Genomic DNA, 60,948 nt, shown 5'->3' on the forward strand with positions numbered 1-60,948 from the left:
CCTAACGTAAAGCTAAGCGGCTTCATTACTTAGCCTTCGGAAGCTATGGTTATGCAAGATCTTAGTGGGCTACTAAGTCTAGTTGGGTCCATTACTACCCCTAATATAAAAGAAGGCATGTGCATGTGGTATATATCTAGTAGTTGCTATAAATGTAAGATAAAATTTTTATATAATTTTAGTATGCAATTGTGCTATATGCCTGTGGTTGCTATATATGGTCGCTATAGTAGTGCCTTTGCATGTTATTATATGTGTTCACAAAAAAAAAGCTTTAAGAAAGAGATCTCATCAAAGATATGCCAATTGGAAGCTTATAAACTTCTTTTCTTTAAAGTTATTATCCCTGCATCGTCTCTGTAGATAGGGTGCTCTTTTATTCTTTCAACACATGTCCATCCCTTAATTATGGCTTAGTACTACAATATATAAATATAGATATATATAATGTAGATAATATACAGTAGGGTTTTGTTATGGTACTCTTACACATAGAGTATTCCTTATTGTACTTAGCATTCATTGAACACTTATTACCTTTGTTTTTTAATATATATATTTTTTTATCGATGACATTTTCCATCATTGGCAAGAATATTTCTATAAAAAAACTAGTGGTATTCTACTGGTTGTTAAAAAAAAATTAATACTCCATGTAAGTAATGTCACGCCTCATGTGGATGATGTCATTATTTTGATATAGACAATAAATAATTTTTAATATCAAAAAATTCTACTTTACCCTTGATTAATTATCTAATATACACCTAGATAAAAAAGTTACTAGATTGTGGGATAAAGTTACCAAGTGTCTAAATATGTTTAGTACATTAAGAAAATACTCAATGTGTATGAGTACCTTAATAAAATTTATAATAGTAACTATGAGATTTATATTTATATAGCGCTTAATTTTTTTAGTGAAATATGGGATTAGTACTTAGCTTAAGCTACTCAAATTGCTCAGCCATTGCACTGCCTTGCTCATGCTTATCCTTACTTAGCCACTCCCTCCATCCTTCCCTCTCTATTGCTCTTCTCATGCCCATGTTTTCTTCCCCTCCCTCTCTAGATCTACTGGACGTTTCACTCTTTGGAGCGTCCCTCTCTAAGGCGAGTAGAGAGAGGGAAAGTTGATCTAGAGAGCGGGAGGGAGAGAGAGGGAGAAAGAAAGAGCGAAGATGAGAGCAGGGTAGTAGAGAGGGAAGGATAGAGAGACAGAGACAGAGAAAGGCATGAGCAAGGCAACGGCATGACCATGGCAACTAAGCAGGGAGCGGCAAGAGCAAGAATTATAGGACAAGTAAGAAGGGCATAAGCTGCGTTGTGACGAGAGAGAGGGGGGGAGGGAGGGAACATATCAAAAGAGAAGAAAGGGAGAGAGAATAAATCTAAAAAGAGAGGTGAGCAGATCTAAAGAGATTAAGAAATATGGCAGATCTAGAGAGAAGAGAGATCAAGCCCAACCACCAAATCTAACTTACAAAGTGCACTATTACTATTTGTTCAGCTACCACTTGCCCAGCTACCACCCCCCAACCACCACTCACCTAGCCACCGTCTCATCTTCTTCACTTTTTGTCATTGATCTTACCATCAAGTTTGGCCTGTTGCCCTTGTCCTCAACTTTCTTTTCCTTTTAGTAAGTTAACACTTAAGATAGAATATCCCCTTGTTTGGAGGTTATCATGGTGTATTTGGGCCTTAGTGAGCCCTATCATGATTTTCATGTCCCTATTTGAGGGTTTAAGCTCCAATAGGTGGCCAAATACCAGAGGGGGAAGGGAGGGAGCATACCAAAAGAGATGAAAGGGAGAGAGAGAGAGAGAGAGCAAATCTAAAAAGAGAGGTGAGAAGATCTAAAGAAAGGAAGAAAGACCACAGATTTAGAGAAAGAAAGAGAGATCAAGCCCAACCACTAAATCTAACATCTACAAGGTGCACTACTACTATTTTCTTAGCTACCACTTGCCCAGCTACCAACCCCCAGCCACCACTCGCCTAGCCACTGTCTTATCCTCTTTTACCTTTTGTCATTGATCTTACCATCACGTTTGGCCTGTTTTTCTTTTCTTCAACTTTCTTCTCCTCTGCGTACGTTAACACCTAAGATGGAATATTCCTTTGTTTGGAGGTTATCGTAGTGTATTTGGGCCTTGGTGAGCCCTATCACGGTCTTCATGTCCCTATTTGACGATTTAAGCTCTAACAGGTGGCCAAATACCAGAGGAGGAGAGGGAGGGAGCATATCAAAAGAGAGGAAAGGGAAAGAGAGAGAGCGAGAGAGAGAGAGAGATATATCAGATCTAAAAAGAGAGGTAAGATCTAAAGAGACGAAGAAAGACCTCAGATTTGGAGAGAGGAAGACAGATCAAGCCCAGTCACCAAATCTAACATCTACAAAGTGCACTACTACTATTTGCTCCACTACCACTTGCCCAGCTACCATTCCCCAGCCACCACTCACCTAGCCACCGTCTCATCCTCTTCACTTTTTGTCATTGATCTTACCATCACGTTTGGCATATTTCCCTTTTCCTCAACTTTCTTCTCCTCTTAGTAAGATAACACCTAAGATGGAATATCCCTTTGTTTAGAGGTTATCATGGTGTCTTTAGGCATTGGTGAACCCTATCACAGTCTTCATGTCCCTATTTGAGGGTTTAAGCTCCAATAGGTGGCCAAATACCATATCTTTGGGGAGTTGTGAGAGTTGGTTCTTTCCTCCTCTTCTTATGTTCTATTTCTTTCTATTATAGCTTTTCCAACTAAACTCCTGCCCAGTTTCCTTTTTTCCCTTCCTCTTCTCCTTTGCCTTATCATTTAAACCCAATTTTCTAGTCTTTAGTAGTGTACCGCCACCTACCAGTGCACTACTATGGTTTTATGGTATTTTTCATAGGCGCCACTACTGTGCTGGTTGTGCACCCGAACGCCTGCCGATGAGGAGATTTCAAAAGAGATGGTATATTGTAGTGGTGTCTTAGTGAGTTGCTCGAATTAGGTTTTAGAGCTATTTGCAATGATATTTGTCGAAGCTAACTTTCATAGCTTAGTTGGGATTTTTCGGAGCATGGTACTAGATCCTTTGAGGCTAGGGTTATGTTGTGTATAGTAGTTATGGTTGGTCATCCCTGGATGTAAGGAATACTCTTTGTATTTCTTTATTTCTTACACTTTCACCTATCTTTATACTTGTGGAGCTATGCTCCTTTATCAACTAACTTTTAACATTTTAAAAAATTTAATAAATATGAGATCCAGCTGTTTTGTTACAAGATTGTAGGCAGTGTATCAAAAATTGACTAGGTGAACATACTCGGTCCTTGGCCGAGGCTATTTACTTGGGTGAGTCCAAGTAAATTACTGAATCTAGGCCAATTTTATATTGTATAACCTTCCTTTTTGTTATAGAAAATGTTAGATGACATACTGGTTAAGTGGTTTGCTTAAGTACTCCTTATTGCGGCAGGTCTTGGGTTCAAATCCTAAAACCCTTAACTTCCTTTTTTTTTTTTCCTTTTTTTATTAAGGGTGGCAATGGGTCAGTCCCACGCCGCGGCCCTCACAGGGTTGGACCGAGCTTGGCAAAGACAAATGAAGAAAAAAAAGAGGTCCTACTTTTTTGGGGGCCTGGGCGGGCTGCTTAGCCCACTGCCAACCCAAGCCCTTAACTTCCCTTATTGATTTTTAGGGTGAAAATGGGCATAGCCTGGCTCTGACAAGTCAAAAACAAATTAATAAAATTTAAAAGAAAAAAGAAAAAAAGATGCCTACTTTTTGTGGGGCCAAGCTGGGCCACCTGGCCCATTGCCAGCCCTAATTTTTTTTCACTAGTTAGTGTTCCTTGCTGGCTTCAAACCCCAACCAAGATAGGACACAAGCATTCATGCTTATCAACACGTTGTTTTATTCATTGTTGGATGCATCCATTTTAGTTAGACATAAAACAGTAATCGATATGCAGTTTTCATCGAAAAAACGCCTTCATTTTACACCTTCCAAACCATCTCATCATCAGAACTATATGATAAATAAACACCTTCGATATCTTTCAACAAGCAAGATAGTTGCGAATAATACCATCCAAAACTCCATTATGAGGTAAGCATTTACTCTAAGAACGTCTCAAACCCCTAATATCATACAATTCATTAACCCTAGCCTGAGGTTGAGAAATCTTCTCAAATAACTCCAGATATATAACTTTTAAAGTATTATCAGCTAACTATGCACTAGGAATATCTATTCATACCATATTTTGCCACTAAAACCTACACCCATAACCATTTTTTTAACAATGCCTGATTAACCATCTTTAGTTTTCTTATCCCCAATCTGCCTTCCTTTTGTGAAGTACACACTTTATACCAGCTCACTAAATGATACATCTTTCCATTCTTATATAACCCAATGCTTCTACTAACCATGCTATGTATTATGAATTGTGACACATTTGATATACTGGAAGATTTACCCAAAGAAGACAATTAAAGTTATATGCCTCCTTAGAGTTAGGAATTTGGCTTTCCACAAGCTTAACGTCACCTGAAATCTCTTTAATATAGTATCCCAAGCTGACCTAAAGAGCCTAGAATCTAAAATGGAATTCCCAAATATTTTATAGGAAAGCTCCACACTACAACCCATATGGGATGCCAAAAGAAGAGCAATATCAGTCTGACAAGCCACCCCAATAATCAATGTTATCTGAAAATTAACTTCCCATAGCCATCTCACTGCATCACAAAAACCTCTGAATATTTAAAATTTAGTCAACATTAGCATCACACAAAAAATTAAGATGCTTTTGGCAAATTATAAATGAGAAATACACGGGCCATTTATGGAAGGGTGGAGTTTGTATAGAGCCTAGGCTCTAAAGAATCAAATTAGAGCCTACCTTCAAATGGTATTGAGAAATGTGGTTTCAATACTGGAAATCTTTGTGATAGCCTTAAAATATATTTTTACCAGTATTTATAAAGTTTAAAGCTTCAAAAATAGTGTAGATCAATAAATCTATTAAAACTTGAAAATTGACTGTCCAAAAATGTGTTACAAAATATACTATTTCCAAAACTTTAAATTATTTTTTTTCTCATTTCCTTGCATCTTAATGTCTAGATGATCAATTTGAGGATATTTAGACATCAAAACAACCTCTTTTAGTGAAATTTTTGTGATAGGCTCCAATTTGATTATTTAGAGCCTCGGTTTTATGTAAACTTTTTCCTTTATGGAAACATTAAAACTATTGAAATGCAATTCCAACCACATTATGCAGTCTCATACTAAATCATTCTACCACTATAGTAAATTTCACAGGCTATGAGTAAATCCTTCTCTCATGACGCTATTCATAGCCTACTCCCTTTAATCACTATCCAACCCATTAATATATGGGAAATTTATGTGAAAATCATTTCCTATTTTTAGAATTTAAAAATAGTCTCTTGTATTTCATATTTTATGTTCAAGTCCCCACTTTTTCATAATATACGCTCAAGTCCACTTTTTTATATCAACAATGACCTAAAAACTTATTTCTCATCCAACTATAAAAATTTAAAACTCGAAAAATGGTGTAGATCGAGTAGATCTACAAACACCTAAGAATATTGAAAATGGACAGTCTAGATAATATATTGCCAGATGCCCACTTTTTAGGAATTGAAATTCTTTTTTTCTCATAGCCATTAATCTCAAGGTTGATATAATCAATAGAAGTGACAAGGGCTGAACTTAAGCAAGCTATATTTTTTCACCATGGTGATAAGGCACCAGGCCTTGATGGATTTCCACTTTTCTTCATTCAAATATTTTGGTCTTTGGTGTGTGATGAGCTTTTGGATATGGTTAAAGAGTTTATACATAGAGGAAAAAATTTTAAGGGGATTAATGCTACTTATATTTCACTTATCCCAAGAAGTCAGTGATTGCTTCGATTAATAATATTCATCCCATAAGCTTACTCAGTAGTCCTTGTAAAATTGTTGGCAGAAAAGTTGAAGGTGGTGCTCCATTTTGTGGTCTCGAGAATGCAAGCAACTTTTATAAAAGATAGGTTGATTACTGATAGTGTGTTGATTGCCCAAGAATGTATTCATTCTAGAGTTATCAATGGTGATCTAGGGGTAGTTGTTAAATTGGATATAGGGAAGGCCTATAATAAAGTGGAATGGAAGGTCTTGATGGAGGCCATGGAAAAAATGGGTTTTGGAGAAAGTTGGAGAAATTGTGGTTGTTTATCTTCTCCCTATTTATCTATCTTGATAAATGGTTTCTTTTTAGCATCTAGAGGTTTGAGACAAGGAGATCCCCTCTCGCCTTTCGTATTCACTCTTTATACAGAGAGCTTTAGCTTTATGTTGACGAAAGTGGCAGATAGGGGATATTTTCAAGTTTTTCAAGTATCATATGATGGCCTAGTAGTTTTCCATTTACAATATGCAGATGATATCTCGTTTTGTAAGGCGGATCAATCTCAGTTGCCGAATATTTATTGATTCTTTATGTGTTGTGAGGTTGTTATTGGATTGAAAGTTTAAGACCTCCCTAATTAGAGTGGGTTGTGATGAAAGCTTAGTGCTAGCTAATTGTGTGGGATGTTGGGTCAAAACTTTCCCATTTATCTATTTGGATTCCTTTTCAATCTTTAAACTACCAATTTCGGTGTGGGATAGAGTGCTTGAAAGGGTGCAATGCAAATTAGATCTTTGAAAATCCAAATATTTATCATTAGGAGGAAGGATCACTCTTGTTAAATCATGCTTGGCTAATCTCCCCATTTATCAAATGCCAATGTTTCTTATGCCTTGTGTGGTAGCTAAAAGAATTGAGACTATGATGCAGAATTTTTTGTGGGAATCTTTTGGAGAGAAGAGCAAATTTCATCTTTTAAGGTGGGATCGAGCGTGTATGCTAAAAGATGAGGGTGGCTTACTGATTAAGAGAGTGACTTTGGTTAATATTGTTTTACTTTCAAAATGGTGGTGGCAAAGCCTAACTCTCATAAATCAGTTTAGTACAGTATTCTTGCGACAAAGTAAGGATTGGATAGAAATGGATGTTGGATTGGAAAGAGGCGTAATTCTTCCACATCTTTCTTTTGTTGGATGGCTACCTCTTCTACTAAGCAAATTGTTGAGAGAAGTATTAATTGGGAGATTGCTATAGGGGATAGTATTTCTTTTTGGCACTCTAAATGGCTTGGAGATCGACCTCTGAAAGTTTCATTTTCTGAGCTATTTGATCGAGTACCAAATTCCAGTCCTATAGTGGGGGATTTATTTTTGAGAGTTGATGGCAATTTGGTATCTGATAACCATGTTGAAAGATGTATATATTTCCAATTATATGCAAGATGAGATTATATGGGAATTGGAAAGTGATAGTATGTTTTATGTTAAATCAGTTTATAATATACTATTTCATGATCAATGGAGATGGTCTGATTATATTCTTTTTAGAGTTTGGAAATGGCCTACCTCACAAAGTACAAGTTTTTGTTTGGTTAGTGGTGCAGAAGAAGATCTTGACGGTTGATAATCTTATTAAGAGGGGAAAGGTTCTGCGAAATGTATGCTTAATGTGCAAAAATGATAGGGAATTAAGACCTCATCTCTTTCTCCATTGTGCTTTTGCTTCAAGATTATTGGGCTAGTGTTTCCAACAATTGGGTAAGGCATGGGTCATGCATTTCTCTTTGATAGGTATCGTTTCTCAATTTTACGTGGTTCGCCTTTCTGAGGGAGGCAAGAAGTTTTGGATGATTCTTAGAGGGGCCGATATGTTGGAGATATGGAAAGAGATAAATCGTATGACCTGTGATGGTGTCACACGTCCATTTGAGAGATTATTGTTCATTATCAAGCATACAATGTCGAGTTGGGTATCAATTTTGACAGAATGTTGGGGAGTTTTTTAAATTGATGTATTGGCTAACCTCCCGAATTTGTTTACGATGGGCACAATTAAATGTCGACTAAAATTGAAGTGGAATCTTCCGATGTACGGCTGTTATAAGTTGAATTTCGATGGTAGGTCCTTGGATAATTCGGGACGGCGGCTGTTGGAGGAGTGGTGAGAGATTGGAATGAGAATGTGATTTTCTGTTGTGTGGGACCTTGTGGGATAATATTTGCTACCTGGGCTGAAATGGCTTCATTGTTGCAAGGCTTAAGGATTTTGAAGGACAGACAATTGGGTGCATTATGTACGGTCGAATGGGATTCTTAGAACACCATTTTGTGGTGTAAGAAAGCGCATAGAGTACCTTGGCAATTGAGGCAATGCTAGCTGCAAATTTTTTATTTAGCGGTTCTTTTGAGGGTTTTGTTTTACCATGATTATCAGAAAGCAAATGGTTTGGGGGTTGAGTTAGCACAAAAAAGGGCTTCTCTTCTATAACTAGTTATTAGTGATGACGTGCTGGGAGTGTTGTAATTCTATTGTTGTAATCTAATGATTTATTAATAAAAAATCTTAAAACATTGGCAAAAAAAAAAAAACCAAAACTCTAGACATCATAGCACCCGCCACTCTAACCACCTCTTCTACCGCCACCCTAAACTCTCTGAGGTCCCATTCTCAATCCCATATGAATCACATTATATTTATAAACATTTATATTTTGCCCATAAAAGATATAACTACTCGCATACAAAACAAGCACATATGGGTGTGTAGATATATAGACATACAAGAATTGTCCTTTTCATTTTAATGGACATATACATATGTGCAAGTGACGGGTGGCATCACCGCACATTCATGTATGCATCTAGACATGGGCATGCATGCAGACAAACACAAACTACAAATGATATTCTTCTCTGATATTGTTTGTTTGCTTGCACTGTAATCAGTTCCATATTCATATCGATTATAATTTAGTGTTAGCTAATATAAATATCACTTATGCATGTGCAATCTAAGTCATTACGCTAAGTATCTAGCAAGATCTGTAGTTTCTCATACACTATTAAGAAAAATCAATTGTAGTGATGGATATAATCGAATCATTAACTAGGAATGGGATTGTGAGTCATTGTTGCAACTAATATGCATGAAAGATTTTTAGAGAAAATAATAAAAAAAGGAAAAAGAAGAAGAATTTGTAAAAGCAGAGGTTGGAAATTAAGAAAGCACATTACTTATGGAAATATGAAGCCATCCATGTCTTACAATTAGGGCTGGCAATGGGTGGTTGGGTCCAGCCCTAAAACAATATGGTTTGGGCCACAAACTATGGCTTGAGGACTAGTGCCGGCCGGGCCTCTGTTTTTCTGTTTTTTCTTTTATTCCTTTTTCATTTGTTTTGGGCTGGCCCATTGCTACACTTACTGTAAAAGAAAAGTATATATTGTATCTACCTTTCCCAAATACTACAATATAACCTTCCATATTAACCTGATAGACCCCTTACACTTTCCTTTCACACTTACAATGCCCATTATGAAAAAGATTAGAAACGAAATAAACTAAATAGTGACCTTGTGTTACGAAAATGTAGGTTTGGTCAGGGAAAGATTTTGAGCTCAAAATTCCCCAAAATTGATGTCCATCAAATTGCAAAGTTTAGATTCAACCTTGGAGTGGATTTTGATTTGGGAGACTTTAAGACCTCGAACCTTTTCTTTGATTGGTCTTAGGATGTTATAAACATGATTAGTTTGTTTTCGGTCCACCGAATTCTCGAAACGAGGTGTTAGACCCTCTGGACACCCACTGAGACATGTAATCTTTTTTCATATTTAATTAAGGGATTAGATACAATGAGACTATTTACCTTTCATATAATAACGTCACAATTACTTACAACCATCCAATATGAAATCTGATAGCTTGGGTGTGTCATAAGGTTTAAAAAAAATTCTTTTGAAATTTGAGGTCAATGAAATAAATAAAGAATTGTGTACAATGAGACCATTTACCTTTGATATAGAGAGGTCACAATTACTTACAACTATCTGATGTGAAATCTGATAGCTTGAGTATATCATAAAGTTTAAAAAAAAAAAAATTGAACTTTGAGCTTGGTCAATGAAATAAATGTAGCCACCCAATTTCACATCCAATGGTCAAGATTGATTGTGACAACATTGTACCATCCTCAATATTAAATGTGACTACTTTGTATCAACGATAAATGGTCTCAGTATATACTTTTTCTTAAATTAAAGGAAAATTGTTTCATGGGGGCTAGACCGCATGACTACATATGCGGACCAAATAGTGTAAAGCATCCATCTTAAAGATGGACCAAAGTAGGCTTTCCATCTAGAAACGATAGGAACTAATGGTCCAAATGTTTTCTTACTAAAATTATTATTTTTAGTTTATAGAATTTACTTATTTTTTCATATTCATGATCTCCATGTTAGAGAATATATGCCCTTCAAAATTAAGTCCAAAAAATCCATCTCAAAAATAGATTTATTAATAGGCCCACATTTCCATATATGTGGGCTTGGCCGCATAGAAACCGGGTCCTACATTAAATAGTCATGAGTTCAGATAAATACTTAATGAATAGACAAAGGAGATCCATTTTCATATGAAAATTATGTCTTGGCTTACCTCCACCATTCATTGAATCCATTATCATCCCTAGAGCCTTATCCCAACTATTTGAAATTAAATTAAAAAAAAAAAAAAATTTATAAAATGCTGAGGACCTCCAACATCAATCCAAAAAAGGTTAAAGAAAGTCAATTTTTTAAGTTTTAGTCAAGGAAAAAGACGATCATTTTTACAACTTCATAGCATTAAATTGTGCCATCCACCACTCCAAAAATCCATGTGGCCTATTACATCTGTAATGAGTGACAAACATGGTACGGAAAATGCCTAATTTGCATACATCCTTTTATAAAACTCCCATCTATGTTAAGTTTAAAAAAATAATAATGATTTTTTGCCTTTATTTATAAAGGAAAAAGTTTATATAAGGTTGTAAATTTAAAATGTAGAATTAAGATGCATCGCAAAATTCCATCGGAAAAATCTATTTTAATGTTGAAAAATCATCTAATTGATCATCTTGACATCAAAATGTATAAATATGGAAAGAAAGAAAAAAAGTTTTTTAAGTCCCAAAAATGGTGCATTTTGCAACACCTTATCTAGACCGTCCATTTTCAAGATTTTTATATGCTTATAGGTCTACTTGATTTTAACTATTTTTGAAGTTTAAAATTTTATAATTAGATATGAAAATAGATTTTCAGATAATTCTAAAAATATTTTACCCCAAAATTACATATTATGATAAAATTTAAATGTGCGCCTTAATTGGATTGTTTAAAGTTGCAACCTTACAAAAACCCAACCCAAAAGTACATGCCTTTACATGGATAGGAAATTAATATTTTAGGGCCATTATCTTGTTAAATAATAGTTGGGCAAATTAATAAGCAGTCACTTTCCAAACCATTGTATGCCATGTGTCAGGATGGACCACCATTTTGGGGTTTTACGCTGTGGATGCAACAATTTAATACAGAAATGTGCAAAACTCCCCAAAATGGTTGATGGGAGGGACAAGGTTTTGGTGAGTCAGCTGACTCACCTAGTACCATGCGGTCCCTTATCTATCTTACGTCCATCTTTAAATATAAAAATAAAAAAAATGTTATATCCAATGCAAGTTACATTGGACGGTGAAGAAATGAATTCAAAAAATAGCATTCATACTTTTTTGAAAAATAAAAATTTCAAATTTAGATCATTGTCATGGTTGCGATTATTGAACTTTAAAATTTTGGATAGAAAATACATTTTTGAGCTATATTTTGTAAGGAGACCGCACAAGAATAGTGTGAGTCAGCTGACTCACCAAACACTTTTATTGAGAACAACTTTGTTCAATTCAATGAAATTCAAAGCCCTAAACCGCCATAATCATTTATGGACATAATAACAAAATTTGTAGCAATAGCACTTCATATGCTTTGTAGTGTGACTCCTTGTAGCCGTGTACTTCAAAAATACTTAATATTCAAAAAAGGAAAAAGTGAAAAAATACCTAACATTAAAATAAAATAAAATAAAAAAACTTCAAAACATACTTACAGAACTTCGAATTTTGGAAAACCTTAACTGTTGATGGCTAGCATGCTCTCACTATTCCTCTCTTACTATTAAAGTTTATTTATTTTTCTTTTTTTGCTATTAAAGTTTGCATTGTTTTTATTGGTGTGCCAACGTTCCACCATTCCTTCTTTTGAGCCTCTTTTTTTTTTTTTTTGACGAGATTACTTAAAAATAGAACTTGAGACGTTGTGCTATGACAACCTAGCCTCTACCGCCTTGACCACGCCGTTGTCGGGGATCGAACATGTCGCCCGTGTGACACGCGGGAATACTCATCACTATACTACAACGACTTTGAACCTCTTCTTTAATGAAAATAACCCACATTGATCATGGTTGTTATCAAGATATGTAGATCACATTATGTTTCTCCCTTCTTTTATTTAAAAAACTTCCAAAATTATGGAGAGCCTTTCTTCCTAATGGTTCCACTAAGTCAGCTCACCTGGGGTGATTAGACAGATGGATTACTAAATTGAACCCAATTTCAAAGTCCAACTAAAGGAATATGTGAAGAAATCAAAGACCCAAAAACTTGTTAGTTTCTCAAGTGTAGAAAATATCATGGCTTGAATAAAAGAGGATAGGAAGATTTTGGTGAGTCAAATCTAGCCAGGAAGACAAGAAGCATAGTTCCTTTTCCAAGAGGAGCATATGCCCATGGGGTTGCATGTCTGTTTGTGAACTCCTCACAAACATGTAGGGTCCCTAAATTCTATCCATGAAAGTGAGCGTTCATGGACCATGATGGACAAGTGCTTGACCAGATCAGGTCAGGTGGGCTCACACCCAACCAAAACAAGAATAAATATAAACCCAAACTCTATCCCCTCATGACATGATTTCATCAAAATCCTCACAAAACTGATTGGCCCCACTACTACTCTCTCTCTCTCTCTCTCTCTCTCTCTCTCTCTCTCTCTCTCTCAACATCCTGACCACGAGAAGATTCTCGACCACTCGGTGTCTATCATAGACATAGGACTTAAGCTAGTTATTTTTTTTATTTTTTTTAAAAAATAAATAATTTTTGCATTACTAACTTTCTTGACCATTGAGAGAATTCTGAGATTTGGTTATGTGAACATGGTGGTTCAATGCATAGTATTTTGAAAGACCAAGAAAAACAAGGAGTCTCAGTAATGGGGGTCAAAGCACAAAAACATATGTAGGTTCATGTTAGGAGAGGGCAGGGGGGACAAGAAGTGCTAATAGAATAACTTAGCACACCAACATATACTTAGATATAGGTGGCTCAATTCATGAGAGAGAGAGAGAGAGAGAGAAACTAAAAGAATGAGGAGAGAGAGAGAGAGAGCATGTGAAAACATGGAATAAAAGAATGTAAATGTAGATGTGGCCACAAGGTATCCACTGGAGGAGAGGTAAGGTTCATGATTGGGGTGAAGAGGCAAACATATAGAAAAGGGGGATGGGTGGTGGCTGGAATGAGATTAGGGCAAAAACAATGAATAAAATGTAAATAAAATAAAAGTAGATTGGATTGCACATGTGGTCACCATCTTAAGATTACTCACTCATTTTGACCACCACGAAACTCATGTGTGGCACGTGACAACCAGCATGCAAGTTTGGAGCAATGCTTGCCTCGAGTACGGACGGCCCAGATTTTCTTATTCATTGGTGTGCCCTCTGATTTCAAATATCATCCTTGTCGTTGGAGAATCTCACCGTCCATTTACTTGCCTAAGAATATAATAGCACTAAGCAAAATGGAAAATACTTAATTTTCAGTGATTTTCAAATACTTAATTGAGTGATTTTCATGAGACAATAAATTAAATGATTCATTGGTCCTTCAACCTATATGAATAACATAAAAACGAAAAGGAAACTTCAGTGGGAAAAAATTAATATCCTAAAATTGAATGAAGGTGAATGGTCAATTTAATTGTTGCATGGTAATTACCCAAAAAAAATAAAAATTGTTGCATAGTACAAAATTTGAATTATTATTTTACAAATGATCACAGGGATCTTCATGTAGATCTCAAACTTTTTCAAAAGTAGCTTAGTAAGTGATATTATCATCGTCATCATTATCATCTGAGTTTTATTCTAATTATTTAAGACCGGCTACGTGAATCCTATTCTACTATTTAATATTCATAAAAATATGTAACAAAATTTTACGCTGGCTGTTTTACCGAACATAACAATGTCTTACCAAGCATAACCCTCTTTCTTTATTCAGACTTTGACCTTACATATGACTGGGACGCTTGATCATGGAGTTGAGTAAGTGACACTATGCACTACATAAAACCTAGAGAAAAATGATGGTGACTATTAGTTGCTCCAATAAAGAAGAAAGGGAAAGGCAATGAATAGGAGAGATCTTTGAAAAATAAGGAAATAGAGAAAGCTACTTTTGGGGCTATTACCCAATGTCTTATCTACTTATAGCAATAAGAATGATAATAATTTAATGATTTTTTTCGCATAGGTAAATAGAGGAAATGAAAACCGGTAAGATGGGTTTTAGCCATTAAAGTTGTAATTAAATGAATGTAACCTACCCATAAAAAAATATGAAGATTTTGGAATAAGATTTAAATGACAGGCAGTGTTGCTTAGGGTTTTCATAAGTTGGGTTGTCAGGTGGTGTCAGGTTGGCGTGCCTAACTGTGCAAAAAAGGGGATTTTGGGCTTTTTTAAAAAAAATTAAAAAATAAAAAAAAGTAGGTACCTTGTGTTCTGGTCCCCTAACCTATAAGGCTTCTTCTTTCTTTAATGTTTCCTTAATCTAAATTTAATTGCTAATAATTATTAAGGTTTGATTGGTCTTAAAAGCCTGGTGATTTGAGGAATACTTTTATGCTTTTGGGTTTTAAGTTTTATTTTTTGTAGGATTTGGAACCTTGGAACCAGGAATGACGGTGGGCCTTTTCCTTTTTGTGGAGAAAAATTACGTAAATGCCCTCAGAAAAAATGAAAATGATGGCACGCCCTTATTTTGGTTTTCTTGCGTTTTTTTATTATGATTTTTTTTTATGGGTGTGGTTCGTATAGAGCCTAAGTTTTAAATAATCAAATTAAAACTTACTTTCAAATAGTATCAAGAAATGCAGATTTGATATTGGAAACCTTTGTGATAGTATTAAAATATATTTTTATCTTTATTTATAAAATTTAAAGCTTCAAAAATAGTGTAAATCAACAAATCTAAAAAAGCATGAAACCCTTGAAAATTGACAGTAAAAAATACATTACAAAATACATTATTTCCATATTTTTTTTTTCATGTCCATACATCTTGACGTCGAGATGATCAATTCGAAGATATTTGAGCATCAAAACAACCTCTTCCAGTGAAATTTTTGAGGTAAGCTCCAATTTGATTGTTTAGAGCTTGGGCTCTATGTAAACTTTATCTTTTTTTTAATTGTCTTAAATAAGTTGGATCTAGGGGTTCGACCCAACCATGTCCAAGTTTGGGCTCAAACAATAAACCACATGGATTGGGTGTGGATCCAGGTCCAACTTAGGCTCTATCAGGTCTGCAACCTTGCTCAACTTGGTATTTATGAGTAAGATGGTGCACTATGAGCTCATTTGTACTTGTTATTAAGAGGTCCCAATTGTTATTAATCATTAGATGTCAAATTGGATGTTTTGTGGTACGTCACAAAACTTGAAAAAAAAATTGACGTTTGAGTTTAATGATAATACTCCCATAAACACATAATTTGAAATATAACGTATAAGAATGATTATAACCTCATTGTATTAAAAAGTAGATGGCCTCTTCTATATTATCATGGGTGTGGGAAGGTCTCATAGTATCATTATTCATATATAAAACATCATTTTTATTTACAAAAGCAGGCCCGGTCTAGTCCAAGTCCAATTGTGACCCCGGTTGCGATTGGGTCTACTCTAAACGTCAGTTTTGGGTCAAGGTTGACCGGTACCAAACCCAAGCCATTTTCAGGGCTTTGGATCCTTTCATGTTCCAATTTTCCAATCTAAAATTACCCTAACTTTTGCGATTATCTAAGATTCCCAACTTAAACACCATAACTTTTTTCAAATTTCCACAATCCCCAATTTTTATTATTATTCCAAATATATCCTATTTCTTTAAGAAGTTACATTGCGTTAATAATGCCATCATCGTCTCGTACAATGAGATTTGATGAGACGTGCAACAAGACCTCAGTGATTTTACAAAATTTAATTTTTTTAAAAAAATTGCTAATATTGAACAAAAGCCAACAGACTCTATTACCCCCAAAATATGGATTTGACAGTTAAAAACAATCGTCACACGACTTATTCACACCAATACTTCCCTTTGAAAAGAGGAAAATGGTATGATAGGGTTGCAGACTTATTAAAATAAATAAAGTCTCACTGTAAATTCATTGAAAATTATAATTCAACACTAAACCTTTAAATGGATCATCTTGGCTTGATCATTATAGTTGTAAAAAAAAAATTAGAATTTTAAACTCTAAAATGGATGTATATTATAACAAATTATTTAAACCGTTCAATTTGCCTTAAAAATCAATTTTCTTTTTACTTTTAGATTTTATTTTCGGCACTAAAAATTGATTTTAGAGCTATTAATAATATTTTTGCTGCCGAAAGTACTTTTGGGATGAGGATTTGAAGTGAGCTTTATTTTGTTTTCATAATGCCTAACCCTTATAAAAACTTCATCATTGGAAAATTGTTTCATGTGGGCTTGACCGTATTTCTACAATATACAGTCATAAAGCATCCATCTTAAAGGTTGATGCAAATAGGTTGTCCATCTCAAAACAATTTAAACTAACCGTCCAAACGTTTTTGTTATTATAATTATTTTAAAATTTTATTTATTTATTTATTCATATTCATGATCTTCATGTTATAAATTACATATCTTTAAAAATTAAGTCCAAAAACCCATCTCAATAATAGATTTTTAAAAGGTACTCATTCTACATGGACTCATGAAAACCATATCCAAAGTTTAACAACTTTCATATGTCGATGGAATCTATCTATATCAATATATGGACTCATGAAAACCATATCCACAGTTTAACAACTTTCATATGTCGATGGAATCTATCTATATCAATATATGACATAGCAATAATTCGGGATCGGAATCTTCTGATTTGGATTAAGAATTATCAATACCCAATCGGTTATTGTAAACCATCAAGATTTTGGCGGTTTGCATGGTTCTACTAGATAACTAGCCAGAACCAATACCGCTTATATTATTTTTTATTTTTTAACGTCCAATTCAAGAATTTGGATTGCCGCATTATCTCCTCATCATGTTTTTAAACCTTAATCTATATACCCTATCAAAAATTTGATGCAAACAAAATATAAATCTCCAATGAATTTTTATAAAAAATCACCACATGTCCGCCAATAATTCTGATGGCTATTGAGATCCACTTGATTTTGACGCATTGTCGTCATCCGGTGCTGTACGGCAATGTTAAGAAAGGGCGCATAAATTTTTGTGTCAAACAAAAGTAGCATACAAATGGTATGTGTTCATATCCTACACGCTGATGAATCTAAACCGGTATTAAAAACGCACCTAAAATTAAACAATGGTCCCACAAGTTAGGCTATAGAAAAATTATCGTTAATGTATCTATATTTTACTATAATCGAAAAAAAAGCCTTCAGTTTTTAAAAACCTTTTATATATTTTTTCATAATTGTTGATTTTTTTGAACAAAAATTACCTTTATGGTAGTCTTATTACCGTAAATAACATTATGGTAATTTAAATACCGTAATTAGTTAAAGGAGTATTATGGTAATTAATTTACCGTAATACTTTAATTAGCATTACATAAGTACTGTAGAGCTATGGCTATGACTATGAAGTCAATCACGGCACTTTAAGTACCTTAAAAACTAAAACAAATTTTACGGTATTTTAAGTACCGTAAAAACTAACTCATGTTATACGACACTTAAAATGCCGTAAAACCCTTTCTTCTTATTATATTTATCTCTTTCATATCTATTTTTTTATGCTTATCTCTTATTTCTCTCTCCCATTCTTTTTAATATTTATCTCTTATTTCTCTCTAAATCTTTTCTCTCCCTAATTGGGATATTTGACTGTCCAAATTGGCTTGTAGAATAAGATTGTAGAGAGAGAAAGAAGAGATAAAAAAGAATGAAAGAGAAAAAAGAGATAAACATGAAAATTGATTAGAGAGAAAAAAAAAATAAACATAAAAGAATTAGAGATGAAATAGATAAATATAAACAGAGAGAAAAAATAGATCTAATATAAAAGAAATTAGAGATGAAATAGATAAAGTTTGCCTTATAACATGGGTTAGTATTTACTGTACTTAAAAGGTCGTATAAAGGTCAGTGTAAGGTTATGGTAGTTAAAGTACCATATAAAATACCATCATTGTTATGGTACTTAAAATACCATATAAAATTCTCTAAGTATTACTGTAGTTAAAGTGTCATATAATCTGTACTAACTATTATGATAATACGACTACCGTGAAACTCATTTTGGTAAAAAAAAGATAAATAAATAAAAAAAAGTGGTGTAGATGAGATAAACGAAACTTTGAGGTTTTTTTCCAATTACCTTAAATTAAAGTATAGCTACAATAATTTCCCTAACCTATACTTGGCTCTCATATATCAATGGTCAGTATTGCATGTAAAATAAAAACAATTATCTTTCCAAATTCCAGTCAAATAACAAATGAAAATCTTGTATAAGTATTAAAAAGTGAAACCACAAGTTCAAACTACGTTGAAGTATGTGGTTTAGGTGTTGGTAAACTCTTTAATTGATCATCTCTCAACCTTGATAATAATAAATTTTTAAAAATAAATTTAATTTTATTACCCATCGTGGTTTAGAACTGATTCTAATTAGTTGGGAAAAGACTTTGATGATAAATACACATCTTTTATTGTTTAAATCTATAAGTTATGCATTGTAGTAGACGCAATGGGCCAAGTAGCCCTGCCTAACCCAATCCTAAAAAAGCAGGGCATGGGCCACTAACGATGGCTAGGCTAAGGGTAGTCTCACCCTATTCGCCCCTACTCAGTGGACTTTTTTGTTGTCTTTTTATTTTTTTGGGCCTAGCTCAGCCCCGCCCTAGATAAGGGCAAGGCTAGGACAAGGGCAAGGGCAGGCTCGACCGGTTGCCACCCTTATGCACGAGAATAGGGGTGGCAATTAGTCATGTCTGGCTAGACCTAGACCTCGACCCAAATAGTATTTGGGTTCAAAATTTTGACCCATACCCAAACCTGTTGGGTCCTGAGTTTGATCGAATCTATTGCAACCCTATGACCATGGGCTTATATTTTATTTTTTACCCTTCTTTTTGCCACTGTATACCTTATGACTATGAGCTTTTTTTTTTTAATAATATTGTAAATGTTGCTCAATATGAATACCTAGCATCAGTGATTAAAAAAACGCCTCGCCCGGTTCGACTCGAGAATCGGCACTGGACGTGCCGAATCAGTCAAAAAACACAGAATCGCCTGGTTCTAGAGAGAATCGAGTGATTCTATACAGTGACTCGCCGATTCACTGTACGGAATCGACGAGTCCCGTGAAGAACACGGGCTGCACAGTGTTCTGCACGAAACCAGGGAAGAACTTTAAGTTTTTTTTTTTTCCGCCATATGATTAATTTCACTGCATATTTTGAAAATAATGAGTTACATTTGTAAGGTTTTTAATCGTTATTGTGTCTTTTATCATTTAACATATTCAATTTTGTTTAATTTGCTCAATTACAGCTTGTTTTTTTAGATGAACACACTGATGTCTGTGAAAAAAAATTTCTGCTGCTTTTTTTTTTTTTTTTCCTTTTTTCGATTTTTTGTTCATGATATATTACAATTAACGTGTTAGATTTCTAGGGTTTTTAATCGTTATAGTCTTGTGTATAATCAGATGTACTCAATTTGATGTGATTTATTCAATTTGAGCTTCATTTTTTAGATTCAATGACTGTTGTCTGTGAAGAACTGCGTTTTTTGTTTTTTTGCTCATTTTAATCGATTTGATTTGATTTATAGATGATAATGTGTTCAAAATTTAGGGTTTTGATTCCTTATATTGTTGTTTATCATAAAATATACTCAATTGGATGTAATTTATTCACTTGGGGTGGATTTTTTAGTTAAAATGGATGATGTAAGATGGCTCTATGAAGAACAAATATATTTATTTTTTATTTTTTTTTTAGCCATTATCAAATTTTTCTTTTTTGTAATCCATGATCGAATTTTTTGTAATCCATGATCAAATTGTTTTTTTGGTTTTTTTTGTAATCCATGATCGAATTTTTTTTTTTTTTTTTTTTTTGTAATCCATAATCGAATTTTTTGTAATCCATGATCGAAGTTTTTGTAATTCATCATCGAATTTTTTGTAATCCATGATCGAATATTTTATAATCCATCGAATTTTTTGTAATCCATGATCAATTTTTTGTAATCCATGATCGAATTTTTTGAAAATTTGTGATTTTTTTTTTTAATCCATGATCAAATTTTTTTTGTAATTCATGATCGAATTTTATGAAAATTTGCTGTACTTTTTCTTTTTTTTTATCCATGATCGAATTTTTTGAAAAATGATGATTTTCCGAAAAGATGTGAAAATCGTGACAAGGTTTAGATTTATCATGAGGTAACCATATTTTAAATTTTTATTGTTAAAGTTTTTGTTGAAAAAATTGTATGTTGATAGATTATTTATGCAAAAAAATGCATGTTATTATATTTTTAATGCAAAACTGTATTTTTTTAATCTGTTGTTAATGCATTTTTGAGTTGGAATAACTTACGTTAGATGGCTCTATGAAGAATTGTTTTTATTTGTTTTTTTTTTTTTTGTACATGATGGATTTTATTTTAAAAATCGTGATTTTCAGAAAAAATGTGAAAATAGTGACTAGGTTTTGATTATCATGAGGTATTAAACCATATTTTTAATTTTTATTGTTGAACTTTTTTGTTGAAAAAATTGCATGTTGATAGAATATTTATGCAAAAAACATACATGTTATTATATTTCTAATGCAAAACTGTATTATATTTTTTATGTAGTTTTGCATTAAAAATGTATTTTCAATTTTTAAAATTTTGAACACAAAAAATACATGTTGTTAAATTGTATTATCGTGAGGAATTAAAGTGAATATCATTGTAAAAAAATCGTGGCATATATGACAATTATATTATCCTGCATTTTTCCAATTTTATTATTAATTTTTTAATGCAAAACATGTTTGTTCTTGATAATTGAGTTGTAGCCATGTTTGGAGCTTGCATTTTGTATTATATTATCCTGTATGTTTGTAATTGATATGTACGTAAATATTATTGTCAATAGAGGTATTTTGCAATAACAAATAACAACAAATATGACTATATGAACTACCCCAACATATTATCACTACACATGGTGATTATTTTTCTTGTTGAACTGTCAGGTTAATTTTTAACTTTTTACATATTAAAATAGTTGAATCATGTTAAGATCTGCAGAAGACTCTGCATGGCAACATGAGGTCAGACTTGATCCCAACAAAAAAGATAAAATTATTTGTAATTACTGCCAAAGAGTGAAAAGTAGTGGGGTATATAGGTTCAAGCAACACTTGGCAGGGGTTAAGGGAGATGTTTATGCATGCAGTAGTGTCCCTAGTAATGTAAAAAAACAGATGGCGGCTATTCTTAATGCTAACAAAGGTAAAAAAATTGCCAAACATAGGATGAATGAGGAGATAGCTAGTTTATATACGCCATCAAGCAAGAATGATACAGAAGAGCAATATAATAATGACCTAGAAGAGCAATATAATAATGACTTGGACATGGCCACAAGATTGAGTTTACATGAACAATATCAGAGGGAACGTGGGTTTAGAATGCTCGGTGGGTCTAGCTCTGACATGCATGGTGGGTATAGCTCAGACATGTATGACGGGCCTAGTATGTGTCAACAAGAATCAAACGTTGAAGAAATAGTTCCTAACTTATCTATGAGTGCCAGTATTGTAGGTCATGGTCGTATAGACCGTTTTCTCTCAAAGCCTAAGTCACAACAGATGACCCTAAAAGGCATGGTTAAAGGTACAAAAAACATGTTGAGGAGATATGTTGGTAAATGGTTCTACGATAAAAGGATTCCCTTTGATGCAGCCAATAGCCCATATTTTCCACCTATGGTCAGTGCAATCCAGAGAGCAGGGCCCGAGATAAAACCCCCGATGGCATATGAGCTCAGTGGTTCAATATTAGATGAAGAGGTGGATGAAGTTACTAAGTGGATTGAAGAATATAAATAGAGTTGGCCAAGGATAGGCATTATTCTTATGAGTGATGGTTGGTTGAATAAAGTTAGCAAAAAAGAGTTTTTAAACTTTTTGGCCTATTCCCCAAAAGGTACAGCTTTTTTGTCTAGCAAAAACATATCAGGAACGCAGAAGGATGCAAACTTCTACGTACGACTATATGATCAGATAGTGGAGGAGGTAGGAGATAAGCATGTAGTCCAGTTTATCGAACAATGCGCGTGCATGTGTTTCTGCGGGCAGCAAGTTAATGGATAAGAGGAAGCATATAATATGGACGCCGTGTGATGCACACAACATCGATCTTATGTTAGAGGAGATCGGTGAGATCAAAATTGTGAAGGAGACTCTAGATGAAGCAAGGTTGGTGTCGAGATTTATATACAACCACTCTAAAATATTATTTTTGTTTAGAGAACACTCTAAGAAAAAAGAGATAATCAGGCCTGCCATAACCTGCTTTGCGATCGATTACTTAGCTGTGGACTCCATTCAGGAATCTGAAGGTGCATTAAAGAGATTGTTTACATGTGAAGAGGAGGAGCCAGTGTTGCATAAGAGAGCGTTCATTGAGGCTATCGGTGAGGAAGATCTTGTAGAAGGTGATCAGCAGCATAAAAGAGGAAGCAGTCAGCCAACATATCCACAATGCGTCGGAGATATCGGTGATATTGCACCTAATGAGTGAGAGTGGGAAGGGGGTCTAAGGGAAAATGAGAGAGATGATGATTCCGATGCCACTTTATCCCAGCCATATTATTCACATATCGAATCCCAACAGCAACAGGGTAGGGATGAGCACGACAGTGTAGGTAAGCATGAATGATGGACAAGCTTCGAGGATTTTGGATTGAGAATACAACAGAACACTCAGGGATTTGGATATAGTCAGACGCCTGCTAATATCGATGATTCGTTTTTAGATCGAATCAATGAATTGTCAAACGAATTCAATCAATGGCACCAGCGTGACCAAGAAGAAGAACGACGTCGTCTGTCATTTTATTTTTAGATCGTATGTTACTAATTGTATGCTTTATTGTAGTCCACATAAGTTGATATACTTATTCCATGATAATTCTATGTTTATCCTTTTGTGTGACGTAAATTAAATGGTAAATAGTAGTTCATGCAGGGAAAGAACATATCAATATTTGCATATTCATGCAAAGAAATGAAAATTCTTAATGGAGTGCCCTCATTTTTTATTGAATTCCTAAAAAAAATATTTATAATGAATTTTAATAATTTTTTTGGATTTTTTTGAAGTTTTAGTCTGACCGATTCACCCGATTCTCGATCCGTATCCTCGATTCGTATATCCAAATAGATTTTTGAGATGCACGATCCGAATCACTGATCCAATTTTTAAACAATTACCTAGAATGTATCTAACGACACATAATTGTCATTATATACCTTATGATTACAGTATGGATCGGTTACAATTGGATCCGTCTAAACTTGAATCGCATTCTAGTACACATTTGAGGATCCAAGGTCCGGTCTACGCATCGCGTAGCCTTAATGAAAAACATAGTCCTATATAGGACCATTCGTCATTGTAAGAAAAGATCTCTCTCCACGCCACCCTTATGCCTCTAAAATTGAGCCTTTTCTCTTTTTCTTTTTTACTTTTCCATTCCAAAATTTTTAATGCTTTAATAATTTCCTCTGCAAATCCTTGGGGTTTAAGGCACGATTGGCGGGTTTTTTCAGAAGTGAACGAGAACGGAGAAGAGTTTGAGTTTTCAGAGAGAGACATTCCGAGCTTGGCTTTTTGTGATGATTTTAGTGATGGCGATGCAGCATTTAAGCTGTTTCCAAGACCGCTTTCGATCCTGGTAAGCGGTTTGTAGCTGTCTTCTTGTCTGCCACATTTCGACGCGCATGGAACACGAAGCTCTGGTGCACTTAGTGTAGTGGCCAGCGAGCAAAAATCAGGGTTTTCTTTGCCCCAATACAATTGCAGGGCATGGATTGCTACTGCAACAAATGGAACCCATTTCCAGAGAATATTCCATTTCCACTCTTTTTGCTACTCGCCACTTGGACAAGGCTCCACGTTTGGTAGATTTAGGGCTTGGGTTATGTGTCATACTGGTTCTTTAGGGCTTTGAGGTGTGATTCTATTAGAGAGGGTTCTGGTTTGTAGGGCTTTGGTCGTTCTAGGGGGATATTGCGTTTTAAATTGTGTTGGATTGGTGGTTTTGGGGATTTTTTGGTGTTTTTGGTTTTTTTTTGGTGGTTTTTAGGGTGGTTTTTGAGTTCGGGCTTTTTTCATTCAGGATTTTCTTTTGGGTTCTAATATTTGGAAGGAATGATCAAGGTTTGGATTTTGGAGTAGTGAAGAAGGAATATTCAAAGCTGGCATGCATAGATTTTAGTGGGATATATGACTCAGCAAGAGCTCTAGGATCTTTGAGTATCAGAGTGTAATTTATGTTCTAGGGATTTTCAAATTGTTTTAAGGAAGGGAGATTTTTTAGAGCGAGAAACTCAATGTTTAAGGTTTCATAGTAAAAGACCCAAAAAAGGAATGTGCACGATTTTGACCCTGTGATCCATGTCTTGTGGGTTTCCCATTCTTGGCATGACAGTTATGAAGTGAGCGATTGCGAGTCTCAAAGCCCCATTTTTTTTAGTTTCCCCCCCTTCTGAATCTTCTTAGGGATTTTGAGTCTAGTGGGAGAATTTCTAGGAGATTTTGAACTAGTGAGAGAAAATGGTCATGCGATCTCTCTTACGGGTTTGCTGTGAAATTTAAGAAATTGGAGAGGGTGGGGTTGTCAGTTTGTGCTTGTGGTTCCTCTGGTTTTTGTTATTTGTTTAGTGTTCTTAGCCTGTTGGCTTTGTTTCCTACGCTGACTAGTCACCCGAAGTCTGTGGACTATGTTCTATACTCGGGAAACAAGGCCACAACAAGAGCATCTTTGGGTCTTACCACTGTTTAAGGGGAGGGGGGAAGAAGAACCTTAAAGTAAAAACGCCACCACCACTCCCACCTTCTCTCCCTTCATCTCTCATAGAGTTTCTCTTTCTCTCTTGAATCTTGGATCCTTTCTCTTTTATTTCTCTCTCTTACATCTTGGGTCTTCTCCATTTTGAGCCTCTCATCCCTTGTTGTATCTTTTTCCATTTATTCTCTCACGAGTATTGCGTCTTCTTTGGTTTTGGGCCTACAAAAACAGTCCACCCTTCACAGTCCTTTTCCCTTTTGGGGTGGCTGGGTTCTCCTCTAGGGCTAGTTTTGATGTTTTGGAAGGTGTGGGACAGAAGCTGGCGATGTAGGTTGTTGGTTTGGGATTGCGACATTTTGTGAGAGTGTCGCTGAGGATCGAGGCAGTTCGTTCTTCTCTCTCTCTCTCTCTCTCTCTCTTAATTTAAGTTGGTGTTTTTCAAGAATCAAGATGAAGTTTATGAAGCTGGGTTCGAAGCCGGACTCTTTTCAGAGCGATGGCAATGATATCAGGTATGAAACTTTTCCATTTCACTTCCTGGTGCTCTTTTTTGCTTTAAATTTGGGGAGATCTGGAACGGTTAGTATCTCTTTAAAGGTGGTTTTGGGGATGAGTTCATTGGTTGAGTAGAAAGACATTCTTACTATCATTCGGTTATGGATTTTGGGTGGACTACATAGGTTTTGCTATTGTTTTGTGCAATTTTTTGGTATTGTTTGTTTTCACAGGAGGAACATTTGTGCATATACTGGAACTGTTTATATGAAATATGTATGGGTCTTCTCTATTTATATCACTTTTGTGACCTAGATCCACTTGGATAGAAATATAGGTCTATAAATTACAGGACCTGCTTGAACTTCAAGTTCCACTAATAGAAGGAAAAGGGATATACAGGAAGTCATGTTTCAGTTATATTTTAAAGATGATCCCTGGAACATTTGAAGTACAGTGGTTCACTTATTGAGATCTCACCAGGGTTAGATTTGAAACTTAGTTTTCTGAAGCATACTCCAATTGCCTCTTTGAAAGTAAACCATTAACACTGATGGGACGGCATCCTTACTTTCAGCACCTTTCTTTGGAGCCTCTCACACTGAGCGAGCTGCATCGCTTCCTTGAGTTGTTAATCTGGCTTGGGATATAAAACTTGGCATGAGGATGTGATTTCTTTATAAATGTACTTGATTTTGGAGTATTATCAAGAAGCTAGAAGATTGGGGATTGGGCAGTTTGCTTGAGAATGTTGCCAGAGAGGTCATATAATGCACTCTTTGTAAACATTTAGAAGTGACTCCTTGGATTTTGATCTTATTTTTATATTGTTTAGTTTGCTATCTTCCCTTTTTCCCTTTCTTCTGAGTGTCTTTAAATTTGTTGTGTTAGTTCTTTGAGAAAGGGTAACTGTTATAGATATTTCGTAAAGTTACAAAAAAACACCCCAAAGGCAAAATTTGTTGCGTTAGTTGCATCTTGTTAAATTGCTAGTTCGACCCTTGTTTTTTTATTTCCCAGTTTCTTTCTCTTTTTGTCGACCCTTGTTTTTTTATTTCACAGTTTCTTTCTCTTTTTGTACTCCTTTAGTCCCTGACGGACTGAGACCCAACTTATTGTCGTTGACCATCTCATATTGATGTTGGTGCCACTATAGACCCCAAGTTGTGGTTCTTCTGTAATCTGGCCGTTTGCCTTTCAATCAGTGTTCTTTGTCACCTATTATCAGCTGTGGTCGAATAAGCCATTGTGCATCTGCATCGAAGGGCTGTGACCCTTTACTGCATGGCAGATGCCCACATACGCAGGCATGCGATATGGACCCACCTAAGAGGAGCATAGCCTGAATATCTGCTGTATCATGCCATATGATGTGGGCGCATATATGAACCCTGCTTGTGGGAGGAAGGAGTACTGACAAGCACACGTGAAAATGTTGTTTTCCGCCCCAAAAGGAGGACAAATGGTTTGGGGAGATGTAGCCTCTTCAAGCCCCCTTAGAACCAAGTAAAATTGGTTCTAAGGGGATTAAAACGAAGATTTCAAAGTCGATTTTTGTTTCAAATTCAATATTTCCTGCAAACTTCATAGATTTTCTGGCGACTCCTCAAGTTGGTTTCATGCTACCTGTTGAGGGATTTAGGGTGCATATTATGAAGTTATTGTCTAGCTGACCCCAATTAGTTGGGAAAAGGCTTTGATGATGTTGATGATTGTCGCGTTATTGTGAGTTTCAACTTCGAAGGAGATTAAAACAAGAAATCAAAGCTTCTTTTGATAGTGGGTTTGAGATTGAAACCAATATCTGTTTTATTGGTTGCTACATTTGCTAATTTGAGTAGTTTCTAGTTTCTTTTAATAAAATCATACTATGTTCGCTTTCTTCCTTAGTGCGTAGTATGTTGACATTGTTTTGCTTTCAGTGAAATTAATCAATTGATTGGATCATTTTGTTTAAATGTTACTTATATCAGAGAATAGAGACCTACCTGTGACTTACACAGCATATGTATTAGTGAAAAATACTTAATTAAAATGCCCATTATGACATAAATCACACATTCATGTTATTCTTTATATCCTTATAAATTTCATATTATCATGGCTGCATGAAGGCGCATAGGGCATCAGACCCCCTAGTGCCTCACCACTGCAACACATTTGATAAACTTGCTTCATCAATACTCTTTTTTGTTATTTTTTGACTTTTTTTTGGTTATGTTCTTGTAACTATTTATTGAATGGTAGTGATCTGTTTTTTAACATCATTTTCTACCTTTAGCTAATTCATTTAGGTCATGAGACGTATGCAGTGGAGTTTTCTGATGATCCTATGCACCACGTGTATTACACATTGGAGTATCAAGCTAAGCTGCTTAAGATGGCAGAAAAATTCGTTTCAGGCAGAAACAGACCAGGGAAATGCTAATTTTTAAAGTAAAATAGTGAAAACTACTAAATATGATCTTCATTAGTAAAAGATGATAAAATCATAACAATCACTACAGTTATATTTTGTCGAAAAATAATGGGACTTCAAGTTTCTTCTTGCTTATTCCTCTTTATGTTATATATTTAGACAAGAAGAAATATAATAAGCAATGCTTAAAAAAAAAATGGATTGGTGATCTAGATCGATCTTGAAATTGCGTTTGGATTTACTTATCTGCGGTTTGCAGTGATTAAAAAGTCAGCGACTCGCAACGAACTCGCTCGAGTAGGCACGAGAATTGGTCCCCCCGTGTCGATTCCGCTAAAACACAATCGCCGGTTGTAGAGAAGAACCGGCAATTCTATACAATAAATCGCTGCATGACATCATGAGACATCATGAATCGCCCGGTTCTTCTATAGTAAATCGTTTCATGACGCTTGCTCTTGTGTATGACATGGGCATTCTTGTAATTTTTGGGTTAAGATGGGTCAAAGGCCATGAACCTAGGGTCTAACACGTCCAGGCCACGTGTCCCTAGCCACAACGCCTCAAGCTTCCTCATTCGTTCGCACGCGATATGAGTTAGTACCACGGAAGTATTTATCCACTTCAATCTTCTTCCACTTTTTCGATGTGGGATATTGTAAATAAAAAGTAATAGCTTGAAAAGGTGATATAATATAATATTTTATTGGGGTTAATAACATCACAAAGGGGATTGTGGTATAGTGGTTATCACGTCCTTCCTTCACATTGGATGTCGTTGGTTCGAATTTGGCAACGTTTTTTTTTTTTTTTGTCAAATTTCTTTATCTTGTCAAAAAAAGTAAAAGGTTTTTGTCAAAAAAAATGAAAGGTATAAAAGGTTCTTGTCAAAAAAAATAAATGGTTCTTATCAAAAAAAAAAACGAAGTAATACAATAAGTATTTATTGGGAAAAAATAAAATAAAAGATTCTTGTTAAAAGAAAAAAAAAATGTAACACGACAAACGTTTATTGTCAAGAAAATAAAATAAAAGGTTATTGTGAAAAAAAAAAATTGTCAAAAAAAAATCAAAGGTAAGATAACAAGTATTTCTTGTCAAAAAAAATAGAAGGTTTTTGTCAAAAAATAAAAATACAAGGTAATACAAGAAGTATTTATTATAAAAAAATGAAAAATAAAAATTTCTTGTAAAAAAAATAGCAAGTAATACAAAAAAATAAAAAGTAATACAACAAATATCTTTTCAAAAGAGTAAAGGACTAGGGTTCTCCGCCAATTCAAGATTTTGGTGGCCATTTTTTCATTGATTTAAACCATTCTTTATTGTAATTCATGTATCATTATATACTTCATCCATGACAATTCCACAATATTTTTTTTGTGTGATGTAAATTTAATGGTTAAAATAAGTTCATATAGTGAAAGAACATCTCAATATTCGCATATTGATAAAAAAAATGAAAGTTAATAATGTAGTACCCCGATTTCTTATTGAATTCTTAAAAAACAACATTTATAATGAATTTTAATAATTTTTTTGGATTTTTTGTAAGGGTTAATGCGACTGATTCGGCCGATTCTTGATCCGAATCACCTATTCACCGATCCGGATGGGTTTTTGGGGTGCCCGATCCAGGGCATCGATCCCTTTTTTATAGCACTGGTAGTTTGGATTAGCAGATGGACCGGATCGGCTTAATCTGGCCTTAAAAAATTTCAAAAACATATTAAAAATCGTTATAATATTATATTTTGAGTTTTCAAAAACAAATGGGGTAGTGCATTATGGACTTTCGATATTTTACAAAAAAAAGTGAGTTTTGAGGCATCATTTCTTGTCTGAATGTCTATTGATATTAATTTCTATACTAATTTTGATACACAATACTTCTACAAAATTTTTGATGCTCATGAATTTTAAATGTTTTTTGATGCTCATTTTGTGATTTTTAGTGAAGAAATGAGGGAGAAAGTGATTTTTTATACTAATTTCGTGATACTAGTCATTTTTGCGTGTGATTTTTCTCTCACACACATTGGACCTCTCTCTCTCATGCATACATACACACACATAGATCACACTGGACATTTCTCTCTTTCTCATGCGTACATATATACACATGCAAATATACAAACATGTTGGACCTCTCTCTCTCTCTCGCACACACACATATACAAAGACATTGGGCATCTCTTTCTCTCTCTCACATACACAAAAAAAACAAAAGAAGACACATTGGACATCCCTCCCTCTCTCTCACAAACATATTGGACCATTCTTTCTCTCCCATAGCTTTCATTTTAGTTGAGGCTTCATTTATTTTCTTCATTTAAAGGAAAAATCTTTGGAGTGGTAATTTATTTCCCCAACTATTTCTACTTTGATATGCTAGACAATTTTCTTATTTTCGCATGTTGCATAAGTAGAGGGTGTGGTAAACATTGGGTTTAGTCTTAGACTCGTAGCATTACATTAATCATGACAATCAGTGGTTTAAAAACAGATCCGTGCCCTGGATCGGGCACCCCAAAAACCTATCCAGATCGGTGAATCGGCAATCTGGATCGGGAATCGGCCGAATCGATCAGATTAAGCCTTACAAAAGATCCAAAAAAAATATTAAAATTCATTATAAATGTTGTTTTTTAGGAATCCAATAAGAAATTGGGGTGCTACATTATTAACTTTCATTTTTGTCATCAATATGCGAATATCGAGATGTTCTTTTCCTGTATAAACTTATTTTAACCATTAATTTACATCACACAAAAACAAAATCGTGGAATTATCATGGATGAAGTATATACATACATGGACTACAATAAAAAATGGTTTAAATTGATGAAAAAAATGGCCACCAAAATCTTGAATTGGCGGAGAACCCTAATCATTTATTTTTTTGACAAGAAAAACTTGTTGTATTACCCTTTATTTTTTGTATTACTTTCTATTTTTTTTAACAAGAACTTTTTATTTTTTATTTTTTTACAAGAAATACTTGTATTACCTTTTATATTTTTGGACAAGAAATACTTGTTGTGTTACCTTTGATTTTTTTTTGACGAGAACCTTTTATTGCTTTTGACAATAACCTTTTATTATTTTTTTTGACAAGAAATGTTTGTCGTATTACCTTTTTTTTTCTTTTAATAAGAACCTTTTATTTTTATTTTTGACAAGAAATACTTGTTGTATTACCTTTTTTTTTTTGATAAGAACCTTTTTTTTTTTTGACAAGAACCTTTTATTATTTTTGACAAAAACCTTTTATTTTTTTGACAAGAAAAAGAAGTTTGACAAGAAAAAAAAAAAAATAACGTTGCCAAAATTCGAACCAGGAACCTCCAATGTGATGGAAGGACGTGATAACCGCTACACCACAACCGCCTTTGTGATGTTATTAACCCGAATAAAATATTATATTATATCACTTTTTCAAGCTATTACCTTTTTTTTTTTTTTTAATAGCTACTTTTTATTCACAATATCCCACATCGAAAAAGTAGTCTAAGATTAAAATGGATAAATACTTCTTTGGTACCAACTCATATCACATGCGAACGAATGAGGAAGCTTGAGGCGTTGTGGGTAGGGACACGTGGCCTGGAGGTGTGGACCCTAGATTCATGGCCTTTGACCCATTTTAACCCAAAAATTACAAGAATGCCCATGTCATACACACGAGCATCATGCAACGATTTACTGTAGAAGAACCGGGCGATTCATAATGTCATGCAGCGAATTTACTATATAGAATAGCCGTTTCTTCTCTAGAACTGGGCGATTCAGCGTGTTTTAGCAGAATTGACACGGGGGGACTAATTCCCATGTCGACTCGGGCGAGTCCGTTGTGACTCGCCGATTTTTTAATCACTGATGACAATCGTAGTAGGAACATTGAGTTTGGTGATAGCGTTTGTTGCAAAACTTTGTCCTGCACCTCCCATAGAACCTAAAAGGTCTATGAGGATGCTTTTGTAGAAGGGATCCCTACTGTGGGTTTGTCCCCAATAAACTTAGTTTAGATCTTTAAGGGCACTCCTAGCTACCAACTTCCACTTGGTCAAGCCCCCAAGGCCTCGGTTTTGAAGCCAAAGTTAATTTATCTCGATAAATTTTTGTGAAAGGTGGATGTTCAAAAGTAGAGAAGAAATGATGACATGAATATGCTGAGGCAGGAATCTACCAAACCACTCAGTTTTGGGAGTTGGACCACTCCCAATGAGTGGTGTGTGTGGAGTTGGGTAACTCTTCAATGCTCTCCCATGAGGTTTTGCACTATATCTATCTATTATAATAAATGACTTTCTTCTCATTGATTTTTCCTTTGTTGGAGGTTTTTTACTAGGAAAATTATTTTCTTCTTTTTTATTTGTTAGTTTATTCATTTTCTTATTCTATTGTTTTGGTGTGTAATTTATTTGGGAAGGTTATATTAGAATGTGTTGTGATAGGTGTATGTATCAAAAAATAATTATCTTTTGTTTAAAAATTATTTTAATTGGTAACTTAATCATTAAAGAAGGGTACATTTGAAATTTTTATAAAAGCACAATGGTGTTTTGGAAGTTGGTGTGTTGGAACTCTATTTTCAGAATACCCTTGTCCTTTGGTAAAAATTTCAACTTTACCCCTTATAAATGTGACAAAAGTATCCTTTGTCTCTTAGTGATATTTGCTCATCTACCCTTACTTGATGAGCAAGATACCACAAATAGTAACTTTCTTTAAAAAGAAACCATATAGTTTGTAAATCTATCATTCACAACTTATTTTAACATTAACCTTTCTATTTTAAAGAGTTTATGAATTGTGTGTGTGTGTGTGTATAAAACTTTTCACATGCGTGAATGTGTGAGGTATCCAAAGAAGTTTCAAATCGTTCTCTTACAATAAAAAATGGTTTACTTAAAAAATTAATAGTAGATTTGAATCCCCAAATTGTTGCAAAAAATTTACGTCAATCCCAAAATCAGATATGAATTGTCTGTTTCAATGGGTTGTGGACGTGGAGGATTTGGAATTTTTTGGAATTTGCAATTAATTTCAATTTGGAGGCCCTTGATTCAAGGGGATTTTGACTGCTTTTAGGGATGTCATATACCTAAAAAACCAAGGCCAGGTAAAGGAGGGGTTGTGTTAGGAAGGCAGCCACTATAAGATTTTGCAAAAACTTGTTATGAATCCTGAATTTATGTTATCTGATCATGCTAAGGTGTTCCTTGTAAGCAATGCGTTGTATCAGAACTCAGGTATAGTGTAACGAGCAAGGGTTAGCTAGGACGTTCGCTAGAAGTGACGTGCTGCAGCGCCACCTGGTTGTGGTGAAAATTAGGCAAGAGTTCCCCCTACATTCTGGACGAGTGCAGGTAAATAAGGTAGTCCACGAGAATAGAATTTGTCTCAAGAGAGTAGGTGATAGGCTCGTATAAATTAAATTTGTACTAAGGAAAGAGATAATTAACATAATTAGTGCTTATGCACCACAAGTAGGAGTAGAGGATAGAATTAAGAGACAATTATGGGAGGAAATGGATAGACTAGTCCGAGACGTACAAAATGAAGAGAGGACGTTTTTTAGAGGGAACTTAAATGGTCATATAAGAAAGGATAATAGATGATATGAAGGGATACATGGGGGATATGGGTTTTGGCAAAAGAAATGAGATGGGTGAGGTTATTCTAAATTTTGTTATGGCCTACGACCTAGCAATAGCAATTACTTTAAAAAACGAGATGGACATTTAATAACTTGTAAAAGTGGATCATATAATAGTCAAATAGACTTTATCCTAGTTAAGAAGGTAGATTGACTATCATGTAAAGACTAGAAGGTTTTCCCAAGAGAGAGTTTGACTTCATAGCAAAGGCTCGTGGTTATAGACGTCTGCATAAAGAGATGGAAGAGATGGGGGGAAATTAATAGGTGTCCAAGAACTAGGTGGTGGAATTTTAAAAAAAGAGGAGAAAATATAATTACTTAGGGATAAATTGGTTACAGAAAGAAAATGAAACTTTGAACATGAGGCCAATGTTATGTGGAGATGGCTGACTGTATTGAGAAAGTGGTAAAAGACGTTTTAGGAGAAACCATAGGGAAAAAAAATTTCGATAAGGAAATTTGGTGTGATGAGGTTTAGAAGGCCATTAACGGAAAAACAATCATCTTTTAAAACTTGGCAATACAATAAAAATGATCAAAACTTCAAAGAATATAAAAATGCTAAGAAAAATGATAAGCAAATAACAAGTAAGGCTAAGCTTAAAGCATATGATAATCTATACAGTAAACTGCGAATAAGAAAAGGTGAAAAAGATGTTTTCAAATTAGCAAAAATGAGAGAAAAAAAGTGTAAGGATCTAGACAATATTAAATGCATTAAGAGTGAAGATCAAGGGGTTTTGGTGAAGGATGAAGAGGTCAATGCAAGGTGGAGAGTTTATTTTAAAAAATCACTAATTAACAAACATAATAGGAACACAATGATATAAGGAACCGTTGGCATAAATAAGGGCAAAGGTCATAGATATATTCGTAGGATTAGGATATCGGAAGTGAAAGAAACTTTGAAGAGGATGAAGATAGGAAAGGCTTAAGGACCAGTTGGTATCTCAATTGAGGTTTGGAAGTACATGGGGGAGATCGGCATTGATATCTTGACCAAGCTGTTCAACAAGGTGTTGAGAATAAAGAAAATACCAGACGAATGGAGGAAAAGTACTTTGGTACCTATTTACAAGAACAAAGGAGGCATATAGAATTGTGCGAACTATCGAGGGGTTAAACTTATGAGCTACAATGTGAAGCTGTGGAAGTGAATATGATTGAGCAATGACTAAGGCATGAAACGAATGTATTAGAAAACTAATTCGGTTTTATGCCAGGGAGGTCAATAACTGAGGCGGACTAAGACAAAGTACATGGAATGCAAGTTTAATAATAATAGGAGTAGAGATGAGGATGTTGTTAAGATTTATGGCCAAGAGATACTATAAAGAATACACTTTCAATATCTTAGGTTGATAATCCAGGAAAACGGGGTGATTGAGGAAGATGCATATAGAATTAGTGCTCGGTGGGTGAAGTGGAGATGTGCAACCAGAGTTTTATGTGATCGACGCATACCAATGCAACTGAAGGGGAAGTTCAATTGCATAACTGTGAGATTAGCTTTGCTTTATGGGGCAGAATGTTGAGCGGTCAAGAAACAACATACCCACAGGATGAGTGTGGCTGAGATGAGGATGTTGAGATGGATGAGTGGGAAGACAAGAAGGGATAGAATGCGAAATGAATTCATTCAGGAGAACTTACGTGTAGCTCCAATAGGTGAAAAGATGAGAGAGAGTAGACTTAGGTGGGCTGACGATGTGCAACATAGATTCAATACAGCACCTGTTAGGAGGTGCAAGTTGGTTCAAGTGGAAGACTCAAAAAGAGCAAGGGGTAGGCCCAAAAGGACATGGTTGAAAATAGTGTGAAACGTTATGGGCAATGGACTTATACTTTCATTGAGGCTATGGTCTTGAATAGAGCAGAATGACAGGCCAGAATTAGTGTAGCCGAACCCAAATAGTTGGGAAAAGGCTCTAATGGTGATAATAATATACTTCAAAAACCACTTTAGAGCTATATGAGGGACCCATAGAGCTCCAATTCCCCTTGGAATGAATTTCCTCCTAACAAAATCTGATTAGGAGCTCTTAAAAATGCTCCATATCCCCAAGACTTGTGGATCTAATTATGGTGTGGAAGGCGATAGGGCATTTTTGGACTCTTCTAATTTTCTGGTGGAAAATATTTTTCAACTGAAGGAGAATGATTTTGAGCTGTTTTAGGTTCCTCATATTAAAAGTAGTTTTTAAGTGGGGAAAACACTTGTTTTGGTGCTCCAAGGGGGAATATGCTGGTGAGCGCACGTGCGTGTGTGTGTATTATGGGTTTGTCTATAATTAATACTAGGATGGGCTGTGAGGGGAAAAAAGTCATTACTTTTGGGTAAAAACATTATTTTAAATAACTAAATCATTAGGTAACTTTTGGTTTAAGTAGAACGCTCTAGAAGGGCAAGGAGAAGTCCTAAAAGGACATGGATGGAAGTAGCGAGAAAAGATATGTAGACTTATAGTCTTACTGAGGATATGACCCTTGCTACAACAGAATGGCGAAACAAGATTTGTGCAGTCGACCCCAAATAGTTGGGATAAGACTGATGATGATGATGATGATGATGATGATGATGATGATGATGAATCAAGTAAAAGTGTATTTGAAATTTTCATAAAAGTACATTGGTATTTTTGAAGTGTGTCTTGGAACTTTATTAGGACAATACCCTTGTCCTAAAATAAACATCAGCTATGCCCTTATAAAGGGACAAAAGATCCCCTTGTCTTTTAGCAGGAAATGCATACGTTCCCTTAGTTAAGCACACTATCTCAAAAAGTAACTTAATTTTAAAAAAAGAAACTACATATTTGATAAATTTACTCTTCACTACCCATTTTAACATTGTGTTGTGAAGTGTTGTTAATTGTAGATTATCCTTATCTCTCTTTATATATACACAGTACACACCTACAACCTAGATTTAATCTTGGCCAAACAATGATTTTTTTTTTTTGAGAACGTACAGTGATTTTGATTTTGATTTATTATTTTTTAATATTTTTACATGAAATTTGTGGTGTCCCCACATCAAAAACATGGTAACCAAAAAATAAGAGAAACATTTCAAATAAAAAGAACCGAGATACCCGGGAAACTTTTAACGGTATTTTGGTCAAATTTTTTATTTTTTATTTTATTTTTATTGGCTGCACCATATTTTGACGTAGCTTTGCCTCAAATTTCATGTAAAAATAACTTTTAAAAATAAAAATAATTTTGTTTAGAATCGTCTAATAACTGGGCTGATGGGCATACAAAATGGGGCACTTGACAGGCGTTCTAAATACCTATATATATATATATATATATATATAAGACCACTAATTAGTAGCCACCAATTTGAATAGTAACTTTGAGACTCCTCGGATTTGATCTTGATTGAACAATGTAGAGTGCTTAACATGGTTTGATTTTTGGTTTTTTTTTCTAGAAGTCATATTTACCTGAAATATGGGGTATAGATTGGACCCGAATTTGTATTTACAAGGGATGGTAGAGATTGGGCCTGAATCTCTATTTTCGACTGTGATTTTCATTATTCATTGTAAATGGACGGTGGATGTGTTAGGGGTTGTAGTCCAACCACTTCTTACCCTGACATATAAAAACCAGATCCCGTTTCTTTTTCATTTTATAACAGTTGCGCCCCATTGAGATCGTGCATGCCCCAATATTCAGCTAAAATTTATTTTTTAGATAAAAACTAAAATTTTAAAATAAAATGCACTCTCTAATGTTCGATCAAGATCCGATGGTAGGAAGCCTAATTGAAGGTAATGTTACCATTAGGTTGCAACCTCAATGTTGCATTTTTCATGCATTTGTATATATGGTACAAATTAGCTCATGGGCCAAACACCTTGCTAAGGAGGTTTTGTTTGATCCGAACTTCCAAATCATCTTTCTTTATTTGTTGAATCAAATCTAAAATAAAAAAAGAAATGGAGCTCAAAGAGTGCTTCATCTTAATTCTACCCAAGAAGGGCGCATGGCCATCCATGGAATTGATGATTAAATTAGGTTTTTGGATTTGGAACTCACTTTTTTTATTTGAAACACTTCATAATGTGAAGGAGTGATGATTTGAAAATTTCAAGTCAAACAGATGCTCTGGGCTACGTGTTTGGGCCATATGCTAACTTGAACAAAATTACCTTAGGGGCTATATATATATATATATATATGCTAGAAAACATTGCAGTTTTCTTCCTATAACAGAGCACTCATACATTTTAAACCTTACGATCTTGATTAGACAGTTGAGACTATATTTAGTATTTCATTTTTGTTCTCTTTTGTATAATTTAACTTAAGCTGAAATTTGTGGGGTCAACACATGAAAATAGGGTTTAGTTGATAAAAACATTATTTGATTATTTGCAGTAATTCAAAAGACCAAAATGCCCTGAAAGTTTTAAGGATATTTTGTATTGGAAGTATGTTTTTATATTTTTTCTATTAAGGACGCCCTATTTTGATGTGTTTAGGCCCTGATTTATAGAAAAAAAGTTTAAAATTCAAATAGTTGATGGGCTCTCAACCGTCTAATCAAGATTGAAAGGTTGAGGTTCATAGCACTCCACTATAGGAAAAATGCTATATTGTTTTGTGGTTTATTTCTTTATATATATATATATATATATATATATATATATATATATATATATATATATATATATATATATAGGATAATCTACAATTCATAATCTTTCAAAATACAGAGGTTAATGTTAGAATGACTTATGAATCGTGGATTTACTATGTGGTTTCTCTTTTCAGAAAAAGTTATTTTTTGTAGTATCTTGCTCATCAAGTAATTGTGTTTAAATATCATTAAAATATAATAGTTACTTTTGTCATCTTCATATGGTGTAAAGTTGAAATTTATACTAAAAGACAAGGGTATTCTACAAATAAAATTTCAGGACACTAACTTCAAAAATACCATTTTACTTTTGTAAAAATTTATAATTTGCCCTTACTTAATGATTAAATTATCTATTAAATAATTTTTGAACAAAAAGTAATTGGCTTTTTCAATAAATACAACCGTCACAACTCATTTTAATATTAACCTTTATATTTTGAGGGGTTGTTAACTCTAGACAAATCCATATATATATATACATATGAGAAATGATCCTATAGGATCCTCCCCCACCCATGTGTGTAGGACCCCAAAGGATCACCATTAAATTTGGCACGGATCTCTAAAAAAGTCAAGTTCCATACCCATGTAATAACTTTTCTAGAGATTCGTGCCAAATTTTTTGGGGTCTTACACACATGGGTCGGGGAGGTTCCTATAGGATCATTACTCATATATATATATATATATATATATATATATATATATATATATATATATATATATATATATATATATATATATATATGGTCTACTCAGAATTGTGAAACTTGCAATCAGAAATTTAATGTTAGAATTGGTTGTGATAGTGTATTTATAAAAAAATCATTTTTTTTGTATGAAAAATTTATTTTAATTAGGTAACCTAATTATTAAGTAAGGGTGAATTTAAAATTTTTACAAACATATAATAGTATTTTGGAAGTTAGTGTCTTTGAACTTTTTTTATGGAGTACCTTTGGCCTTTAGTAAGAATTTCAATTTTACCCTTTATAAAAATAACTAAAGTATCTCTTGTTTTTTAGTGATATTTACATAAATACCTTTACTTGATGAGCAAAATATCACAAAAAGTAACTTTTTTTAAAAAAGACACCCCATATTTAGTATATCCACCCATCACAACTCACTCTAATGTAATTTGGAGGGTTGTGAATTGTAGATTATTCCTATATGTATGTATCTGTAAGATAACGTACAATTACCTACTCTTAAAAATATAAAGTTATAATGTATATTTGGGGTAATCTACAATTACCTAACCTCAAAAACATAAAGTTAGAATGGGTTGTGAATAGTGGATTTATGTTTTTTTTTTTTTAAAGTTATGATGGCAGTTTGCTCATTATACAAGGGTGTTTGTAATAATCACTAAAAGACAATGAGTTCTTTTATCATATTGATAAGGATATAGTTGAATTATTTACTAAAGGACAATGGTATTATACGATAAAGTTCTAGGACATTTACTTTTGGAATACCACCATACATTTGTGAAAATTTCAAATATACCCTTTATATATGACAAGGGTATTAGTGATGTGGAACTTTATTAGTAAAATACCCTTGTCCTTTACTAATATTTCAAATCTACCTTTATAAAGATGATATTAATACCCCTTGTCTTTTAGTGATTATTACAAGTACACCCTTGTTTAATGAACAAGTTATTACAAAAAGTAGCTATTTTTTAAATGAGTGCACTTTGCATAAGGCTGCTACCTGAAATAATCAATGGCCCACCTTCAAATGTTGTCATAAGATTCAATTTTGGTGTCAAAAGTTCTTAGGATAGCGCAATAAACTAATTTTATATCTAATTATAAAACTTTAAACTCCAAAAAATGGTTCGAATCAAGCATATATGCAAATGCATAAAAATCTTGAAAATGGACGATCTAAATAGTACAATGCAAGATGTACTATTTTGGGACTTGAAATTTTTGTCCTCTCCTTATCCATACTACTTCTCTATATTGAGATGCTCAATTAGATGTTTTTCCAACATCAAAAGAGCCTTTCTCGAGGGGTTTTTGAGGTGCACCTTAATTCTACATTTTAAGGTGCTAACTTTATATAAACTTTATCCTTATTAGAAAGAAACAACATAATTAGTAAATTCATTCTTCATAACCTATTCTAATATTAACCTTTATATTTTGAAAGGCTGTGAATTGTAGATTATCCATATAACCACATACAGTAGGTGAATTTTAGAGGGGGGGGGGGTGTCCTTTGTGCCAAGATCACCCTCACTAAGAAAAATGACAACATAAGGTTTGAAAAAGAACTCCAAATCAAATTCAATAAGATGGAATTTGGACTGTTTGTTTGATGGATGTTGGATGTGAGGGATTATAAAGCTCCAAATGAATTTTGAGGTTTTTTTTAGTGTCTGTAGGCCCCACATTGTTCATGTGCACCTACACCCAAAAAAAATAGGCCTTTGTGAGAAAACAACATGTGTGATATTTTTTAATATGATATTGGTCCTCTTATATTTTACGTTTTGACCATAGTTACTGGAATCTCTCACCCAAGGTCGCGATTTCAATTCGGAATCAGGGATCTGTGATTCTAACAAGGAATCTTTATGGAATTTGTTTCCTTGAAGTTAGGAATCACGATTCCTTAATATAAGTTAGGAATCACTTATAGAATATCGTTTCTAATATTTATTGATTCTCGATTCCATAATTGTTGAATCTTGATTCTTCATTTGTTGGATATGGATTCCACATAGAATGATATTCTCCATCGAATTAGATACACAAATATAGGGCCATGAACTTCGAACTAAGCAATTCAGAATCTATGAAAGTCATCTAATTAAAAACTCGATTCCAAAGATATCAAAACCTCGATTCTATACATGAAAGAATCTTGATTCCACATGGGTCGATTCCATATAGATCAGAAACTTAATTCCAAAGAAATGGAATCTCAATTCCATATATATAGGGATCTTAATTCCATTTAGGTCGAATCTCAATTCCAAAGAAGACGGAATTTTGTTTCCTGCAATTCCCCTTGTACGGACGTCGATTCCAAAAACATGAATCTTCTAGCCAACTGCAATTTCGATTCCTAAAACAATTAGAATCTCAAGCATTTCCAGCTATGGTTTTGACTTTGGCTCTCCCATCTCTATGTGAGATTTCCTAGAGGGCAAACCGCAAATTTCCTCTATTCTTTGTTAAAAAGGGCCAGAATAGGAACTCTGTCACTTCCCCTCTCTCTTTCACCACACTGCACCGCACCCCACACTACCCATCCCCCACCCCTGCGGACCTACGAATTTGAAATATCTCTCTATCTCTCTCCTATTTAAAAAAATTACTCTCTAGCCTTTTGTAATTCCCCTTCAAAACCCTAAAAAATGGGGGGATTCAATCTTCCCAAGCAGGGAGAGGAAAGTGGTTAGAGAGAGAGAATGGTATTATCTCAGCCCTAAGTGCGATGTGCCCTAAATGGGAAAAGGTGACAGCTGTGCACGCCATGCAAGTCATGCATCTCTTTATTGACCAAGAAGTAGAGAGAGGGAACTATATGAAGAGCAACTTCTCCCTCAAAAACCTGTGTCGAACATGATGGTGTCTATAAGCCTTCCAACTCTAAACCTGATCTTAAACATCGAAACCTGTGAAGGCGAGTGGAGTAGACAGCAAGTGAAGTGTGTAAGCATGGAACGAGCCAAAGAAGCGAGTGGAGATATGATGCAGGGAGAAAAGGTAGGGAATTGAATCTATCGTTCTCCTGAACCTTAAACAAGTAAAATCAGCAAGAAGAGAGAAAGAACATGGCTGTAAATGAAGCCAAGAGAAGTTCTTCTTTCATAAAATAAAATTTATTTCAATAACATAATGCCCTCAAACTATGACATCCAACCTCTTATAAGCCTATGAAACCCTAATTTAATTTTAGATTCAAGTAAATATTTAATACTCTAAAATACCCTCTGATACAATATAAAATTCCAAAAATGCCCCTGTGAACACTAATGCATGAACAGTACGTGAATAGTAATGTGTGAATAGTATTATGAACAATACCATGAAAGTACTTGTGAATAGTAAATAAAAAAATTAAAGCCCTAGAAATCTTAAAAACCCGAAAATAAAATCCTAAAACTAAAACTACAATATACATTATTGAAATTGAATAAAAATACAAAATAAGAAGACTTTTGCCCTCCATCATTCTCCCCTTGTTGGAGAAAACTCGTCTTCGAGTTTTGAAGTGTGTTAAGATAAACTCAACAACAAAACCACCTTCTTTGACGTTTTTTTCCTATGTCGGCTTAAATATTATTTCAGGTAAAACAAATTCCTCCAGAAGGGGTCATGATATGGATAATGAGGAATCCATGCAAATTTATGAAATTCAGTTATTCGTGAACTCCCATTGGAAATCAAGTAAGATACCCCAAATCCAATTTTCTTGCCTTTGCAGGTTTTTTCAACATCTAGTTGATCACTTCCTGAAATCAGGGCCATAATTTGCAAAGTCTGAGTCAAATACACTTCCTTAGGTCTACTCTGATTCTAGTGCCCTAAATCTCCTAAATGTTCCAGATCGTCATCTTTTTCTTCATCAAAGATCGGTTCACCCACGAAATCTTGATCGCCATCAGAGATTAGATCTCTTTCAAAATCATGTTCATCATCTAACTATGTATTGAAAATTGGTGGTAGATCCCAATCTACAACTTCTGACACTCGATACAACCTACACCAAGATCAACCTCGTTCTCTTTCAAATCATGTAGATCGACTAAATCCCATAATTTATTCTCCTGAACATGAGGCTCCCAACGCGGAGAGTATGCATAGAACGTATGGTTGAAGGCAGCTTCATCATACCACTCCAATTCTGAGTCGGACTTCGATTCGTGCCATTTTCCATAAAAACCCTCGCGATTTGGATCTACCCATGTAGATTCCTCTTCGTTTAGAGCACGTTGTTGCTGGCACCGCTTGCGCAACAATAGCTTTGTAACCTTCTTCACCAAGTTGTTGATTTCCTTGTGTAGTCGGATCAAATCGGCCTCCCTACGGCTAAGACCTCCACGATAAGCCATCGCCATCTCCAGTCGTCCTCTAACCACGCTCCTAGTTTTTGTTAATTTTAATGACACATATCAAAATCTGGTGGCTACAAATTTTAATTTTATTTTTAGAGTTTGGGTAGAATTCGTTTTTTAGGTTTAATTATTAAAAATAGGGTTTTTGGAGTTAGTTTTGATAAGTCTAATTTTTATGAGTCCTTTTTTATTTTGCAAGAGTTGCTCATCGTTTTTAATTATCAGTGATAGAGTCCGTTGAATAGATTAGGTTTTGTTTTCAATATGCAAAGGTTTATCTTATGCAAAGGTTACTAGGTTTTGTGTTGGAGTTATGTGGGTGCAAAATATAAGAGCTTGGTTTTGGATTTACGTGGATACAAGTTTTTCCTTTAGGAAGTCATCTCTTTGTGGAGGAGAAAATATAGTTAAGGAAAGTTTATCTTTTCATTAGGATATGGAATGGTAATGGAAAATAGAAATACTAGTTATTCTTAGTTTTAGGAAGTATATTTTATTTTCTATTTTGAAGGGATGGATATCTTTTTGAGTTGGATGGAAAGAATCAATATTTTGGTTAGTTATTATTTTTGGGTTATGGTAGGAAAGCATAAGGTTTATCTTTTGGGGATGGCGCGTGATATGGTCTTGTGGGTATTAGATAGCGTTGAAGTGAGGTGATATCGAGTGTTAGGATATTAGATAGAGTTGCATTGTATTAGGAGTTCTTTTTAGAACTTTTTTTGAAAAGGGGGACTTACCTTTATGTGGTATGTGGCTAGGAGTTATCCTAGCCAAGGTTTGAGTTTATAAAAGGTGGATCGTACAATGTAAACACACGATTGTGATGGAATGAAAAAGAATTGATCTTTATAGATCGTATCGAGAGAGAGTAGCCCCTTTGTGGGTGTTTTTTATTCTATTGAATTTGGTTCATGCCGGAATACTCGTATTCGCATGTTTGAATTTGAGGGTTTGTTTAGCTCCAAATCATTTTAAAATGAGAGTGTGATCTGGGACACTTTTTGAGTCCTATGTAACCTCATAAAAGTGGATGAGGTACCATGGTGTATGTTGTTTGCAAATGACCTAGCTTTGATTGATGAGACTAGAGACACTTCAATGCAAAGTTAGAACTTTGGAGGGATACTCTAGAAGCTAAAGGTTTTGAAATTAGCTGGACTAAAACAAAATATATGGAATGTAAGTTTAGTAATAATAGGAGTGGAAACAGGGAATTGGTTAAGATTAATGGCCAAGAAGTACCTAAAAAAAGATTATTTTTTATATCTTGGGTGGATACCATGTGAATGAAGAGATTTAGGAAGATATCACACACATAGAATTAGAGCTGGGTGGACAAAGTGGAGATATGCTTTTGGAGTTTTATGTGATTGCCGCATACGAATGAAACTGAAGGGGAACTTCAATAAGACTATTGTAAAACCAGCATGTTTTAAGGGACACAATGTTAGGAGTTCAAGAAACAACATATTGATAGAATGATTTTAGTTGAGATGAGGATGTTGAGATGTATGAGTGGCAAGATGTGAAATGATAGAAATTTGGAATGATTACCTCCAAGGAACTTAGAGGTAGCTCCAATGGCGATAAGATGAGGGAATGTAGACTTAGGTAGTCTGGCCATGTATAGCGAAGGGGTGAGTTGGTTCAAGTGGAAGCTTTAAAAGGGTAGGAGAAAGGCTCGAAAGGACATAAATAGAAGTGATGAGAATAGATATGGTTACTTATGGTCTAACTATGGTATGCCCCTTGATAGAGTGGAATGACGACTCAAAAGGACATGAATAGAAGTAGTGAGAAGAGCTATGGTGACTTATGGTCTAACTATGGTATGGCCTTTGATAGAGTGAAATGGTAGGATAAGATTCGTGTAGCCTATCCCAAATAGTTGGGATAAGGCTCAAATGATAAATGATGATGAATTACTTGTATTTCTTCTCCAGGCATGCGGCTTGGGAGGTGCTAATGAAAACACATCAAAACAAACTAGAGCACACACAAACTGTGGACCCCTTAACTGTTTACATGCAGGTTATTACACCGTCCCATCAACTTCTTGAGATGGTAAAGGAGTTACTAGGCGGCTGGGTAACCCTGGTTTCTATTTTCCTTCGTTTGCACAAAGCAACTACTTTAAAAGGAACGAAAAAAGGAGAGTGGATAAATTTTTTGAGTTTCATTGTTCTTTATCCTAATTAGTTAGGGATCTACCATTACTCGAACTTGTTTAGTGCCTTTACTGGAAGTTTTCATTGTTCTTTATCCTATTTAGTTAGGGATCTACAATTACACGAACTTGTTTAGTGCCTTTACTGGAAGTAATCATTAAAAATCCAAATCCTTTTACTCATCATTATCTTGAAAAAGGAAAATTTCTCACAATTTTTCAGGGTCAAAGATTTCCTGTTTCGTTATTTTTAATAAGACAATTCCGCATGAAGAAGACAAGAAGCTGCTGGATGGCAGATTGAATCTCATTTATTGCCCTTCTTTTGAATAATAGGAACTATGAGAAAATATTAAATGATATAAATGCCAAAAAGTTCATTCAGAACAAGCAAACTAGACAATTGTTTACCATTTTCCACATTAGAAAAAAAAAGGACAATTATTTACCATTTTCTCCCTTCTCCTTTTTATCTATGAAGAAATTTTCCAATATGAGGTTCTTGGTTTTTTTGGTGCCCATGGATCATGGGATTTTTCCCCTTTTTTTTTTCATCTTTTATGATTGTCGTAACTCAGTATTTTGTTTTTTGTTTCGGGTGCCTTTTTTCACTGGATCATATAGTAGCTTTGAGGATTTTTTTGTTTCAAAATTATGAACGAAGGTATTTTTAGTGTAATCTTGGCACATTGTTCTGAAGGATTACTTGCAGTTTAAATTCTGTATGGATTTTTCTTGTTAGCATTTGTTTTGTTGATTGTGCAGTATATGGTAATTTTTTTTTTTTTTTTGAAACTAAGTTTGAGCTTATTATAAGAAAAAAATGTTACTAGTTCTCAAGCATAAAACCAAACAAAATTAATCCATTGATTCTTAGAGCGTATATATATATATATATATATATAGTGAGAGAGAGAGAGAGGGGGGGGAGCTGGCTAGGCTAGTAGAGAGTGAAATCGAAAGAAGTGGTGGGGGAGATAGTTTTAAGTTTCAGAGTTTGGATAGAGAAAGGAAGGATTGAAATACATTTAGTGGTATTCTATATTTCATGTAAAGTGGAGTGGTTTGTGAGAGTGATAGATGTACCATACCTTAAAGTTAGCTGGTCCCTCTGGTTGGTAATATTTTTCTCCCAAATCTCAAAGAAGCTAATCGATGGTGGGCAACATGCTTGTGGATGCTCAAATTTCGACATTATGTGAATGCTATGCTTTCACATCAAAGTACCAATATTTGCCTTGTTTAAAAGAAATCCTTGAAATATGGGTATTTCGACTACTAATCTTTCAATTTTAGTCTCTCTTTCTCTCACTCACATAATTAGTTGGTTTTATAAGTCAAACAATATTATGTCCATTGCCCATTTCAAAATGTGAACGTGACATTGAGTAGGGTTGGTTACAATGTCATATCGTCATCATCATAGCCATTCCCAATCAATTGGGGTCGGCTACATGAATCCTGATCCACCATTCTGCTTTATTAAGAGCCATAGCCTTAGTGAGGTTATAATTCCCCATATCTTTTCTCACTACTTCCAACCATGTCCTTTTGGGCTTACCTCTTGCCCTTTTTAAGCTTTCTACTTGAACTAACTTGCACTTTCTAAGCGTTGTAACAATATATCCAATGTCTTTAGGAAATGACTCATAGTTTCTTTTTGAAGTTGTTAAATGTTGTATTAATAAAAAAAGGTATTACAATGGTCCGTCGAGATAGCCCATAGGCCAGGCTTCTCGGCAAAAAATGGGCTTACCTAAAAGGACCCTATACAAAAAATGAGTGGGGCTTATATCAAATGCCCATTATAAAGGATATGCAAAAAGATACAGTGTATCCAGAAGGTCGAGATTACAAAAAAGACTAGGGTCGAGACGCAATGGTGTGCAAACGAGTCCTCAGGCTATTCAGGACCTTCAACATGAGCAACCTCACCTTCCCTAGCCAGTTGGTTCGCCAGGGTGTTTGATTCCCTCTAAATATGCGGCCATAAGACAACCATATCCCTGCAAATGCGCATAATCTCATCATAAATCGAAGCAAGGTATCAAGGGGGGGCAGCTATTCTAGAAGCCCAAGTGATAATATTTTGGGCATCACCTTCCACAATCAAAGGTTGTCCCCATGTGGGTGAGACCCGAAAGTAGAGCCATAGACTTAGCTGGCTGGGAATCGGTGTGACCAATGGACTTGAAGGAAGAGGCCAACATATTGCCATGGTGGTCTCTAAAAGCCCCACCGACTCCAGGTCGGTAGGGGTTTCCAAATGAGCACCCATCAAAATTCAGTTTTTTGAGGCCTGTCGGAGAGGGAGACTCGTTGTTAGCTCGTACAACCGGAGGTGGTTGAAGTCGGAGGATGTTTTCCTAATTTTGTAGGAAAGTCGAAGCCGAAATGCCTTTGGTTGCCTTGTGGTTAGAAGCCCAGAAAATCACCTGCGTTGTAATCTTGTGGAAGAGGGTTGAGGCTTCACACCTGGTTCCTCGAAAATAGCCGCAATGGAGGCTTTCCATAGGAGGCTGCCAGCCTTTGGCCAAGGAGAGTCCATGGAGAGACTGAAGAGTGCCAGTAGGGAAGCAGGTGTGACCCAAGTGGGGCTGAAGAGGCAAAGGAGTTGACTCAAATAGTTATTTTCTTAAAATGGCCATAAAAGTATTAGTGCTTGACCCCAACACGTCTGTAATCTGTACTGGATGGAAGTGTCATTTTTGAGCTTCAATATAAGATTGTGATGTGTATAAACTAGACCGATGGTTGACATGCATGTCTAAAAATTAGACGTGTGATTGACTTATTGTGAAACTTTTATTTAAAAAGATTTCTTGCATTCTTAAATCATAGTGGTATACAAATAACTTATTATCATATATAGATACGAACAATTAATACTGGCAGGTTACAACCATATGAAAAGTAGCAATATGGTACATATATCAATTATCATATATAGATACCAACCATTTATTACAAACACATTATAACCATATGAAAAGTAGCAATATGATACATATACCACTATTAAGGCTGGGAGTGGGATTCCACATGTCAAAATCATCAATGTGATTGATGCAGCGCTCCTTTGTGGGCTGCACAACAAGGATGGAATGAGGTTGGGGCCCTTTCCCATATAGAATGCAAAAATGTCTTCTGTTGCGCAGTTTTACATGTCTACCTCATTTGAAAGGGATATGGCTAACCATATCCTATTAACCCCCTTAGTACTGTTATGCATATTGGGTGGGAATGCATTAATTGCCTGTTCCTGATTGAAGCTTAAGTTTAAGAATTATATTTTTAAGTTTTTAACTGAAGTTGTGTATGTGTTGCAACTGAGACACGCATGCGTACAGTTTAGACATGCATGTCTTGCAACTTAGATTATGTCTTATAACCAAGGGTTTGGGCCGCCTAGGCGGGAGGTTTGTGTCACTAAAGGAAGGGTTGGTTGGGGGGCTATATGTTTTGTGTATATGTGTTTTGTGAATGTGTGTGTATGTGTTTAGTGTGTGTGTGCATGCGCACATAGGAGTGTGCATGAGGTCTCGTATGAAATTCTTAAAGATCATCCTCTTTTCTTTTTTTTTGAAGTTGAAATTTTAGATCTATATTTGTGAGAGAGAGGTCTCAAACACTTGGAGGATATGAAGAGAGAAAGAGAGAGAGTTTGTGAGAGAGAGGGACCTCGCATCGAACACTTGGAGGCCATGCAATCTTCTTCTTTTTCTTCTTCTTACATGGAAAGAGGGAACATATGGGTCCATGTGCATCTTTGTGTGTGTCAAAGAGAGAGAGAGAGAGCGAGAGAGAGAGAGAGAGAGAGAGAGAGAGAGAGAGAGAGAGAGAGAGAGAGAGAGAGAGAGAGAGGTTGTGCATCGAGCACTTGGAGTCCATTTAAGCATGTCGTCATGTGTTCAATACTATATGTTCAAATTACAAAATGTGCTAGACATGTGTTTATATTTCATGGGTGAATACTAGAGAGTATCTCTTTGTCTTAGTTATGAACGACTTAACTAGGCACCTACAAGATGAGGTACCTTGGTGCATGTTGTTCGTGAACGACATGATTTTTATCGATGAGACTTGAAACGACGTCAACACAAAATTAGAACTTTAGAGGAATGCTCTATAATCTAAAGGTTTTAAAATTAGCCAGACTAAGATTGTGTATATGGATATCTGTCACTGTAACCCTTAAAAAGATGTTTTTGGATTCTACTCTTTTTCACCCCCCCTTTTTCATAAGGGTTATGTTAGCTATCCGCCTATGGATAGCATCTCTCCTTTAAACTGTGTACTCTTAAATGTTATAAAAGTTGACATTATAAAAAAAGTACTGTGTATATGGAATACAAGTGTATTAATAATAGGAGTAGACGAGGAAGTAGTTAAAATTGACGGCCAAGAAATACCAGAAAGAGCGCACTTACAATATTTTGGGTTGATAATTCAGGAAAATGAAGAGGTTAAGGAAGATGTCCTACATAGATTTAGAGCTGGATGGGTAAAGTGGAGATGTGCAACCAGAGCTTTATGTGATCGCCGCATACTAATGAAGCTGAAGGGTGAGTTCTATAGGATAACTGTGAGACCAACTTTGCTTTATGGAGCGGAATGTTTGGTGGTCAAGAAACAATTTACCCATAGAATGAGTGTAACTGAGATGATGATGTTGAGATGGATGAGTGGCAAGACAAGAAGGGATAAAATTTGAAATATAGACATTCAGGAGAATCTAAGTGCGACACCAATAGGAAACAAGATGAGAGAAAGTATGCTTAGGTGGGCTGGCCATGTGTGGCGGTGAGCCAGTACAATGCCTGTTAGGAGGTGCAAGTTAGTTCATGCGGAAGGCTAAAAAAGACAAGGGGTCAGCCCAAAAAGATATGGTTAGAAGTAGTGATAAAAGATATGGGAACTTATGTCCTCAGTGAGGGTATGGCCCTTAATAGAATAGAATGGTGGACCACGATTTGTGTAACCGACCTCAATTAGTTGTGAAAAGGCTCTGACGATGATGATGATGAGTGAATGTTAGCGAGGGGTGTGAACATCATCTTTACAAGAAATGTTTTTACTTTATTTATTGTCATGTTCTTTTGAAGGGTAGTTTCGTTATTTGGTAATTGATACTTTCTCTACAAGACAAATATTTTTAAAGTGTCTAATACTGTTTTAAAACAAATACTCTGTCCTTAGTGGTAAGTTTAGCAATGTTCTTATTCAATGATAAAAATGCTCCCTGCTCGTTTGCAAATATTTTGTTGGCACCCTTACTAAAAGACAAAAGGAGCGATATGAATGATTGTACATGCCAAAAAATATTGGTGTTTTCTATAAATGTCACGGCACACCCATCTCTGATACTTTTGAGGGGTGTGAACAATAAAAAGAAGTATATATATATATATATATATATATATATATATATATATATATATATATATATATATATATATATATATATCCTTAAAACACACGCACACACACAACATCCTCTCAAAAATCAAAAGTTAAGACTTTAATGGCTTTTTTTTAAGCAAAAAAATATCTTATATGTAAATATATTACTTTATTGAGGTGCTTTCAACATTGGGTATTTAAGTTATAGTATATTTGATATCCTAAGGGCAAGGGTCTTTTTGCATTTTTGCAAGGTATGCTTGAAATTTCTTCTAAAGAACAAAGGTATTTATATTATTAAAATACCAGGTCCACTTCATAAACACCCTTGTCCCTTAACGGTATTATGGGTTATACCCATATGTAATGACAAAAATGCCCCCATAAAGTAATTTATCCACAAATAACAAGGATTTCTCTTCATAAAATTCACATCATTTTATTCACAACCTATACTGTTAGGAGGTTGTCAAGTCTAAACAAACAATATATTTATAAGGTCCAGTTGGTTGATGCTGGGCTCACTTTGGAGGGTGAGGCTGTGAGCCTGTGACCTTCCACACTGTGTATGTAGGATGGAGTGCTAGTGATGGACAATCTGTCAAAAAGCCAAACAAAGGAATTCCGTTTTTGACTTCCACCCAATCACACCATCTACACTGTTTATTAAAAGTGGCTAATGCAGATGACTGCAAATGCCCCCTTTTGGAACAGATCTCAACCACCAAAACATATACATATGGGATTTCTACTTTACACACCCTGCAAAACTGACAGGTGAATGTCGGTGTGGGGTGTGTGACATTTTACAGAAGGAAAAAATTTCTATTGACCAATTGTTCAATGCCTGTCTAGTTTGTCCCCACAGTTCATTTTCTATGGATGACTGAGATTTTGTGTTGTGAAGTGAATGAAATGGACATGAATTCTCAGCCGTTCATGCAAAATGGTCAGCTTTGGACCAACTAGTAAACACCATACACATGGAACAAATAGTTCCTAGAAAATTGTTCCTTTACAAAAGAACATATTGTCGACTTATGTTGAGTGATGTTGCTGTCAATCCCATAGGACATAGGTTTTCTTTTGCAGCCCCACCTCAAGCTTACACATGGAACAAATAGTCCCTAGAAAATTGTTCCTTTAAAACAGAACATATTGTCGACTTATGTTGAGTGATGTTGCTGTTAATCCCATAGGACATAGGTTTTCTTTTGCAGCCCCACCTTAACCATCCTTTCTAGAGATGGAAACTGACCAGCTAAGCCAAAGATTAGGCTTCTATTGTCGACGTATTTGAATTCGTTATCCTTTTAAGCCTTGCTGCTGATGTGCCACTTTATTCTGGTCATAGCCTTGATTAAGACAACTCATGATGTTTGATGGAACATGGATGAGGCATGAAAAGGGGCTCATCCAATTTGAACTCTTGAATTGTAACTTGTCCTTAGGGAAATTCCAGTTCAGTTGCTGTTTCCTTGATCCAATTTGGTGAGTTTTATTTGGATGGGGAGCGAAGGAGACTGAGTTTGGCATGGCAAAGAAGTTTGACCAGGGGTCTAATGTGGCCAAGTTTGTGACCAGGAATGGGTGGACCCTATAGGTTTTGGCAGGAAGGGGTGGACCCTATGGGTGTGAGTCCCCTTGTTTTCAAGGAGTTATAAACTATTGGGAAGTCAGTGAGTTCAATATCTGTAGTTAACTTCTGACAACATGCTATGTTTCTGTGTGATGTATAATATCATGCATTTACTTGTCAAGGATATCCACTAGAATAAGGATTCTAATGATGCCACATGTCCCTAAAATTTTGATGCTTCATATTTTAGCCATGGATGACCTTTCTGTGCAGCACTGCCTTCATCCTCAGCATCACCTTGTGTCTCTGTTGCATTTTTCATCCCTTTGTGCTCTGATTTTATGAATAAACTTTACATACCCTCATATGCTTCTTGCTCTTGGTTCCTTCGAATGTGTCTTTGTGTTAAATGTGCTCATGTCTTCCTAAAGGACGGGGCCAAAATGTTTCCCAAGAAATGACATATGTACTTGATGAATATTCTGTTATTTTATCTTAATCATTTTGAAATTGTTCTGCTTCGTTGGGTAAATTTAACCGAGGATTCTCCATTTACATTCACAACCTGATTAGGTACACACTGGCTTCATCTGCAGATTGCATTTATTTGTTAGTGGTGTCAATGCAATAGGTATCCTGCCATCGAATGGAAGGCTCTTAAAAATAGGAAGAGTCAGGTGTATAGTTACTTAGATCTGAATCAGATATTTAAAATGTCTTTAGTATGCCATATTTTTATATTTGAACATCAAACTTGAAGCATTCTACTGGTTGTTTATCCATCATCTGGTTGTTTTGTATGCAGTCTAGAGGTTTAGATTCCTATAGAATTGTTGTAATTTGCTTGCGGACATCATGTCTCTAGTTGATGTACAATTTTGAGGACTGCTGGATCTCTAGATGCATTGAATTCTGGAAAGTAACAAATGGAAGGTTTATAGTAGCAACCAGCTATCGAAGAGGACAGAGTAGCTACAACTATAATATTTTTCTTGACTCTTGACTATGACTTGTGCATCGATTGATCTGTAAATATGTTGCCTCACACATGAAGCCAAAATGCTCATTGTCGTATGACACATGAGGAATATGACACAGGAATTTCCACCCCTTCGATACTATGTTTCAGTACAGCCTAGAAGCGTGGAATTTCTTGAGTTTTTCTCTTTAACATGCAGTAATTTTATCAACAAAGTGGTGGGGACCTATGTTTTGGGCCATAATCCCCAACCTATCATGCTACAGTATCACAGATTTATGAATACTTCTTTTGTTTCTCTCTATACTCATTAGAGAAATGTCAGAAATTATAGTCAACCAGTTTGTTTCACAATTTAAAATTGCAAAAAAAAAAATTGAAAATATTTCTTAGAAGATTTTTAAATTGTATGATTGTCATTCATCATTGAAGGAAGTATTCCATCAAGTTACACCATAAAGGCGTAGACACCAGTGGACCTATGAAGGAAGAAGTGTTTGACCGTTGTGGTGTTCCCCTCCTTACAAACTGAAAAAGCCGGTTGCACTACCCTTAAAAGAGTTCTCAATTAAGCTTCCCACTTTAACAAGGGCCTGATTTACTGAGAACGCTACCATCAAATTTTGGGTTTCGGCTGCCTCTGGGGGTATTCTTCAGCTTAATTGTAAATTGTCGTATGGAGCTGAGTGGGCCTCATCCTTAGATAAACCAAAAGTGCAGTTGAAGAACTAAAAGGCCTTTATTAATTTGTTAGGAGTTACACCCAAGGAACTCATAATGTACAAATTCTAACTCGAATTGTTTTCTTGCTACCCAGTTGAGCAAGACTAGCATTTCAAGGAATGAAAGATGAAAGTATCCATAACCATGATAGCTTCTGTAATGAGGGGAGTTCCTTACTTCAGCTTTTAAATATGAAGTAAGAAGAGAAAAATGAAAAATTGGTTTCATTACGTGGGTCTTATCTTTGAATTTTGGTAAATTTGGTCACTCCAAATGTGATGTTTCGTTTTGTTTTGTCATTTTGTACTTAGTTGGGATGAGGTTTGTTCATCTACTATGTCTGACGTTTTTCTGTTTCTCAACCATCATAGTATGTGACAAAAAGTTAATAACTTTGGGTTCAAAATATATTTTTCCTTTCTCTAAGAAGGTGATGAACAAATCTGCACCTTTGCAGGTATGTGGCAACGGAGCTGGCAACCGATGTCCTCATAAATGTTGGAGAATCAAAGTTTTATCTGCACAAGGTGCTCTTGCTTTCTCCTTTTTAGGCATTCACTGCGCAGCAATTCCCTCTAGTTGAAAGCAAGGATTGATGCACGTTCTTCTATTATAAAATTGGTTCTAAATATGGAAAAAACCTAAATATTTTCAATAAAAAGAATTCAAGGTATATGGAAGGAGTGACACCCATACCATAAATATTGGCTGTCACCTCATCTCGATGAGGAGTGAGTATCATGTGACCAAAACTACAACTGTACTTTAGGCCCACAGAAAATTTATCGCTATTTTACTGTGTTTCTGCTATGGAAAATTATACTGTAATCCAATGGACTGGGATAGTCGTCACCGTCCAGTGTATGGTGGATGGTGATTGAGAAAGAGAGGGCCTATCATCTGGGTCAATTCCTGTTCTAATGAGTCCTACTTTATCACCATCTACAATTTCATTAGACAGCTGCAGCCCCAATGGTTTTACCATATTCTACTGAATAATATTATATGAAGTATAAAATAATACCGTTTTGCCTTTTGTGCAAGGTCACAATTGCTCTTGGCCATTATATGTGGAATTGGGTGTCTAGGGGTATATGCGATCGACAAAACTCAAAGTCAAATAAAAGCTTTTTTTGAATTATGTGACAAACCTGGCCGCCTAATTCCAAATCTGATAGCGAAGAGCAATTGTGACCATGTACGTAAGTCCAATATATCATCTGGTGTCGTATGTCATTATGCATTGACGTATTATATTCCCCATTTGCTATAGTTTTAATGTAAGTTGGCTGTTGGCATTATTACTGAAGGTATATAGTATGATCCATATAATCATGGTTATTCTGTCCAATCCCTGGGTTGCGGGTGATGGAGGGATATAGTGGGGTTTATATTGAATTGGTGACACATTTGGTGTGATCTATACTCATTTTCACTCCAACACCATCCAACCTATTTAAGGGGATAGTTGCAGCCCTGAAAATCATACTATTACCATGATCGTATGGATCATGCTATACTACCCTTTATTGAATGGTACCTGATAATCTCTCAAACCCTTGAATAGTGAAGAGAATAAAAACTGTATTCTTCCGAAGGGAAAAAAAACTCAAGTCTTCCCATTGAAAAACAGTTCCCTCTGCTATCCAAGAGCTCCCGACTCCACAGGCTGGTGACCGACACGCCTGATGAGGTAGGCCCCGATGAGGTCCACATCCCCGACATCCCTGGGGGGCCTGCCGCCTTTGAGGTCTGCGCAAAGTTCTGTTATGGCATGGCCGTCACCCTTAATGCCTACAACGTTGCTGCTGCCCGCTGTGCTGCCGAGTACCTCGAGATGCACGAGTCGGTCGAAAAAGGAAACCTCATTTACAAGCTCGAGGTCTTCCTCAACTCTAGTGTTCTTAGAGGATGGAAAGACTCAATAATTGTTCTCCAAACCACTCGTGCACTTCTCCCTTGGTCTGAAGACCTCAAGCTTGTAGCCCGATGCATTGAGTCGATTGCCCTCAAGGCCTCAGTGGACCCCACAAGGGTTGACTGGTCATATACGTACAATCGCAAGAAGCTTGCATTGGAGAATGGGGTGGGCCCCACCACTGAGCCACAATGGAATGGGGTGAGGCGGTCCCACTCGGTCCCGAAGGATTGGTGGGTTGAGGACCTTTGTGAGCTCGAGATTGACCACTATAAGAGGGTGATAGCAGCTGTGAAGTCAAAGGGGAAAGTGGGTGCTGAGGTTGTGGGGGAGGCGCTTAGGGCGTACGCTACCCGGAGACTGCCAGGCAGGTTGATTGGCCAGACAAGTGGTGACTCAGGCAGGTTGAGGTCACTTGTCGAAACGATCGTGTGGTTATTGCCCTCTGAGAAAGGGAGTGTGGGTTGTGGGTTTCTTTTGAAGCTTTTGAGGGCAGGAAATATTGTGGGGTGTGGGGAAGGGGCAAAGAGGGAATTAATGAGGAGGGTGGGATCGCAACTTCATGAAGCATGTGTCTCTGACCTTTTGATTCCTTCGGGCTCAGATGGAGAAGATGGGGGGTTGGCTGTTTATGATATGGACCTTGCTCAGGGGTTGGTCGAAGAGTTTATGGGGCGGCAAGAAGAGCGGTGTGATAGATCGGGCCCTCTTGATGAAATGGTTGAGAGTGGTGTGCTGAGTGCTTCATCTCCTTCATCGTATGGTGCAAAGGTTGCGGTGGGAAAGTTAGTTGATGGGTACTTGGCTGAGGTGTCGAGGGACCCCAACTTATCCTTGTCTAAGTTTGTTGAGCTAGCAGAGATGGTTTCAGACCCTGCTGCAAGGCCTGTTCATGATGGGCTATACCGGGCTATTGACATGTATCTTAAGGTTAGTCTTCATGTCTCTCTTTTTCTTTTTGATACATATATATTAAGTTTTTGAACGATTCAGTTCTTCTCCACTCCATATATCCGCATGCAGCAATGTTTAAGAGCTCTGATTGGCCCGTCCTGAGCTTGGTTGGGCATTATCTGAGCAAGATTTGGATATTCTTTGAGCTATCATGGTCTTGCCTTAAATTCGTGGATACTGCACGTTGAAATCATTGAGGATCTTCGTATTTTTATGGAAAATTCAATAGCTTGACCTCCTCAGGCTTTCTCATAAATAACCAAGTACCCAGTCTTTTCAAACTGACAGGATTTGTCAACCATGTGTCATTAGCACTTATAACTGGCCAGTTATATGCATTCCTATGCTTAACACTTTATGAGCTATTTCTTGAATAAAAGGCCTTTTAGCTTTTGTGCCATTTGGCTATCCACCAGAAATGGCAGAATTTGACAGGGTGAATTTGATTCTTTCATTTAAAGAAAAGATGTTATATTTTCAAGTCAAGTTTACTATAGACCCATGCTGGCTCTATGGTAACAAGTATCTACAACAATCAATCCCAATGGATGATGAGAGAATGTAGACTTACCTTGTCGGTCATGTCACGTTGTAATGGGTACCACTCTCTCCTTTACCATTGATGCATTGATTAAACCATATCACTTATAAGCAACTTCTTGTAGTGGGTCTCCCCACCATTGATGCACTGATTGGATTGTGATATCACTTAGAAGCACATACTTTCTTAGGTCATTTGAAGAATAGGACTCTTGCCTTTTATTTAAGGTCAGAACTAGTTAAGATAAAAAGGAAAAACTTACAGCGATACATTGTAGTTTAAAAGCAGTACATTACATGTGGACGTGAGCCATTCCCTATTCAACATACACATTGTCCGAGGAAATGTTCATGTCAACCATTTGTTGGCAGTGGGTGGTCGATACTACTTTATCATTTATATGATGCCTTTTTTGGGTGAAAGTATATTCCAATTGACTATAGAAAACCATGGTCCATTAAGGTCATTACTCTCCAACAATTTGATCAATGGTGATTGAAACAGAGAGGGGCACACCGGGCCACAGTGTAATCCCACTGTTTTCTCCCACTTTCAAATGTCCATGACTTTCCACGATTTCATGAGATGTTGATGGCTACATTGAACTATGGCTTTCCCAGAGTCCACCTGTTATATCGTGCTGAAAAATATATAAAAAATCATAAACAAGGTATGAAAAGGAAATCAATCATCACTCCTTACCATTCTAGAAGATAAGCTACCAAGAAAAAAGAACACATAACTAATAGTTTGGGTTTCAAATGCAGGAGCACACAGGGCTGAGCAAGGGCGAGAAGAAGAGAATATGCGGCCTCATGGACTGCCGAAAGCTGTCAATGGATGCATGCATGCATGCTGCCCAGAATGAGCGCCTCCCCCTCCGGGTTGTCGTTCAGGTCCTCTTCTTTGAGCAGGTCCGTTCTGCAACCAGCTCATCGACTGTGCAGGCAGACATGTTGCCTGAGCTTCCGGGAAGTATCCGAGCCCTCCTGCCTGCAGCACGTGGGAGCCACAATTGTGGGTCACATGGGAGCTCAAGGACCACAAACACTGAAGATGAATGGGAGTGCAGTGGCGGTGGGGGGCCGGCTTACAGTGGTGGACCCACGGCAGAGGAGATTAGGGCACTTAAAAGTGAGCTTGCGGCTCTTAGAGTGGGGGGCAAAAGTGGAAATTGTAATATGGAGAAGGAGAGTAGGCTTAAAGGGATATTGAGGACAAGGAAGATATTCAGTAAGATCTGGGGGGCGAATGCAAAGGGAGGGAAGGATGGCGGGGAGAACACAAGCTCAGACACATCAGAGAGCCCAGGGTCAGGGAACCCTGGGGATGCAAAATCTACGCTATCAAGGAACAGGAGGCACTCGATATCATGAGGGGTATTTCCGTCTGTCTTTTGGATGAAGGAGAGGGAATGGGAGGTGTTGGGTGTTGAGGAGGGGTATTTTGGTCTTTTTAGAGGAGGGGATGGGACGCAGTTTTGAGAGGGGGCCAACATGGAATGATTTGAATGTGATGTATTCCTTGGTTGTTGCTGGAATGCGATGCAATGAATGAATGACCTTTGCTTTTTGTTCGATCTCTTTTTATTTCTTAGTCGTATTCAATGAGTTTACAATTTAAGAGTGTTTGGCCCATTCTGATCTGTTTCGAACATGTATGTGGTTCGGATTTTTTGGTGCTGGGTTTAGACAGAGGGAGGATTACGCTTGCACAGATGAATCTCTTGCAAAACGGAACTTGTTAGAATATATCATTTTGGGCAAGTACTGAATCAGACCCTTGCTCCTTAATAGTAAAAATACGTTTTAGGGTCAGTCTCTTAGAGAGAGGGGGTGAGGTGACAGTGAATTACCAATAAACAATAACTTGCTACCTTACTTTGAAGATTATGTTCCATTGTTTTAGAGAGGGGAAGCCTTGTGGCGAATTGGGTTCTGTCAGAGATCATTACCCTCTAATGAAGAGATGTTTTGTAGGGTTTTGCAGATTATAGTTTCGCTGAATCAGGGGAGCTCAGATAAAGCTGTAATTAGTACCTTCCATTGAAGGATGACATTTTCATTGAAAGAAAAAGGTCCACTGGGTTTGAATATCATAAAAAGCAGTATCTGTATCCTAAACCAATTGGAGAGCAGAGATAATATTGAAGAACTTAATGGAAGTGCTCTTCTGGGTGGCTTTAGAGATATGTATGGGGGGGGGGATGGTCCCTGAGGAGTGCAGAGGTCGGTACTTTCTAATAATGAGATGTCCAAAATTTTAGAGAGAGAGAGTGGGATGGGGAGAAGATTGAATCTCCAATAAAGTAGGATTGCGGCATTCTAGATTTCTCAGAGAACACAACATGCTGAAGTCTTCTGCTTCTGTGATTGAGAGAGAGAGAGAGAGAGAGAGAGAGAGAGAGTAATGGGGACACGAATCAGCAGGTACAAGGTCCTTCACAGATTCACTAAGATTTCTAACATGGTGAAGTCTTTTGCTTCTGTGATTGAGAGAGAGAGAGAGAGAGTAATGGGGACATGAATCACCAGGGATGAGGTACTCACAGATTCACTAAGATTTCTACTTCTTAGAGAGAGAGAAACAGAGAGAGAGAGAGAGAGAGGGGTGAGACTAAAGAGTGTGAATCGCAGATATCGGTTTTGGGTGCTACTTTTTAGATTTTCTACATAGTATAAGCGCAATGGAATCGATCCTCTTTTCTGTACAGAACAAGAAACCAGCTCCCTACCTATTTTGGACTACACATAATTCCTTCTTTTTTCCCTAACCTAATCTCTTTTTTTGGATCGTTTCTCTAATCTAATCTAAATAGTGAAAAATAATACAAATCTGAGAATATTTCCTCCAGAATAGCTCTTTTGAATTTGACCACATACGTCTGCAACCAGAATGAGAACCAAAAAATTTGCAAGAAAAGATCATATTCTCAGAATATTTTCTTTTGG

General features: G+C 35.8%; 1 protein-coding gene across 2 annotated transcripts; it reads left to right on the top strand.

Annotated features, from left to right (window-relative positions):
* The first annotated feature begins 24,348 nt into the window (after window positions 1–24,348).
* LOC18421854 (phototropic-responsive NPH3 family protein NPY3) lies at window positions 24,349–59,574 on the top strand. Of its 2 annotated transcripts, XM_011622372.3 has the most exons (4): window positions 24,349–25,923; window positions 55,042–55,111; window positions 56,218–57,432; window positions 58,765–59,574. In XM_011622372.3, exons 1-4 carry the CDS (start codon window positions 25,862–25,864, stop codon window positions 59,371–59,373), a joined length of 1,956 nt encoding a protein of 651 aa, XP_011620674.1. In that variant the 5' UTR covers window positions 24,349–25,861; the 3' UTR covers window positions 59,374–59,574. The 2 variants fall into 2 exon arrangements, with proteins under 2 accessions (XP_011620674.1, XP_088709592.1); XM_088853466.1 differs by lacking the exon at window positions 55,042–55,111.
* The last annotated feature ends 1,374 nt before the right edge of the window (window positions 59,575–60,948 follow it).

This window comes from Amborella trichopoda, chromosome 12 (genome assembly GCF_054954075.1).
Source record: "Amborella trichopoda isolate Santa Cruz 75 chromosome 12, AtrichopodaSantaCruz75HAP2 v2.0, whole genome shotgun sequence".
NCBI classification, from domain to species: Eukaryota; Viridiplantae; Streptophyta; class Magnoliopsida; order Amborellales; family Amborellaceae; genus Amborella; species Amborella trichopoda.

Coding starts and splice junctions, on each gene's coding strand:
- LOC18421854 (XM_011622372.3), top strand. CDS start 25,862: ATGAAGTTTATGAAGCTGGGTTCGAAGCCGGACTCTTTTCAGAGCGAT. Junction 25,924..55,041: donor AGCGATGGCAATGATATCAG/GTATGAAACTTT, acceptor GCACCTTTGCAG/GTATGTGGCAACGGAGCTGG. Junction 57,433..58,764: donor CTATTGACATGTATCTTAAG/GTTAGTCTTCAT, acceptor TTTCAAATGCAG/GAGCACACAGGGCTGAGCAA.